The following is a 70441-nucleotide window of genomic DNA, read 5'->3' on the forward strand; positions in this document are numbered from 1 at the left end:
GTTGGCCAGGCTGGTCTCGAACTCCTGACCTCAGCTGATCTGCCCACCTCGGCCTCCCAAAGTGCTGGGATTATAGGCGTGAGCCACCACGCCCAGCCACAAATGGGGAAATTTAAATATTGACTGGGTATGAGATTATTTTAAGAAATTACTCTTGGCTGGGCACAGTGGCTCATGCTTGTAATCCTGGTACTTTACTAGGCCAAGGCAGGTGGATCACTTGAGGTCAGGAGTTTGAGACCAGCCTGGGCCACATAGTGAAAGCCTGTCTCTACTGAAAATACAAACATGAGCCAAGCGTGTAAGCCCAGCTACTTGGGAGACTGAGGCAGAAGAAGCACTTGAACCCAGAAATTGGAGGTCGCAGTGAGATGACATTGAGCCATTGCACTCCAGCCTGGGCGACAGAGTGAGACTCTGTCTCAAAAAAAAAAAAAAAAAAAAAAAAAGAAGTTACTGTTTTGTAGATATGAATACAAAATTGTGGTTATGCTCTAAAAAGAATTCTGTGGTACATACATACAATGGACTATTATTATTCAGCCTTAAAAAAGGGGTGAAATTCTGGTACATGCTACAACATGGAGGAACCTTAAAAACATTATGCGGCCGGGCATGGTGGTTCATGCCTGTAATCCCAGCACTTTGGGAGGCCAAGGCAGGCAGATCATATGAGGTCAGGAGTTCTAGACCAGCCTGGCCAACATGGTGAAACCCTGTCTCTACTAAAAATACAAAAATTAGCCAGAAGCGGTGGCGCATGCCTGTAATCCCAGCTACTCAGGAGGCTGAGGCAGGAGAATCGTTTGAACTGGGGAGGCAGAGGTTGCAGTGAGCCAAGATGGCACCACTGCTCTCCAGCCTGGGTGACAGAGCAAGACTCCATCTAAAAAAAAAATTACGCTAAGTGGAATAAGCCAAATGCAAAAATGACAAATATTGTATGATTCTATTTATAAGGTACCTAGAGTAGTCAAATTCATAGAGATAGAAAGTAGAATGGTAGGTGCCAGGGGCTGGTGGGAGCGGGAGTGAAGTGTTTCACTTAACAGGTACACAATTGTTGGGGATAATGAAAAACTTCTGGAGACTAATGGTGGTGATGGTAGCACAACAATGTGACCGTACTTAATGCCCTAAAATGTACACCTAAAAATGGTTAAAATGGTAAATTTTAATTTGTAAATATAGCCATCAGTTTTCAAAAGTCCTCATCTTTTAGAGAGGCAGAGGTAGTGATGTCTGGGATTAGATTCAAAATATTCAGGATGGGAAAGTGAATGAAGATAAGAATAGAGCAAGAGTTGATAACTGTTGAAGATAAGTGATAGATTCATGAAAATGTATTATGTTGGTCGTTCTACTTTGAAATGTGCTTGAAATTATCCATTAAAAAGAGGAAAAGGAGCTGGGCATGGTGGCATGTGCCTGTAGTGCCAGCTACTCAGGAGGCTAAGGCAGGAGGATCACTTGAGTCCAAGAGTTCTGGGTTGTAATGCACTATGTCTATCAGGTGTTTGCACTAAGTTTAGCATCAACATAGTGACCTCCCGGGAGTGGGAGGTTGCCTATGAACCAGCCCAGGTTGGAAATGGAGAAGGTCAAAACTCCCATGCTGATCGGTATTGGGACTGTACCTGTGAATAGCCACTGCACTCCAGACTGGGCAACACAGCGAGACCCTGTCCCTAAAAATAATAATAAAAATAATGAAAAAGAAAGAAGAGGAGAAAGAAAAGGAGCAGATTTATATTCTGTCATACATTGTCCAGGTCAGCCCATTGATGCCCTTCATTTTGAGTAACTCAGCCAATCTTGGCTGGAACCTCAGCAGGTGAGGTCTGGAATTAGTTATGCTGCTATTGGCCCAGGACCCAGAGTGACTACAGTTATAACTGGGGATACACAACTCTAGACATTTCAGTTCTTCCCTAATCCTTTCAAGTAGTCACTCATACAACAGTACTTCTATCTCAATTTCTTGCTTTGTGCCCTATCTCTCTCCTGGAATAGAAGCCTATTCTAAAGCTGTCCACCTATCTGAGACCTTCACACCTGCCTCCTCTCTGCTTTTTCCCTTATAATCTCAGCCTCTGTGTTCAATTTCTCCCTCAAAGAACAAATAATAAAAATATAACAAACACTTATAAAGTACTTATTTGTGCCAGGCATGGTTTCAAATGCATTACATATGTCAGGTCATTTAACCCTCACAATTGACCTATGATTCTAGTGCCATTTTAATCCCTACTTTGTAGATGAGGAAACTCAGGCACTGAGTGGTTTAAGTCCCATGCCCAAGCTGGCATACCACATGCCCATGCTGACATACCACATGTCAAGGCAGTGATAGAGCTGGGATTCAGACCCAGGTACAGTGAGTGGACCCAGAGTCCTTGGTTTTCTCCCCATATTGGAGATCTATGTCTCTTTCAAATAGAACATTCATATCACTTCCTAACCAATCCAGCTTACTCCTCCCCTGCTAAATCCCTATCTAAGGCTCTTGAGTGCTTTATTTGAGGTCAGTGGCCCTGACGGTCAAGCAGCTGGAATTGGAAAAGCTGCAGCAGAGAAACCCTGCTGCTGATGACAGAAATTCTGGCTGCCTGAGAGGGTTGTGAATCCACGCTGTTTCATCCCCAGCCCCTCAACTGGAGCAACAGGGTATGTGAGCCGGGAAGGCAATTTCTATCGTACACCAAATGATACAGGAAGTATTTGACACACCTGCAGAGTTCACTGTAATGGTATTTGACCCTTACTAAAAGCCTCTAATTTGAAGAGAGAAAATGAATATTTGTATGTTGAGGGTGACACAGAGAGGATACATTATAGTGTGACAGATGAAAATGGATTTACTAAGACATTAATAGTATCTAGACAGGTTTTCAAGCACACCTGGGAATACATTACTGACACATTACAGAAATACACTGATACACTTTTATTCCCATAGCAGGCAGAAAAACACTTTATCTTTTACCATTCAAAAGAAAACTATACTCCAATGACACCCAAATCTATTAATTTTGTCTTCTGGGCTAAAACTCAATTTTTCTGAGTTTTGGGCATCATTGGTGAGGGGAAAGTATTTTGGGGAAGAAATTCACCAAGATCAAGTCTCTCTTTTGCTATCATTTCAATGTCATGTGGCTAATAATATGTCAATCCTTCATAAATGTATTATATACACAATACATATTCATGCATGTACATAAACATATATACATTTATACATATATACATCTCACTATTAAAATGTGAAATTCTCCTAAATATATTATACATGTACATATACATGTTGAAATGTGAATTCATAGAAATTCCATTTTTGTGGAATTTCTGCTCATGTAGTGAGTTCTTAGATATGTTTCAGTTTATTTCTGAACTCTCCATTTTCTTCTACTGATTTATCTATTTCTATGCCATCCTGTTTTCATTTTAGTATTTTAAAAGTAATTTTTAATCTTGAGATAAGACTTCATTATTTTTCACTTTAAAAATATACAGGTAATCAACTTGCAGTGATTTATTCTTCCACATGAAATTCACATTTCAACAAAGGTAGAATTTCAAATCTTTGCCAAAAGGATGAATTATTTCACATACAATGCTGATATCATTGCTAGCTATTTAAAAGGAAGCAAAACTAGACTTTGTCATATCATGTAATAAAGAAAAATAGAGGCCAGGCGCAGTGGCTCACGCCTGTAATCCCCACACTTTGGGAGGCCAAGGCGGGCAGATTGCCTGAGGTCGGGAGTTCGAGACCAGCCTGGCCAGCATGGTGAAACCCTGTCTCTACTAAAAATACAAAAATTAGCCAGGTATGGTAGCAGGCACCTGTAATCCCAGCTACTCAGGAAGCTGAGGCAGGAGAATTGCTTGAACCTGGGAGGCAGAGGTTGCAGTGAGCTGAGATAGTACCATTGCACTCCAGCCTGGGCAACAGAGTGAGACTCTGTCTCAAAAAAAAAGAAAAAAAGAAAATAAAAATATAATAATAATAAAATAAAATTTAGGATAATTTTATATTATCTTAGTGTAGGGAGACTTTCTGAAACCAGACAGGCAACCCAGGAACCAGGAGTCATAAAGGCAAAGACAGACATATGTGACTACATTTTTTAAATCTTAATTTTTTTATATAGCAAAATAACCATAAGTAAGGTGAAATATTGGGGGAAACAGGCAAAGAGTAAGAATAGAAGAGGAAATCTAAAGAGTAAAAAATTATATAATAGGCTGCACAGCCTCATTAGTACTCACAGACATGCAAAATAAAATATGGGATTTTACCCATCAGACTTGTGGGATGGGGATTAAAACATAATTATATCCAATAACGTTGAAGATTTGGGGAAACAAGCAGTCTCGCATACTGTTGATAGAAATTTTACCAATTTTTTGGAAATTTTGGAATGCCAAATACAATTTTTAAATGCCAAATTAATAGATAAATGTCAAAATTAAAAATTTACATGCTTCTTGACCCACATTGGGAAATCTATTCCACAGAAATACAAACACCAATATTTCAGAACACTTAAATTCAAGATTGCTCATGATACAATTCAGAGGCAAAAAAAAAAAAAGGAAACAAACTGAATGTCTGCCAATCAAGAAATGCTTGAAGGCCAGGCGTGGTGGCTCACGCCTGTAATCCCAGCACTTCAGGAGGCCAAGATGGGTGGATCGCTTGAGGTCAGCATTTGAGATCAGCCTGGCCAACATGGTGAAACCCCATCTCTACTAAAAAAGTACAAAACTTAGTCTGGCATAGTGGTGCGTGCCTGTAATCCCAGCTACTTGGGAGGCTGAGGTAGCAGAATTGCTTGAATCTAGGAGGCAGAGGTTCCAGCGAGCCAAGATCGCACCATTGCACTCCAGCCTAGGTGACAAAGTCAGATTCCATCTCAAAAAAAACAAAAACAAAAAAGAAAGAAAAAAGAAAGAAAGAAATGCTTGAATAAACTGTAGCTTGTTTATTCATATTTATTCATATAAACAGACTATGCAATGTAACATTACACTTATCTTAAAAGAATGTTAAGGAAAAACATACCTTTATAACAGAAGAGGTTTGGTGGTCACTATCTTAAGCAAGTTATCAAATCACTTACAGTGGGACAGTCTATTACACACCTCCTGACGTTATACAATAGAAGTACACAGAATCATCTACAAACTATTCTTGCCAAATATATCCAAACCTAAATCTAACCAAGCCTTTAGACTTAACTTTCAGTTTCCAGGAAACACAGGGAATAGAAGAACAAGTTAAACAACACCCTGAGGAAATAATCAGACAAATACAGAATGTGGGGCATTCTGCAAGACAACTGACCTGGTCTCTTGCCAAGGTCAAGAGTAAGGAACAAAAAAGATGGGGAACTATTCTATATTAAGAGAGACTTAAGAGACATAAAATGAATTGTAATGTGTGATCTTTTATTGGATTCTGATTCTTTAAAAAATAGCTATAAAAAGATTTTAGCCCAGCATGGTGGCTCATACCTGTAATCCCAACACTTTGGGAGGTTGAGGTGGGTGGATCACTTGAGGTCAGGAGTCCGAGATCAGCCTGCCAACATGGCGAAACCCTGTCTCTACTAAAAATATAAAAATCAGCCAGGCGTGGTGGCACATGCCTGTAATCTCAGCTACTCAAGAGACTGAGGTACAAGAATCACTTGAACCCAGGAGGCGAAGGTTGCAGTGAACTGAGATTGTGCCACTGCACTCCAGCCTGGGCCACAGAGCGAGACTCTGTCTCCAAAAAAAAGAGAGATTTCAGATACAATGAGGGAAATTTAAATATAAACTGAATATAAGCTATAAGGGAATTACTGATTTCTAAGATGTGATAATGGCCTCATGGGTATATACAAAAAAGTCCTTAAGTTTTAGGCAATGCATGTGATGTATTTATGGGTGAAGCATTATAATGTCCAACTTACTCTGTCTCAAATGATTCAGGACAAAATATTAGGTTGCACTGTATCAAACTGTCGTTTTTAAGATCAAAAACAGTTGAGTATTAACAATTTTGCAAGGCTTAACCTGACGAATGGGAGGAAGAATATGAGCACAAATATAGTAAAATGTTAATAAATAAATCTAGACCAAGGTTATATAGGTATTCAATATACTGTTATTTTGATTTTTCATGCTAGAAATTGAAGGAAAAACACAGACCTATGTCTATTGGTCTGGATGGATACATGATATATTGTCTTTTTTTTTTTTAATGCTGAGAAACATTTGTAGAAGACCCATGATATGATTTGGTTCTATGTCCCCATCCACAGATTACCTTGAATTGTTTTTTTTTTTGTTTTGTTTTTTTGTTTGTTTGTTTGTTTGTTTTGAGACGGAGTCTCGCTCTGTCGCCCAGGCTGGAGTGCAGTGGCCGGATCTCAGCTCACTGCAAGCTCCGCCTCCTGGGTTCACGCCATTCTCCTGCCTCAGCCTCCCGAGTAGCTGGGACTATAGGCGCCCGCCACCTCGCCCGGCTAGTTTTTTGTATTTTTTTTAGTAGAGACGGGGTTTCACCGTGTTAGCCAGGATGGTCTCGATCTCCTGACCTCGTGATCCGCCCGTCTCGGCCTCCCAAAGTGCTGGGATTACAGGCTTGAGCCACCGCGCCCGGCCGATTACCTTGAATTGTAATAATCCCCATGTGTTGTGGGAGGGACTCAGTGAGAGGTAATTGAATCATGGGGGTGGGTTTTTTGGTGCTGTTCTCGTGATAATGAGTAAATCTCATGAGCTCTGATGGTTTTATAAAGGGGAGTTCCCCTGCACATCCTCTCTTTGCCTGCTGTTATGGAAGATGACCCTTTGCTCTTCCGCCATGATTGTGAGGTCTCCCCAGCCATGTGGCACTGTGAGTCCATTAAACCTCTTTCCTTTAGTCCATGAAAATGGACTAATACAACCCATCAAAGGAGTAGAGCAGAGAAACAACCTAAATGTTTTTATAGATATGTCTACCCATAAAGAAAAGTGTTAATTGTGAATTAAGCTATTAATATTTTTATCTGAGGATAGTGAGAATGGAGGGAGTGAAAGATTAATAACACTTTTTTTTTTTTTTTGAGACGGAGTTTTGCTCTTGTTGCCCAGCCTGGAGTGCAATGGCGGGATCTCAGTTCACCACAACCTCCACTTCCCGGGTTCAAGCGATTCTCCTTCCTCAGCCTCCCGAGTAGCTGGGATTACAGGCATGTGTCACCATGCCCGGCTAATTTTGTTTTTTTAGTAGAGATGGGATTTCTCCATGTTGGTCAGGCTGGTCTCAAACTCCTGACCTCAGGTGATCCGCCTGCCTCAGCCTCCCACAGTGCTGACATTACAGGCGTGAGTTACCATGCCCAGCCAATAACACTTCTTAATGTATCTCTGAATTGTTTCACTTGTCAAAATGAGGATGTTTTACTTGCATAATTTTTGAAAAACTAATTGAAAATGCACACATACTCACACATACCCCACCTATACAGAATCTCCCAGAAATTTGGGGTATGTATTACTTTTCAAATGGCCTACAAAGATTTCCACAATTTTTTAACTCTATATTTTCATTTAGATCAGGGGTTGGCGAATGCCTTCCTATCCTATGGCTAAATCCTGCCCACCACCTGTTTTTGTAAATAAAGTTTTATTGGAACACAGTCAAGCCCATTCACATAAACACTGTCTATAGCCAATTTCACAATACAATGGGAGGGTTGAGTTGTTGTGAAAGACTGTATGTCCCTCAATGCTTAAGGTATTTACTATCAGGTCCTGTCCTTTACAGAGAAAGTTTGCTAATTCCTGATTTAGATGGTCATCTTAATGGATGTTCTGGATAACCTGGACAATCTGCCTTATAATGAAAGGTTACTATCCTATTTCAGTGCTCTAATTTTCAGACGGATTTATAATCATTTCAGCCAGAGTAAAATGGCTTGGATTGTGGCGACCTAGTGATAAAAGAATATAGGTAGGCTTAAAAAGTAATTCCAGGGTGGGTACGGTGGCTCATGCCTGCAGTTCCAGCACTTTGGGAGGCTGAGATGGGAGGATTGCTTGAGTCCAGAAGTTTGAGGCCAGTACAGACAATATAGCGAGATCCCATCACTACAAAAAATAAAATAAAATAAAAAATTAGACAGGTGTGATAGTACGTGCCTGTAGTCCTAGCCCCTCAGGAGGCTGAGGCAAGAAGATCCTTGAGCCCAGGAGTTCAAGGCTGCAGTGTGCTATGACTGCCCATTGCATTCCATCCTGGGCAACAGAATGAGACCCTGTACCAAAATTTTTAAAAACAGTATTTCCAGAAAAACAACATAATCTTTTGCTCTAAATTAATATTGTTAATTTAAATGTTACAGGGTATATATTTGCTGGTTATATGCTGCTTGATTTGGTTTTATACTTGTATTAAAGCTGTAAGCAGAAGGAGTTATAACTGATCATATATTACCACATAATAAAAATAATTTAGGTCAACACTGGGCTCCAATAAATTTTTTCTCTTTTAAAAGGTTCTGAATATGTATGTTGAAAATTTCCATAATAAAAAGTGTATAATTAAGTGATTAAAGATCTGTGTATTATTCACTTTTGAGAATCATTCCCTTTTACAGTTGAAATAACAGCCAAGAATATGAAGCTGAAAAAACCCTCTGAGTCTATTTACACAGATTTAAGTATTGACTCAAAGTTGCCATATTTGTTATATACTTAAATAATATGCTATAGGATATAATGGAATTTTCTTCTTTGGATTTCTTTTTCTCTTTTAAATAGGAGAGTCAAAACTGTCTATAAAGGTTTATCCCATCATCCCCTTTGACTCAGGAAGTGGCCTATTCTAGAACATTTCCAGATTTCCTCCCATATTTTGAATTTATGAGTGGGAAATAAATTCTTTTTACCTTCACACACAATCTAAAGACTCAGGTGATTTCCTAAACTTAACAACACACACAAATCCTTTCAGCTTCTAATGGAGATTTTTTTTCTAATGGAGATATTTTAAGGTTGGCTTTCTCTCAAAACAAACAAAAAAGCAGGATATTTTTAAAAGGCCATCATGGTTGGGCATATTTCAATTATTCTGAAATGAACATTGGCAAAAATTAACTTCCAAAACGACCCTGTAGCAAACACATCCTGCAAATGCAGCCGGATTCCATTGGCTCTGCTTCTCAGCACGCTTCTCAATCTGAGAAACCAGAATGATGCGAAAGCAAGATGCATGTCTGCAAGGAATATGATGCAATAATCATGTGTCTACAATTCCATTATGGTATAATTAATCTTAATTACACATTAAATTCTGCCTGAATTAAAAGACTAATATAGCTTGAATGTTGTTTGTGTTGCCTATAATTTTACCGTGTTATTTTAAGAAATGTAAAATAAACCTTCTAAAGCAAAATGGTGACTTTGGGGGATCCAGTTCCCAAGGGCTCCTACAGCTCAACTGTGGTCAGCCCAGCCCATTTTACCCATTTGCTGAGGACCAGGGGGGAGTGTTTTGCATCCTTATCTCCCATTCCCAGCCTCAGAGGTAGTCAGGACGTGGGAAAGGAAGTGCTGATTACATATCCAGTCGCCTGACAGAAGGGGGCATCATCCTTACTCTCCTTGTATTTGTATCTCTCTACATTGTTCTGAAGACAAACTAGAGACTTGGCGTTTGCCTCCTTCTCTGTGCACCACTGTAAGAATTTCCTGGGTTACCTTTCAGTCTTCTCTCTCTTGCTTACACAGGCACTTGCTAACCTTCTGAAGATTCTCCAGGCACACTCAACAACTACAAGAGCAGAGGATCTTCTTAGAAGGCAGAAAGCTGCACCACAACAGCCCCTTTATTGTGGTACAATACAGACACAGTCTGTATTATCTGTGGGGCCAGCATCATGAGATCCTTTTTCCATTTCTACCTATTGAGCCATGGTGCAAATGAGAACTGTTTTTTGTTTGTTTGTTTGTTTGTTTTTCCATTTCCATGGAGATGGGAATTCTGATGTCCTATGCCTTGCCAAGGGGGCAAAAATGTCTGGAACTACTAGAAAAACTTGATGTCAAAAAAAAAACATGAACACAAAACAGTGGCTTATACTTTTTAGCAAAGCATATTTTGACCCTGAGAAGGACAAATTTGCTTATTTTTGGAATAGGGAAGAAAGTGTTCACTAAGAGTTCTGCACCAAAAGTGGAAATTACCAAAGGCACTATGCTCCGCATAATACTGAAAACTCTCGGCTAAGAAACTGGAGCAAAGGTGGCAAGGAATGATGGAGGGTGCCCTGGGAAAGAGGAAGACACTAAACACCTGCAGTGGGAAAGATGATGAAAGAGTATGGTAGCTGGCAAATGGGAGGCTCCACATGGAAGCTATAACCACTCCATGAAGCCTGGGAACACATCTACATCCCTCCTAGAGGATATAGTAAAGTGGAACATCAATGCAGAAACCCTCAAACTTCCCCAAAAATGTCTGAACTTAGCCTCTCTCTTCTTGATTTTCCTGTATTTTCCAGGGAGGTTACTGAATCATAAACAGTCCCTTAGGCCAGGCACAGTGGCACACGCCTGTAATCCCAGCACTTTGGAAGGCTGAAGTGGGAGGATCACTTGAGCTCAGGAATTCAAGATCAGCCTGGGCAACATAGGGAGACCCCTGTCTCTACAAAAAATTTTAAAATTAGCCAGATGTGATGGCACATGCCTGTGGTTCCAGCAACTCGGGAGGCTGAGGTGGGAGGATTGCCTGGGCCCAAAGGTTGAGGCTACAGTAAGCTATGATTGTGCCACTGCACTCCAGCCTGAGTGATAGAGTGAGACCTTGTCTCAAAAACAAACAAACAAACAACAGAGTCCCCTTTATCTGAGATATACCATGTTCATAGATTAGCGCACTTGAGATTGTATAGATGTCAATTTTCCCCAAAAAAGTCTAGAAACAGACCTGCACATATACTGTCACCTGGTTTATGAAAAAGCAGAGTTTCTAGAGTGCTGTTAATGTACTGCTCCTTGATCTGGGTGCTAGTTACATCAGAGTGTTGAGTTTGTGAAAAATTAACAAGCTGTATATTTATGATAGGTGTACTTTCCTGTTTGTATATTATACTTCAATTAAAACTTTGTTTTCAATCCCTTTATAAGCATTCAAATGGCATTTTTCAAAGATTAAACTGTTGTTGTTCAAAGTCAAAAAATAAAAGAAAATGTTCAAAATTTGGATGAATTCAAAGGTGATGTTGTTCCTAGTTTCTTGCTTGCCCCTTTTAAATACCTAGATAACTATTTGTTTTTCTCCACTCTTGCAATATTCTGGCCTCTTTTCTTGGACTGTTTATCTTCACATTCTTTTTCTTACCAGTATACTTCAAGGCATTTGAAAAGCTATTGATTAACAGATCTCTTCCGTCATGCAATTAAACCAAGTGCCCCAGGATGCTTTGCTCCAGCCACTGTAACAAGCTTCTTTGTTAACAGAAAACAACTAGAATAACTGCACTGAAGGAAATATATAACTTAATAAGTGTTTAAAAGTCACATTTCAAATGTTTCCTCCTCACCCACTGAGAAACTCCTCATTTTTACAGGGAGTGCACAATTCTTCCTAAAGGCCACTGGTACTGAGACTGTTACATTTTCTGTGGTAAAGTCACTTATCTTTAGCTGAATGCTTTCATAGATAACAAACAATTCGGTTTTGCGGGACACCCTATAAGCCAGTAATGATCATTTATTACTTAGCTCCGTTTGGAAACCTGTAACCCAAGACTCACTGAAGTCAATAAATAGTGGAAAAAAGGGTATTCTGGCATGAAAACTGTTTATATGTTATACTGGATTTGTGCTCACTTTCCATTAAACTCATTGAAGGGGCCTGGAAATTTCATTGTTTTCTATTTCGGAAATTCCACTTACCTAGAGAACCATCCCCAAACAGTGAAATAAGATACATGGCTTTACATATCATATGTGCCTCTGGAAAATGAGGGGCACAGACAGTGGCAACACAAAGATATATTAAAAACTACATAATGTAACTTGTCTTAATATACTTTTCTGAGTCTAAAAATATGCCAGACCAAAAGAAACATATTTACATAAAAAGCAGACAAGGTCAAATAACAAAGAAAGCCCTTAATTAGTTGTAATCAACTTTAATTTGCATACCGTATATAATTCCTAAATGACTGTTAATAATAACTTTATATAATGGACTTCCAATTTTCATGAAAATGGCACATTTTGATAAGCAGACACAAAACCCTAGTACTAATAAGGTTTAATTTGCATACATTAGACTGATTATCCAAACAAAAGGATTACAGTATTACTTCTCCATACCTTTATGTCCTTATTATGCACATTTATTAACTTCACAAAAGCTAGCTGTTAGTGACAAACAATAGCCATGGTTGAAAGAGAAATCTACCGAATGAATAAGGTACATTTTAATGCTAAGGACAAAGGATAAATGCTGAATTTAACTGTTTGTTAGCTAAAGGGACGAAAATTACACAAAGGGTGCTTCATCCTTTGCATAAACCAGCTTGTATTTATGACCTGGAAAAAATATGCCCTAACACACTTTATCACTCCCATTTCATAATGAACTTATCTCAAGCTAGGAAGCCTCAACACTGCAATATGCTGAGAATTCATGAACAGCCACAGAATTAAGCTTTAAATGTGTAGTGCTAGGGTGCAGTGTTAATAAATATATTTCAACAAGCTTAGTTTTCAGCGGAGTAAATAATAATATAGGTGGCATTAGTATTGATATCGGTTCCTAATGGTATCATTTGTACCCTGCAATTAAAGTTTAAGCACTAAATAAAGCATTATTAGGAGATCCGGGTTGGCTTTTCTTATATGTGAACACAAATGAAGCTCATGAGTGTTTGGATAAAAGCCAGAAAACTTGAAACTTAACCACAAGTTACTTCCGGGGTTTTCCTCCACATTTTTGCTACTTGGCAAGATACAGAATTAGAACACCAGGAAATGATTTCCAAAGAAGGCAGGAGGAAATGGAAGCCCCAGGAACTGAACTGAACACCACCATGGTTAACTCTGACCATTCCACAACATCTTTGCTGAAGGATCTTTAAACCTTCCCATGTTACCCATGAACTGCTGCTCTCTGCTCAGAGCTCCAAAGAACTACCAAGGGCTGGGTTAGGAAGGAGATGCATTTCAGCTGATAATCCTGTATTGAGCAGGATTCTCCAACTTTCCCTCCTGCATTTCCAGAGCCTAGAAAATACATGATTCAAACGACCATTCAATGCCCATTTGTCAAATGCCTGGACACTACACAAGGAATGCTGGCTTAGAGATGCCTTTGTCCACTCCTCACCCCCGGGTGTGATTTCCCCACTGTAAATTCCTCACCTGGGAGCTGCTCTAAACGGCCACAGATATCTGACATGAAACGTCTTTAAACCAACCTAAGACTGGAAGGCTAATTGAAAATTATGCTCTTTAAAGTGAGCAATGGAGTTCCAAAGAATTTTGTTTTTCCCAGTACGAACTTAGAGGCTTTAAATCAATTTCAAATTGGACAAGTAGCAGTAAATATGTCTCCAGTATTCAGTGTAAGAATCACCACACGAGACACATCAAATAACAACAAATGCTACTGCTCTGAATAGAGATATTATCATGACCCCAAATGACGGTAGTTAGAATTTCAAAATACCACAATAAAACAAGAATTCATTGTTTTTACCATGCAATAACTACATTGACATAAGATGGTGATAGTGACTCTACTATTTTGCCAATCCCAAAGTCAATATCTGAATGTGTCCAAGATGTTGCCATTGACTTCAGCAGGGTCACCTACATATACAGGAACACCAAATTTTGATCCAGAAAATAAACAAACACTATACTAATGCAGTTCATCCAAAGACAAAAACTTAGATGGCGACTTTCTACAAACTCAAAGGTTTGGCATGTTGATCATTTTATTATGTCCTCAATTATCTCTCTTTATATGTGGATTTTCAAAAAGGGGAAAGTGTGGCCCAGCCTGGTTAGGGCCGTATTCCTTTCGTCCAGGGGCAGAGCTGGAATGGGCACGGATTAATCCTCTCACCCAGGCAGCTATTCCTTTTGCTGTTCCACAGTGGCCCGCTGAGTGGGAGGCTATGCTTCTGGACCCAGCACACAAACATAATACAACAACATGAGATAGGAAACGCAGTCTTGAAGCAGGAACATAACCTCTATCAGCGTTTCCTTTACTCAAACTGATAGCTCACGCTCCTGAATAAATAAATTTACACTCCAATTCTCTTTCTACCTTTTCTCTGTGCATTGTGGAATAGAAATAAAGATCTCTTTGTCAATTCAGATGTGCTGCTTTTCACGTGCTATGCCGCAGATCAGAGCACTTCAGATTATGCAGAGAACAAAGGCCAGCTTGCCTGCTTACCTGATTACTGAGAAATGTCCATCTACAGCTCTGTCTTCTAATAGTACGTCAGCTGCCACCGTGATTCAATCACATTCCAGCAAGACTTCTAGCAAAGGTATGAAATGCACCTCAAGCTTTAGAAGATAAGAAACACAAAATGAAAACATATGTAAATTACTGTCCTGTTAATCTCACCTACAAGTCCCCAAATCATTCCGACCTAAAGGGGATAGCTAGAACTGTACCCAGGCTCCAAATGAATCATTTGAAACATTCAAATTCTGTGCATACTATTGAATCTCATCTACTTGCATGAGAATATAAATGCATTGTACATTAGTTTGCCTGGGATATGACGCTACTGAACGTACCCTCTTTTGCTTACTAATTCCACTAGTTAATATCTTTTAGTGAAGACTTGTCCAATCTTCTTTTCACCCACCACAGTCTTCTCTGAGAGTGAAAACTCAAATTACTTCATTAAGGTTAAGAATGCTAGAGCAAAGTAAATCCTTCTGGTGCATTCCTAAATGCCCTTTGGAAGCAAGAAAGGGAACTGGCAATGGTAAGTTTTGTGCTTATTACTTTCCGCTCTCTCACTTAGCCCAGGATTCCTGTCTGTGAAACTGAGATGTTATAGCATATCCAAGAGAATGAGTTTTTAGGAAAAAAATCATTTTGCATCACAGATCTTATGTCACCACATCATCTGACAAAGCAAGTATATATCCACTGACATTTCACTTATGCCTGGGTGATCAAGTCTCCCATTTTACCCAAGACAGTCCTGGGTTTTGCCTGTTGTTCTGGAGTAAATATTAAACTCACTCCACTCCTTTTCACACTCCAAAGTGTTCTGGTTTGGACAATAAATTATATAGTCCACTGAAGCTGTTTCTCATCATTAGCATATGTAAGCAAGTATTAGATAACATCATTTACAGATGTCTATGTTGAAGGCCCTTCTCAAGTTCCAGAACATTAGTTCAACTTCATATTGATAAACTATATTGATATTTTATATTGATTTTTCATACTGATACTTTATATTGACATCTCATGTTGACATTTGAACATTTTTAAATCACTTTTGGGTATTTACATTTTTTTATCCATATAACAGGCCCAAATAGTATAAGTAGCGATGTTAGCATCCTCATTGACAGCTAAGACAAAGATCATCAATTTCCTGACCAGACAGTAAGCCTTCTTTATTTCTTACTCTAGAAGTACTCTTTCTCTTAAGCCATAATAGAAGCCTATACAATAGTACCCCCACAAATATGTACAATTTTATGTGTCAATTAATAAAATAAAATAAAAATAGTTTAAAAGCGGCCTATAGAATAGAACTGAGCTCTCGCTGACTATTTTTGAGACATCATTCACCTTATTTAACTCCAGCTCACTTCCCTAGCAGAAGGATGCTTTTGAAACAAATCCTACAGCTTTTTGTGGCCTGACAATAACCCTTTCACAAGAGTTGAACTTCTCATCTCTCCAGATTATATCAAACCACAACCCAATTTAAGATTTTTTAAATTATAAAGTCGGTGGGGTTTGGACAACGGAAGGAAAGGGACTCATGACAGTGGGGATTTTTTCTGTTTTATTTTGTTTTTTGAGACAGAGTCTCGCTCTGTCACCCAGGCTGGAGTGCAGTGGTGCAGTCTCAGCTCATTGCAACCTCCACCCCCTGGGTTCAAGCGATTCTCCTGCCTCAGCCTCCCAAGTAGCTGGGATTACAGGCGCCTGCCACCATGCTGGGCTAATTTGTGTATTTTTAGTAGAAATGGAGTTTTTGTTTTTTTTTTTTTTTTTTTTGAGACGGAGTCTCGCTCTGTCGCCCAGGCTGGAGTGCAGTGGCCAGATCTCAGCTCACTGCAAGCTCCGCCTCCCGGGTTTACGCCATTCTCCTGCCTCAGCCTCCCGAGTAGCTGGGACTACAGGCGCCCGCCACCTTGCCCGGCTAGTTTTTTGTATTTTTTAGTAGAGGCGGGGTTTCACCATGTTAGCCAGGATGGTCTCGATCTCCTGACCTCGTAATCCGCCCGTCTCGGCCTCCCAAAGTGCTGGGATTACAGGCATGAGCCACCGCGCCCGGCCAGAAATGGAGTTTTACCATGTTGGTCTGGTCAGGCTGGTCTCAAACTCCTGACCTCAGGCGATCCATCTGCCTCAGCCTCCCAAAGTGCTAGGATTACAGGTGTGAGCCACCACACCCTCAAGACAGTGTTTATAAGACTTCACATGTGATTCAGGCAAGTATTTTAAGGCCTGAAGCTCTGTCTTCTATATTAAAGAGAAATGAATCAAAACAGAAACATTCTCCACCAGGGGCATTTCCTAAAATGATACCTATCTAGTACTTTCTTTACATCCAACCTAGAATCACTGGGACCCGGGACACCAGAAAGCAAGGAAGACTGAATGTCCTCTTGCCTTGGCTTTTAGGACACCATGCTCTCCTGATTCTACCTGCCTGGCCACCCCACATCCTTTTGTACCAGACTATTCTATTCTATCCTATTCTTTTTTTTTTTGAGACAGGGTCTCACTTCTGTCACCCAGGCTGGAGTGCAGCGGTTTGATCACAGCTCACTGCAGCCTCGGCCTCCTGGGCTCAGGTGATCCTCCCGCTTCAGCCTCTCAAGTAGCTGGGACTACAGGTGAGCACCACCACACCCAGCTAATTTTTTGAATTTTCAGTATAGACAGAGTTTCACCATTTTGCCCAGGCTGGTCTCCAAATCCTGGGCTCAAGAGAGCCACCCCGCCTCAGCCTCCCAAAGTGCTGGAATTACAGGCATGAACCACTGCATCTGGCCCTCTACCAGAGCTTCAAATTTGTTCATTCAGCTGAATTCCTCATAATTTTGTCTTACACACACTTCCTTGCAAAGGCTATCAACTGACAGTCCCCCTTTAATACATATGTATTTTAATTGGCACACAGCATTTTTTTTTTTTTTTTTTGACACAGAGTCTTGCTCTGTTGCCCAGGCTGGAGTCCAGTGGCGCAGTCTCAGTTCACTGCAACTTCCACCTCCCGGGTTCAAGTGATTCTCATGCCTCAGCCTCCTGAATAGCTGCGACTATAGGTGGGCGCCACCACGCCTGACTAATTTTTATATATATATATATATTTTTTTTTTTTTTTTTTTTTGAGATGGAGTCTCGCTTTGTCGCCCAGGCTGGAGTGCAGTGGCCGGATCTCAGCTCACTGCAAGCTCCGCCTCCCGGGTTTACGCCATTCTCCTGCCTCAGCCTCCCGAGTAGCTGGGACTACAGGCGCCCGCCACCTCGCCCGGCTAGTTTTTTGTATTTTTAGTAGAGACGGGGTTTCACCATATTAGCCAGGATGGTCTCGATCTCCTGACCTCGTGATCCGCCCGTCTCGGCCTCCCAAAGTGCTGGGATTACAGGCTTGAGCCACCGCGCCCGGCAATTTTTATATTTTTAGTAGAGATGGGGTTTTGCCATGTCGGCCAGGCTGGTCTCCAACTCCTGACCTCAAATGATCTGCCTGCTTCTACCTCCCAAAGTGCTGAGATCACAGGCGAGAGCCACCACAACCCAGCCATGGCCCACATTAATTTTTCAAATTGAACCAATATCTAAACCCAAGACATTTCATGGTAAAATCCAGATTCCTGGCTTCAGTTGAAAATCCATGCAATTCCATTTTCAGTTGAAAATCCATGAAATTCCATTACAGCTGGAGTAGACAGTCCCAACCATTGATGCAAAGTATGCATCTGGCCCGCATTCTCATATATGTTACCTGACTGGCCACTCTAGGCACTGGAGTTTGCAATCTCTGTTCCACATACCTAGCATGGATTCAGGGACCATCTCTTTGCACACTAACAATGCCCATTTGGACATTTTCTAAAGTCCAGTCCCACACACACCCACATGTCCTCAAAGGTCCAAACCACCACAAACCACAGGTCCTCTGAGGTTACCCATAATCCTAAATGTCCTCTGAGGTCCAAGGCCATATATTCTGCTGCCTAACCAACACCTCCAATTAGACAATTAAAAACAAGGGCATTCCATATTCAGCATCTCCAAAACTGCTCTTTCTCCCAAATGTAACCATCAGTGTGGCTTATCTCAGAAAACAAAACATTTCAAGCTAGACATTTGAGAATTATATCAGATACCTCCTTATCCTTCAACCTCTATATCCAATAATCACCAAGTTCTATTCATTGGCCTCCAAAACATCTTTCCAATGCTTCTATCTTCACTTTATCCACCTTAGACCATCCCACCATCATTTCCATCCTAGACTAGGCAGTAGCTTCCTAATTGCTATCTCCAAATGCATACTTGCACCTTTCCAATCCATTCCCTTGCTTAAAATTCTTCAATGGCGGCCATGCGTGGTGGCTCACGCCTGTAATCCCAGCACTTTGGGAGGCCAAGGCGGGTGGATCATGAGGTCAGGAGTTTGAGACCAGCCTGGCCAAAATGGTGAAACCCCATCTCTACTAAAAATACAAAAATTAGCCCGGCGTGGTGGCACATGCCTGTAGTCCCATCTACTTGGGAAGCTGAGGCAGGAGAATCACTTGAGTTGGTAGGTGGAGCTTGCAGTGAGCCGAGATTGCACCAGCCTGGACGACAGAGCCAGACTCCGTCCCAAAAAAAAAAAAAAAAAAAAAAAATCTTCAATGGCTTCTCCTTTATGTGAATCCTTAATGAGGTCCTCCAAGCCCTAGATGAGCTGACCCTCTAAATTATTCTTCCACCGTCTTCCCTGGACCTTCTCCTCTACAGCTTCACTGGTTTTCTCTCAGTTCTTGAAGATGCAGCACTCTTTCCTGCTGCAAGGCCCTCAGACAAACTCCTTTCTTTATCTAACAGTTATCACCTGCCTCTCCCCATTTGACCAGCTGAGCTCTTCCCAAACTTCTGCTATCATAGTAGTTAAGTATGATATCGGTATCACATGCTGGGAGAATACATGAGACCACCCACAGCTAGAGATGACCACTTTTGAGTTCTGCCCCAGCCCCTTGGCTGCCCCTGAGAGGTGAGGTAGAGCAATTTTTCAGCTGGCCTGTAACCCACCTTCAGCATTGTGCTCCAGCGTATTTGTTGGGAGATATAGCACAGATCAGTTGGTTCTCAAAGTATGGTCCCTGAACAGCAGCATCAATATCACCCCAGACCTACCGAATTAGAAACTCTTGGGTGGGGCCCAGCCATCTGTGTTTTATGAGTGCTCCAGATAATTCTGTTGCACGCTCAAATTTAAGAACTACTGATTTTAATAACATTGTAGATAACACCTGCTCATCCCTCAGACCTTTCACTTCCTCAAGTCAGATCCCCCTGCTGTTTATTTTCATAGCACAAAGTACTTTTCCTTCATAATACATATCCCAAGTATTGCCAATTAAATATTTGTGTAGTCATCTGTTTCATGTCTCCACAATACATCAACTTCATATTGATATACTGTATTGATATTTCATATTGATACTTTATGTTGCTATTTCATGTTGATATTTTAACATTTTTAAATCACTTTTGGGTATTTTGTCTTATACTGTCTTATGAGACCAATTTTAAATCACTTTTGGGTATTTTGTCTTATAAGACCAATTTTGTCCTATGTACTTTGATCCACAGTGCATGGAGAAATGAGGCAGGTCGGGGAGAGCCTTTTTTTTTTTTTTTTTGGAGATGGAATCTCACTCTGTCACCCAGGCTGGAGTGCAGTGGTGCAATCCTGGCTCAATGCAACCTCTGCCTCCCAGGTTCAAGCAATTCTCCTGCCTCAGCCTTCCGAGTAGCTGGGATTACAGGCATGTACCACCACGCCCAGCTAATTTTGTATGTTTAGTAGAGACAGGGTTTCACCATGTTAGCCAGGCTGATCTCGAACTCCCGACCTCAGGTTATCCATCCGCCTCGGTCTCCCAAAGTGCTGGGATTACAGGTGTGAGCTACCATGCCTGGCCTGGGGGAGAGACTTTAACACGAATAAGGAAACTCCTTTTGACAAACCCTCAAAGCTTTTAAAATACCTATTGGACATGCTCTCTGCTGAGACCATTGCCAGCCTGGGTCCAAGATCTTATTTTGGGTTGAGGGCACTAAAGGTACAATTCAAAGGAGAGACTCACCAAAACTGAAGACACCAACAAAGGCCAGTGGCCAAGTTTCAGCAGCGTGGATATTGACCATCCAAACTTCATGTCCAACCACCAGGACCTTAAAGACTTAAAATGGGTTTCAGAGAACTCAGCTGGTTCAAGATACCAACTTGTTTAGTTAAGATCAGCAATAAGGCTGGGCACTGTGGCTCATGCCTGTAATCCCAGCATTTTGGAAAGACAAGGCAGGCAGATCACCTGAGGTCATGAGTTCAAGAACAGCCTGGCCAACATGGTAAAAACCCTGTCTCTACTAAAAATACAAAAATTAGCCAGGTGTGGTGGCAGGCGTCTATAATCCCAGCTACTCAGGAGGCTGAGGCAGGAGAATCGCCTGAACCCAGGAGGCGGAGGTTACAGTGAGCTGAGACGGTGCCATTGCACAACAGCCTGGGCAACAAGAGTGAAACTCTGTCTCAAATAATAATAATAATAATAATAATAATAATAATAATAAAAGATCAACAATACTAGCTACTATAGGAGATTCCTCCTGAATTTTCTATATCTTAACTAAATTAAAGTCTATTGCTCATTTACGTCACTTGTTCAGTGAGGTTAGGAAAGGGGAGTATGTGTTCAACTCCATACAGTCATTCAAGGGCCAAGGTTCCTTCCATCTTGTGGGTCTGCCCTTCTCTAGGTCCATGAAATCCTCTCCACCTAACGGAGACACAGAGAGAGGACAGCATATGGTATGTTTATCATGAGCCAGGCCTGGATATGGCTCACATCACATCCACTCAAATTTCTGTTGGCCAGAACTTAGTCACATGGCCACACTCAACTGCACGGGAAGCTAGGGCCCAGGAAAAAAGAGAATAAGGACATTGATAAACATTTGCAATCTTGCCATATTCCTCCCTTCTGGTCATCAAATATGCATTACATGCTTCAACCTAGACACAGACCATCTCCCCAAAGAAAGAAAAAATAAGTGTTACCTAATCAATGCATCCAGATAAAAGACCATGATCTCTGGGGCATGTGCTGTTCTCCCCATCTGCTGAAGTCCAGATTTGGCTTCTCTTCTTCTGAAAACCTATGAATTAGACAAATTACCAGCATCTTGAAGAACCTGGTCACCAGCCTATCTGCCCACGAGAGGTCCCCAGGTTATTTCAGCCCTGATAGGGTTTGGATGTTGTCCCCTCCAAATCTCATGTTGAAATATAATCCCCAGTTTTGGAGGTGGGGCCTGGTGGGAGGTGTTTGGATCATGAGGGCTGATTCCTCATGAATGGCTTAGCACCATCCCCTTGGTGATGAGTGAGTTCATGGGAGATCTGGTTGTTTAAAAGCATGTGGCACCTCCCCACTCTGTTGCTCCCACTCTTGCCTGCTCCCCATTCACTTTCCACCATGATTGTAGGCTTCCTGAGGCCTACAGAAGCAGATGCCAGCACCACACTTCCTGTACCGCCTGCAGAACCGTCAGCCAATTAAACCACTTTTCTTTCTAAATTATCCAGTCTCAGGTATTTCTTTATAGCAATCCAAACTAAGTAATACAGGACCCCAGACTGCTACACGCCGAAGAACAGAGGACCAACCAGACATCAGCCTGCCCAAATGCCATGGGAATGAGAACCCTTTTGGCTACCTTACAGGCCTCATACTGTGGGAAGCCAAGGGCTCTTCTGGACCCCCACAGGAGCACTGTGGACATGAGAACCCATTGGGCCACTATGCTTCACCTGCACTGGTTCACGGAAGGTCCCATGAACCCACCCACTAGGGTTCTGCCTGGTCATTTTGGCCCCCAGCTTGCATGGGTGCTGGGGAACAAAGACTCAACCAGCCAGCCGGGCAAAGTGGCTCACGCCTGTAATCCCAGCACTTTGGGAGGCTGAGGTGGGTGGATCATGAGGTCAGAAGTTCGAGACCAGCCTGACCAACAAGGTGAAATCCCGTCTCTACTAAAAATACAAAAATTAGCCAGGGATGGTGGCGCACACCCCCATGGTGGCTCACGCCTGTAATCCCAGCTACTCAGGAGGCTGAGGCAGGAGAACCGCTTGAATCCAGAAGGCAGAGGTTGCAGTGATCTGAGAGTGCCATTGCACTCTAGCCTGGGTGACAGAGCAAGATTCTGTTTCCAAAAAAATAAAAATAAAAAGAGTCAACCAGCCATCGGTCTTCAACCTGCTGTGGAAATAAGAGCACTTTGGACCACCTTATGGCCTTTGTACCGTGGAGAGGCGAGGGCCCTTGTAGTCCTTCCTACCTGTGTGCTGTGCAAGTGAGACGTTTGTCAGCCACCCTTTTTCTAAATGCTAGTGTCCCAGGGGACCTCCCCATCAGAAACCTGGCCGCCATTGAATGTTCCCTTGGTGATTTCGACCCCTGGCCTACATGCATGCTGAGAAGGAGAGCGCCAGCCATCACTGGGGACACGCCCTGTGGAAATGAGAGCCTTTTTGACTACCATATGGGCCTCGCGTGGTGGGGAGCTGAAGGCCTGGCTGGCCTCAGATCTCAGGTTTACCGTGGGCAGGAGACTCCTTTGGGCCACCATACTTCTCCCTCGCTGGTTCACAGTGGTGGGGCGGGGAAGGGGGTTCCGGTCAGAAAAATGCCCACTCACTAGAGTTCCATGGGTCATTTTAGCCCCCAACCCTACTGGGACTGGGGAACCAAGCACCAACCAGTCATCAGCCGGCCAGTGTGCTTTGGAAATGAAAGCGCCTTTTGGCCACCAAACGGGCTCCATCCTGCCTACGTTCTGGTGCCCCCAAGGGGTTTTCCTGTCAGAAATCTGGCCGCTTGCTAAGGTTCCGTGGGTCATTTCAGTACCACACTAACCCCCTCCCCGCCTTGCTTTACTTGCTGGGAAACAGAGGGTAAAACGGCCATCAGTGAGCCGCTTACTGTGGAAATGAGAGCTTTTTGGGCCCCTATATGGGCCTCACTCAGCACAGAGCTGAGGACCCTTCTGGTCTCAGGCTGTAGGTGTACTGTGGAAGTGAGAGCCCTCTCAGCGACCATCCTTCTTTCCATTCTTCATGCGGGTGTATCAAGGACCCTTCCGACTACCAGCTAATCAGCTGCAGGATAACTGGATTGGAGGTCCTTCTGAGCACCAGCCATCCTGAAATCCACGCACCAGTGGATCCTTCAGGGCCCCAACCTATGGTGGACCGAGGAACTCTAAGACCCGCCCCCAGGTCTCCAGGCACTGTGTAAGACGGATGCCTTTTGGCGACTGTTTCCCACACCCTGATATCCTGGAGGGATTTCCGGTTCCTAACCTGACTCTCAGCGAGAGTTCTGCAGGTTATTTTGGCCCTCCAGATTCCATGCATGTTGGGGAACAGAGGACCATCCAGAAGTTCTCTTGCCCACATACTGTATTGATGAGAGCCTTTTTGTTTTCTTACAGCTCTTGCATGATGGAAAGCAGAGTTGCCTTCTGGCCACAGGCTGCTTGCCTGCTGGGAAAGTGAGGACTTTAAGCCACCATCTTGCACGATGATGCTCCGGGCTCCTTCCAGCCTCCTGCCTGTCCACACAACAGGGTTCTGCCAGTCCTTCAATTTCTCAGCATGCTCATGTGCAGTAGTAAGCCAGGGCCCATTCGGCCAGTGTCCTTCTAGAGTACCAGTGTAAAGAAGGCCCTTCAGATCACCCAGTTGCTTGTGAGCTAGGGAACTGGATTGGAGACCCTTAGGGTCACCAGCCTGCACATGAACTAGTGTCCTTGGAGCCCTTTCAGCCACCAGCCTGCCCAGGTGCCATGTAGCAGTCAGTCCTTCTAGGCTTCAGCCTGTGTTCACCTGGGAAACTGAAGACCCTTCTGACCTCTTGTGGCCTGAGTGTTGTGGAAACAAGAGCCCCTTTAGGCTCTTTTTCACCATTCTTTCCTTGGGACCGTGTCCCAGTGGCCCTTGTCACCAACTTGCCCACTCACTAAGGTTCTAGGAATCATTTTATCCCCCAGCCTGCCTGCAGGCCAGGGAACAGGAGGCCATTCGTCATCAACTTGCCCACAAGCAGTTGAGTCTAGAGCCCTTTCAGCCACCATCCTTCCAGTGTTCTGGTGCCCCAGGGGCCCTTTCCAGCCACCAACTGGCTTTGCCCTAGTGCCATGGGGTCCTTCCAGTCCCTAGCCCACCCACAGGTCACAGTTCCCTTTGTCCTTCAGGCCCCCTACCTACACATGTGCTGAAGAACTGAAGGTCCTTCCATTCATCAGCCTGCCTTCATTCTGTGGAATGAAGAGCCACTGTCAGTCTCTTGCACTGGTGCTCTAGTGTCAGGGAAGGGACCTTCCAGACAGTAGCCAGCTTGCGTGCCAAGGTTCCAATGGTCCTACCAGCCCCCAGCCTGCCAAGGAATTATGATCAGAGGTCCTTTTCAGTCACCAGCCTGACAACATACTGGGGTCATGGAGGAGTGAGGTTACTCAGGGCAGTAGCCTGCCCACTTGCTGTGGAATCTAGAGCTCTATCAACAATCATTTGCCCTCACACTGTTTCTCCAGGGCCCTTTCAGCCACCATCAGTCCCACAGTCAGTTCCTTGTGTTGGTGACGTGGGGGAACTGTCCAGCCACCAACCAGCCCACACATTAGGGTACCAGATATCCTTTTGGCCCCCAAACTGTCCATGTGCTGGTGAACCAAGGGCCCTTGTAGTGCAAAAGCGGCCATAGACCATACAAATAAGTGGGCATAGTTGGATTTGGTCCACAGGTGTAGATTTCCGTCTGATTATCTATAATAGTCACTCTCTAAAGTTCTAGCCAGGTACATGCCTGTACAGAAGAAATACTACAGTTCTAAACCTTTTTTGCATCTAGATGTGACAATGTATCTAAGTTCTGTTCATTGAGATATGATAAAGAGCAATGCGTGCAACTGCTAAACCATACCCAAAAAGAGAAGGGAGGTGACCTCTCCCTTTCTCTCCCGTTCCAGGGATGGAATGTTGACATGCACTAAGTCGGGTCATGCAGATGAAGGCAACACCCTAGGGACAAAAAAGCAACAAAGAGACAGAAAGATCCTGGGATCACTATGACTTCTTGGAGTAGAGCCACCATATCATCTGTATGAAACACCAACATCTATATGAAAGTGAAATAAGCTTCCAACTTGTTTAAACCACTGTTGTCACTGACTTGCATACAGTCCAATCTATATCCTAACAAATATGCCTGGTTTCACCAAAAATTAAGGAGTTAGTTCAGTTCAACCTCTTAATAACAAAGAAAAACCAAAATCAGGAATCCAAGCACAAAAGTATGAGTGAGAAATAGCTCTTGAATCTTATGACTTCTCTCCATCTCCTGCACTACTATCTTCTCCCCTTTAGACCACTGCCATTTGACAGCTTAGAACGCTCAATGGTTTTTCAATGCTTTTAAAACATTGACCAGACTCACAAAAACAACCTACTCATTCTCCCATCTGCAACCCTCTCTGGCCTCATGCATACCAAACTCACCTCATTCTCCCAACTCTAGCTACATCATCTTTCTGTCCATTGTATTTACCATGCTCTCTCCTACCGCAGAACCGCTGTGCTGTCACCTCCACCTGCAACGCTCTTCCCTATCTATCCTCATCACAGAGTTAACTCCAGCCTACTTTTCAGACATCAGCTCAAATATCACTTCCTGACCCTGTCTCCCTTGATTCAGCAAAGGCCATATTATGGGCTATGCTGACACCATGAGCTTGTCTGTCAAAGGCTTGTGACAGTTACAGTTTTCCATTTACTCTGTGATGATTCGACTAACTGTAAGCTAATCATGTCTTAGGGGCTATGTCTGATTTTGTTCACCATTGTATCCAGATGAAGGGTTCCCATAAAGTAGACAAATGAATTATTGTACATAAGCCCCTGTTGCAAAGGCAAGGCAACATGCTTCATAATGGTATTTGGTCTTGCCCTATGTCTCTGAGGATTAGGTTCAGCTACAAAGAATAAAAAACAAAACAAAACAAAACAAAAAGACAATGGCTTCAATCAGAAAAGAGATTATTTCCCTTTCATATAAAATATGTGTGGAAATAGTAGGTTCAGGGCTGGAGTATGATAGCTCTCTAAGATCATCAGAGATCCAGGTACCTTCCAGCCAGCCACTCTGCCATCCCTAGGATGTGGTTCTTGTCTTCATGGTTCCTGGCTCCAGCCATTACATCTATTCCAGGCAGCAAATTTGAGGAATGCAGAAAAGGGCCTGCCTCCTCTCTTTTAAGATGACTTCCTGGAAACACCACAAAAAACGTGTCCTTCTCCAGAATTAGTTAAATTGGCCACTCCTTCCCAAAAGGGAGGCCAAAAAATGTGATCTTTCAGCTGCACATGCCCAGATAAAAATCAGGGTTTGCTTACTAAAGGATATAGGGAGTGTTTTGATTATCTATTGCTAACTAGTGAACCACCCTAAAACTTAGTGGCTTAAAATAATAGCAACCAAGAATAACTAATACAGCAATAACCATATTATTATCTTTCATAAATCTGTGGGTTGAGTGGGCTCAGTTGGGCAGTTCTTAGGCTGGCCTCACTTGGGGTCTCATGCAGTTGGCAGTCAACTGATATGCTTGGACCTGTCTCTTCCTTGTTATGATCTCATGGCCTCTCCTCTCCACACATTCTCTCCATGTGACCTCTCTCCCACTGAGCGTCCAAAACCACAAAGCAGTGTCTTCCAGGCCTTCTCAAAGCTTAGGCAAAGTGTCACTTCACCACCCTCTACCGGTCAAAGCAGTCACAGGGCCAGTCCAAATTCAAGGGGAAGGAGAAATAAACTTCGCTTCTCTATGAGGGGAGTGACACAAAATTTTTTTGAGCAAAATGTCTACATTTCTTTTGAAATACACACTAAAACAGAATGAGTTTTACTAGTCAATGAAACTTTGTCAAAGCAAAATCACAGACTTCCACTGGGGAGGCCCAGTCAGCTAGCAGCAGTGATCCCCAAGCAGGAACACCAAGGAGAAGCCTGGGGGACCCCTCTCCAAAAAGCCTCCTTTCAAGAGGCCCCCAACTCACTTCTCCCATATGAACCCACACAGATTTAGGAGCTTGGATATTTTCCAATGACACTGGAAAATGAGCTCCTCATTTTCATATATTTTTAGTTTCTTCTTCACTGCAATAAATATAAAATTGGCAATGCTCATACACCACAGCACAGACAATATTTCGGGCTTTAGCATTCAACTGTAAACAGTGACTAGGTTAAAAAAATGAAATAAAAAGAAAGTAAGTTGGACTTTTTGGGTTTTTTTCCCCTGAGATGGTGTCTTGCTCTGTCACCCAGGCTGGAGTGCAGTGGTGCAATCTCAGATCACTACAACCTCCGCCTCCTGGGTTCAAGAGATTCTCCTGCCTCAGACTCCCAAGTAGCTGGGATTACAGTTGCCCACCACAACGCCCAGCTAATTTTTGTATTTTTAGTAGTGATGGGGTTTCACCTTGTTGGCCAGGCTGGTCTCGAACTCCTGACCTCGTGATTTGCCTGCCTCGGCCACCCAAAGTGCTTGGATTACAGGCATGAGCCACCATGCCTGGCCGCCTTTTTTTTTTTTTTTCTTTTTTTTAACAAAGAAACAAAATTCCTAAGAGCCAGGCATGAGCTACTCAAGATTTATTTTGTTGGGTTAAGGTTTTGGACCAAAGATTCTGGTTTAGGCAGATGCCCTTGACAGCCCAAGTAGACCCAGGGTAGTAGCCAGAGCACGGTCTATGGCAATCTAGAATGCACGCACTGGAAGACAACCTGCCCTAGGTCACCCTTGGCAGTACATCTTCAAGCTGCCATGTTCGAGATACGAACACAGACATCTTTATAGTTCCATCATTGGCTGCCATCTAGTGTAGCAGGAATGCGTGGGTGAAGGAATAAAAATGTGCTGGGAGAGGAAGAGAATCGTATCTCTGCTAGCTGCCTGGAAAGTTGGCCCCTTAATCACAATGACAACTAGGACATTTCACTTGGACAGTGCATTAAATTTATAGATTTTTTTTTTTTTTTTTTTTTTTGAGACGGAGTCTTGCTCTGTCACCCAGGCTGGAGTGCAGTGGCCGGATCTCAGCTCACTGCAAGCTCCACCTCCCGGGTTCACGCCATTCTCCTGCCTCAGCCTCCCAAGTAGCTGGGACTACAGACGCCCGCCACCTCGCCCGGCTAGTTTTTTTGTATTTTTAGTAGAGACGGAGTTTCACCGTGTTAGCCAGGATGGTCTCGATCTCCTGACCTCGTGATCCGCCCGTCTCGGCCTCCCAAAGTGCTGGGATTACAGGCTTGAGCCACCGCGCCCGGCCAGATTTCTTTTAAAGTACAAAGACTAAGCAGTAAGTTCTGTCACTGAAGCAAACTGGGATGTCAATTAAAGAAAAATAGATTAACTATTTTTGCTTAAAGTAGTGCAAAGAAATCTGGCAAAAAATGAAAGTGAACTCAATATCTGCACGTGAGTAATGGGGCAGAATTTTATTTAAACGGCTAGTGGTTCAAATACTATTGCTTAATAGCTCTGATAGATATAAAATGTAGTAACATCTGAGGTTTATACACATGAGCAAAGGAGCTGAAGGCCAGGGATATGGGATTCTCGTTCAAGAGAGAAGCTAAAAGCACATGCTGCAGAAGCAACCTAATGGATTTATTTGGATCGTACTCCCACCTTCTGACAAACAGAAAAAGACCTGGATAGAAAACTGTCATTCCAGCCAGGCACGGTGGCTCATGCCTGTAATCCCAGCAGTTTGGGAGGCCAAGGCGGGTGGATCACCTGAGGTAAGGAGTTCGAGACCAGCCCGACCAACATGGCAAAACCCCGTCTCTACTAAAAATACAAAAATTAGCCGGGTGTGGTGGCGTGCACCTGTAATCCTAGCTACTCGGGAGGCTGAGGCACTAGAATTGTTTGAACCAGGGAGGCAGAAGTTGCAGTGAGCTGAGATAGTGCCATTGCACTCCAGCCTGGGCAACAAGAGTGAAACAAGAAAGAAAGAAAGAAAGAAAAGAAAGAAAAGAAAAGAAAAAAAAGAAAACTGTTTTTCCACACACAAAAATCTGGCTTAATTCTTCTTCCTATACAACTATACCTCAGCTAAGAAAAAAAATCTCTCATGAAAAACTCAATAACCTGGGCTACTAAAAATAAAAAGGAAATTTTTAATACATAAACAAGTTTAGTAAACAACATGTGAATTTTCTGTTGTTAATGAAGACATGATACATTCAAAACAGTATTTTTTTGAGATGAAGTCTCACCCTGTTGCCCAAAAAAATATATTTTTAAAAAAAGAATAAAACAAAAAAATATATAGAAAGAGACTTCACAAGAAAAAATGAGCCCAAGTCAGGCTGGGCCCGGTGGCTGACGCCTGTAATCCCAGCACTTTGGGAGGCCCAGGCAGGCAGATCACAAGGTCAGGAGATCAAGACCATCCTAGCTAACACGGTGAAACCCCATCTCCACTAAAAATACAAAAAAATTAGCTGGGTAGTCCCAGCTACTCGGAAAGCTGAGGAAGGAGAATGGCGTGAACCAGGGAGGCGGAGCTTGCAGTGAGCTGAGATCTCGCCACTGTACTCCAGCCTGGGCAACGGAGCCAGACTCCGTCTCAAAAAAAAATTTAGAAAAAGAAAAAATTGAGCTCAAGTTCTATCCCTCACAATCAGAAGTGGGTCTTAGCACAAATCAGTAACCCCTCCTCCAACACACAAAAGCACTGCCATTTGCCTTTCCAGTAGAACATAAAACATTTGTTACTGAATTAGAACATTAAGCAGAATCACTGCAGAGCATATTTTGATGGGTTACTTCAATATCCACCTGGTTCAGTTCAAAATATCTGTAGATCCAGTTTGTACATATTCATTAGGTATACTGAATAAACCACCTATTATCCCATTATTTTTTTAAAAATGGCAGTTCTTATAGCTCAAACATCAAGATTATAAAGAGTGCTCTTAAAACAAATTCTCAGATGAAGTACATTAATGAGACACCTTACAAGTGAAACAAATCTAGTTCTTTTTTACTAAAATGACGGGATAAAGGCAGTCTATGCTGAGGGGTGGCTTCACTTGTTTCCCCATGGAAAAAGGCTGAAAATTTTTTGGATGATAATTTAAAAACTAAGCCAATAAAAAAATATACAGGCCAGGCGCGGTGGTTCACGCCTGTAATCCCAGCACTTTGGGAGGCTGAGGCAGGTAGATCACCTGAGTTCAGGTGTTTGAGACCAACCTGGCCAATATGGTGAAACCCTGTCTGTACTAAAAATACAAAAATTAGCTGGGCGTGGTGGCGGGCGCCTGTAATCCCAGCTACTCGGGAGGCTGAGGGAGGAGAATTGCTTGCTCCCGGGAGGCAGAGGTTGCAGTGAGCCGAAATCGTACCACCACACTCTAGCCTGGGCGACAGAGCGAGACTCTATCTCAAAAAATAAATAATAAATAAAACAAAATAGAATATACACCTTAAGATATTATAAAACTTGAAATAATGTCAGGTGCTATGGAATGGAAACAGTTCTGAGTCCCCCCTCAACAACAACAACAACAAAAACTGTAACAGGTTTTAAGGGAAAAACAAAACAAACCAGAACTCTGAATATGAATAGCAATACACAGACTCCATAGCACAGAATACCACACAAGAATGAGTTCTATAGCAGTACTGTCATAAGAGTAGCTGGCTGGAGACTATACTTCCAGCAACAGGGCTCCTAGGTCAAAAATGTGTTAAAAGCTTGTGATGTCAACAGGGACCAAAAAAAAGAAAAAAGAGGCGATGAGGGGGAAAAGGGAGGAAACGCTGCATGGACAGGTCCATTATAGACATGATATTCAGAAGCATAAAAAAAATATTCTCCAAAGAGTTCCCCTACTGGGGCAAAACCTGTTTTTCACTGCTAAGCACGGGAAAGATTAAGAAAACGGACTAAATTCACTTGCAACCATAGCATCTTCCACATTTGAATGACAAGCATGTTCAACCTGACGCTGCGTGTTAAGAAAATATTCAGCCAGGCATGGTAGCTCACTCTGGGAGGCCGAGGTGGGTGGATCACGAGGTCAGGAGTTCGAGACCAGCCTGACCAAGATGGTGAAACCCTGCCTCTACTAAAAATACAAAAATTAGCCAGGCGTGGTGGTGGGTGCCTGTAGTCCCAGCTACTCAGGAGGCTGAGGCAGAGAATCCCCTGAAGCTGGGAGGCGGAGGTTGCAATGAGCTGAGATAGCGCCACTTCACTCCAGCCTGGTGACAGAGCAAGACTCCATCTTAAAAAAAAAAAAAAAAAAGCTTTTTGAGGAAGACGCGGTCGAAGGACCTGCGGATCTTTGGTTCGCACGCTCCTGCCCCTGACTCACCGCTGTTCGCTCTCGCCGAGGAACAAGTCGGTCAGAAAGCCGCGCAGCAGCCATGGCTTTTAAGGATACCGGAAAAACACCCGTGGAGCCGGAGGTGGCGATTCACCGAATTCGAATCACCCTAACGAGCCGCAACGTTAAATCCCTGGAAAAGGTGTGTGCTGACTTGATCAGAGGCGCGAAGGAAAAGAACTTGAAAGTGAAAGGACCGGTTCGAATGCCTACCAAGACTTTGAGAATCACTACAAGAAAAACTCCTTGTGGTGAAGGTTCTAAGACATGGGATCGTTTCCAGATGAGAATCCACAAGCCACTCACTGACTTGCACAGTCCTTCTGAGATTGTTAAGCAGATCACTTCCATCAGTATTGAGCCAGGAGTTGAGGTGGAAGTCACCATTGCAGATGCTTAAGTCAACTATTTTAATAAATTGATTACCAGTTGTTAAAAAAAAAAAAAGAAAAAGAAAGAAAATATTTATATGCATATGAATCTAAGCAACATAAAAACCAAAGACTAAATTATGAATCTTAAAAAATTGGAAAAAACATGTTTTAAAGCCAAGTAGGTATGATTCTGAAAATTATTATATATGACATAATCCAAGAAAGGCCAAGAAAAGAATCCTCATATTGTTCAGTATTTAGGCTTGATGTTGTCCTAGGAAAATAGTGATAATTCAAAGAACATGTTACACATACAACTAAAAAGTCCCCTTCTGGTTTCAAATGAATTGAAACAACAATCTTCCTTGGCTAACTTTTCTCCTCTGTCAAACAAACCTTCTATGTACAGGACCAGTTTAAATCCCTCCTCCCCTTCAAACACGAGATATGAACATCCAGGAACATTCTGCAATGCAAAGTGCCTTAAGAAAGAGAAGGATTCTGGAGCGCCGGGGGTGATAGAACTGATCTGAGGAAACTGAGATGCTGTTGACACTGATGGGAGCAAGTCGGGCAATAGTGGTTTGTTTCTCCTCGGGTGTTTCCTCCAACAACTGCATGATCAGTTCACGCAGGGGTTTGCAGACCGTTGAGTAGCTCCCTCCTGTCAAATGCAGAAAATCAAACATGTCGTGGCAGGAGATGGCATGGTTGGAGTGCACGAAACCCCTGTCAGTATCCAGGAGCTGCACGTTGGTAAGTTTCAGCAGCGAAATCTTGAGGAGTTGGTTCACCTTGGCGTTCTTTTGCCTCAAAGGGTTGGGTTTCTCACCTTGAGGTAACAGATCAAATACAATGATTTTGGCCTGTGGCTGCCTTGTGTTGATAAGTTGTACCATGGCCACCATACCACCTGCTACCTCTTCTGCTTCCTTTTCATGGTTGTTTCTTCCCACCCAGACAACAATGACCTTAGGCTTAATATTCCCCAGTTCTCCATTCTTTAATCTCCACAAAACATGTCTTGTTGTATCTCCCCCAGTTCCAAAATTCAGTGCTTGAAGTGGGGAAAAAAAGCTCTCGCCATGTCTCATATGGCTGCATTAACTGCACCATGGAGCCTCCCACAAATCGTACATCAGGCTCTTTGTCTTTACAGTCCAAAACAAGTCTGTCGTGCTGAGATATCCGTCTGTCATCTCCTTGAATGTCTTCCACCGCATGTGGAATAGCTGCTGGGTTTGAGTCTCCTTGGTTCATTCTACACTGAAGGAGGGGGTCCATGCGGGCCCCAAGCGGCTGAGGCGTCCATGGGTGTCGTGTCTGTCGCTCCCTTGGTCAGGCGGCCCCACTCGGGCATATCCCTCCTTGGGCCCCAGTACCAGCAGCAGCCGGGAGTGACACAAAATTTGCAGTCTCTTTAACCCACCACCAGAAGGATGGATATTTGGATGCAATTAGCAGTCTTTGTCTCACATCCCTTCAAGACAAACCATCTAGAAGACTAAGAGAGGGACGTTGGTCTATAAAACTCCTCTCTTTTAAGATGACTTCCTGGAAACATCACACAAAACGTGTCCTCCTCCAGAATTTAGTTAAATTGGCCACTCCTTCCTGAAAGGGAGGCCAAGAAATGTGGTCTTTCAGCTCATGAAATAAACTCATGAAAACGCATGAAAATAAACACTGGCCATTATGCTTAGAAGCTAAAGGAAATCAGAGTAAAACTAATGGTAATCTCACAGTGATTCTCATGCCAGCTTTTTATAAAGCTCTAGCAAACTTTTAAGACATACCGCCCGTGGGTAAAATAATTTGCACATTAGTAAGCAATTGAGAACAGATGAGTCATAGAAGAGGAAATACAATTGACCAATTGTCACATGAAAAAATGCTTGACCTCATTAATAATGAAAGAAATGCACATAAAAATAATAAGTTTTGCCAGCTGCAGTGGCTCATGCCTGTAATCCCAACACTTTGGGAGGCAGAGGAGGGGAGATCGCTTGAGCTGGGGAGTTTGAGACCAGCCTGGGTAACATGGCAAAACCCCGTCTCTACAAAAAATACAAGAAATTAGCCGGGCGTGGTGGCATGTGCCTGTAGTCCCAGCTACTCCGGAGGCTGAGGCAGGAGAATGGCGTAAACCCGGGAGGCGGAGCTTGCAGTGAGCCAAGATCGCGCCACTGCACTCCAGCCTGGGCGACAGAGCGAGACTCCTTCTCAAAAAAAAAAAAATAGAAAAGAAAAGAAAAGAAAAGAAAATAGCCAGTGCTATCAATGTTGTCGAAGCACAAAGTGAAATAGTCTTTTTTTTTTTTTTTTGAGACGGAGTCTCGCTCTGTCGCCCAGGCTGGAGTGCAGTGGCCGGATCTCAGCTCACTGCAAGCTCCGCCTCCCGGGTTTACGCCATTCTCCTGCCTCAGCCTCCCGCGTAGCTGGGACTACAGGCGCCCGCCACCTCGCCTGGCTACTTTTTTGTATTTTTTTTAGTAGAGACGGGGTTTCACCGTGTTAGCCAGGATGGTCTTGATCTTCTGACCTCGTGATCCGCCCGTCTTGGCCTCCCAAAGTGCTGGGACCACAGGCTTGACCCACCACGCCTGGCCGAAATAGGCTTTTTAAAGGACATTTTGTCAATATCTATAGTTACCATGCATACCTTTCAATGGAGCAATTCCAGTCCTGAGTCAATATTCTATAAAAATAATTTTACAGGTATTCAAAAATGTAAGCAAAATAAGGCCAGGTGCCGTGGCTCACACCTGTAATCCCAGCACTTTGGGAGGCCAAGCCGGGCGGATCACCTGAGATCAGGAGTTCAAGACCAGACCGGCCAACATGGTGGAAACCCATCTCTACTAAAAATACAAAAATTAGCCGCGTGTGGTGGGGCACACCTGTAGTCCCTGCTTCTCAGGAGGCTGAGGTAGGAGAATCACTTGAGCCCAGGAGGCGGAGGTTGCAGTGAGCTGAGATCATGCCACTGCGCTCCAGCCTGGGTGACAGAGCAAGACTCTGTCTCAACAACAACAACAACAACAACAACAAAAAGCATGTAAAATAATGTGCATTTCAGTGTTCATGTGTCACACAATATAAGCTAACTTTTATTTAGCATCTATAGTGCAGCACAGTGCCGCAGGTACTTTTATCATCTTCAATTTTCAGGTGAAGAAAGTAAGGTTAATTTGATTGCCCATGGCTACTGAGCCAGAAGTAGAATGAATGGGCTCCAAGCCCTGTCCCATTGATTCCAGAGCCCAGGCCCTCACACACTGCACATTCTGTTACAGATGTCTTCACAAATCTTGCCAAACATGGCAGATGTGCACTGCTTTAGGATTACCTTTCTTTCTTTTTTCCTTTTTTTCCTCTTCTTTATTTTAATTAATTAATTAATTTATTTATTTATTTATTTTGAGATGGAATTTTGCTCTTATTGCCTAGGCTGGAGTGCAGTGGCACGATCTTGGCTCACTGCAACCTCCACCTCCCAAGTTCAAGTGATTCTCCTGCCTCAGCCTCCCTAGTAGCTGGGATCACAGGCGCCCACCACCACACCTGGCTAATTTTTTATATTTTTAGTAGAGATGGGGTTTCACCATATTAACCAGGATGGTCTCGAACTCCTGACCTCAGGTGATCCACCCACCTTACAGGTATAAGCCACTGTGCCCAACCAGGATTACCTTTCTTCTCATGTATTCTTGTCATCTTAGTTCAAGTCATTCAGACGGGCAAGAGAGAGAGATGCTGGAGTGAGGGGGAAGATACTGAGCATAGAGTTAGGAGAACTAGATTCAAGTATAGAATTATTTAAATCACCATATTTTGAGGCGGGGGTGGCAGGGTAATACATAATGCTGGCAAAGTTGTAGCAAAATACATAAGCTGTAATACATAATGCTGGCAAGATTGTAGCAAAATTGGTACATTCATATGAAGGTAGTGTCAATTGGTTCAACCAGTTGGAGACATTTTTGGCAATATTTCAAGAGACTAAAATGTTCATAGTCTTTAATCAGTAATCCCACTCTTAGGAAATTATGTAAAGGAAACAGTGCAAAAGAATAAGTTAGGTGCACAAAGGTTTTCATTACAATGCTATTTGCGATAGCAAAACAATTAAAATAACACAAATGTCTAATATGGGGGAATGATTAAGCAACGATTAAGAGTTTGTGTTTGACAAGAACCACAGCTGTTCACCTTTTTTCTCAGAATCCTTTGGCTCATCAAGCCCTGATCCTCACGCAGCCCCGGGTGCTTGTGTTAAATAAAACAACAACAGTCATGAAGGCACATTTTAGCTCTGCAGAATCAGAATGGAGTCAGCCCAATGTTTTCTTCACATGTAAAAAACTGAGAACAGCTCCACCTGCCCTCTTTTAGCTCTGCATAAGTCTCTGGTCTTTAGCACATTTGCTGTTTACAGTTGCAACTCCCTCACAGTTTTCTCATCATTTCCAGAATGTTTTCTTCCCTGAAGTTGTGCCTAAGCTTCTGGCGTTCAGGATGCCCGCCAGGAGAGGCTCTGGGGCCTGGTTGCCTCCAGCGTCAGCATGACAGAGGCCAAATCGCCACTTTACGAACTGCAGAGCCTCACCAAGAGATGACCTATAATTATAAGAAATACAACAAATAGTGATTATTTTTATTGATGTCAAACTGCATTTTTACAATGAGCTGTGTTCCAAGTGAGAATGCCTTCTTCCCTGGCCAATGCCCAGCTACAACCTGCTTACCAACTCCATGCACAGAACATAATCAGTTCTTGCAGGTTTGTCCGAAGTGTCCTAGAGAAGCTGTTTGGAAACAATGTCCACTGCAGGGGGCTGCCAGTTTTGAGGATGACGTGAGGTGGAACAATGACCATCATTAGTGAACAATAATGGAATCAGAACAATAAACCAAATGCTTTAGGAAGTTAAAATGTTCCCTGCCTAATGGCCACATGTGCCATATAATTATTTTCTTTGTGTACTTATTGCAATTTTGAAATTGTCTTTCATTATAAATTGTGTTTACAATATAGGTGACCCCCTTTTGCTACATATTCTAATACTGCCAGGTCGTGATGTTTCTCAATACGGTAGATGTCTTTTTCTTGGCTATATTTATTTATTTAGCTCCTTACTTCTATCTTTTTTTTAAAGCTGCTTTCTTTTCTATAAAACCTCTTTCATAAGGTAGCTGAGAGTAGAAAGGAGGTGTGCTTTGTTAGTCCCAAATTGTAGTCGTCCACCCACTACTAGCAAGCTGTGTGACTGCGGACAAGTCAGTTCATCTCTCTCTAATGCCCCAAGTTACTCATTCTGTAAAAATGGGTGAGATTTACAGAGGATAAGAGCAGTAGATTCCGGGGTCAGACTGCCTAGCTCATTCCCATGCTGGCTCCACCTCTGAGACCTTGGGCAAACTGCTTCTCCCTGTGCCTCAGGTGAGCAACCATCGCAGTTTGCCTGGGATTGAGGAATTTCCCAGGATACAGGACTTTCAGTTGGAAAACCAGGCAAATCCTGGGAAAATCAGGCTGAGTTGGACACCCTCTCTGTGCCTTGATTTTCTCATCTGTAAAAGAGGGATTCTAATAAGTTGATCCATGTGAAAAGCACTTAGAACTGCAGTCTAGCATTTTGGTGTTCTTTATATGAAGGAAACTTTTTTTTTTTTTTTTTTTTTTTGAGACAGAGTCTTGCTGTATCACCCAGCCTGGAGTACAGTGGCGCGATCTCGGCTCACTGCAACCTCTGCCTCCTGGGTTCAAGCAATTCTCTCACCTCAGCCTCCTGAGTAGCTGGGATTATAGGTGCGTGCCACAATGCCCAGCTAATTTTTTTGTATTTTTAGTAGAGACACAAGGTTTCACCATGTTGACCAGGCTGGTCTCAAACTCCTGACCTCAAGTGATCCACCCACCTCGGCCTCCCAAAGTGCTGGGATTATAGGCATGAGCCACCACACCTGGCCAGGAAACACATTTTAAGTACTGGGAAAGAGTAAGCGCTCAATCTGTGCCACCTTCTATTCTCAGGATTGTCTTCTCTAAGGCATCTTCTGTCTCTCTCTTCCATCCCACTCTGATACTATTTCACCATCCCCTTTCTCCTCTCTTCTATTTAATAGCTTAAAGACTTAAATGTGAGCATAGTTTGTAATAAGCCCGACATGCTGTGAAATCCTTTGTTTCACTTACCACTACAGACAATACCAATGATGCCTTCGAAATGTTTTTAAGCAATTTAATATAGCTCTCATTGGAATGTCACTATTTTCAAAGTTATAGTTCAATCTCCCTTTAGTGTAATGCAATAAAAAGGTTACTCTAATGTCATTTCCTTCGTATAAATAACATCAAAATGCTTCAACCCAGAAGCTGAAGAAGAGCGAAAGAAGGTGAGGAGAAGCAGGTAAGAAATTGGTCCATGATGACATGCAAGGGCAGCATTGCCTGGGCGGGTTTCCCTCTCTGTCTTTGACAAGACATTTCTGGGTGAGATATTTTTGCTTTCCATGCAGTGGGAACCAAGCCTGACCAACGGGATCCTGGAAGGTGGGGGGCTAGCTGTTGAAGAGATGGCTGGGAACAAATGAATGCAGAGAAAATCTCCATAAACAAGGCCCCCTTTGAGAGGAAAACAGGACTCAACATATGCCAGATGGAAGTGGGACCTCCCAGGGAATGGAACTTGGAACAGCCCTCTCTGTTCTTTTTCTTTTCCCAATCTATGATTCCTAATAACTAAATAGGCCATATTTTTGGAGGAGATCAAGAGAATGAGTGAAAGAAAGGACAGGCATTTTCTCTGATGATCAGTCCCTTTTTCAGTTGGCAGAGAGCAAAAAATCCCTCCTCAATATTTTTGTGGGGTGGGGGGGGGCGCAGAAATTAAATCAGCCTATCTTTGTTTACAATTCTCTGTGTGGGGTACACACCACCATACCCCAAAAGCCAGGCCTGCATGAGGGAGGGAGGAAGGAAGGAAGGAAGGAAGGAAGGAAGGAAGGAGAGAGAGAGAGAGAGAGAGAGAGAGAGAGAGAGAGAGAGAGAGAGAGAGAAGAAAGAAAGAAAGAAAGAAAGAAAGAAAGAAAGAAAGAAAGAAAGAAAGAAAGAAAGAAAGAAAGAAAGAAAGAAAGAAAAGAAAGAAAGAAAGGAAGGAAGGAAGAAAGGAAGGAAGGAAGGAAGGAAGGAGGAAGGAAGGAAGGAAGAAAGAAAGAAAAGGAAAAGAAAAGAAAGAGAGAAAGTAAGCTAGCTTAGAATCAGCTCTACAGTGTGAAAGATTGTCAACAACAGCATTTTCTATTTGTACTGTTGGTGGTCTCTTCATTTGTCAGAAAAGGGAAATTTTACACCTGTTAGATTATAGTCTTGCAGCTATTTATTAGGTAGAACGTACAGTGACAGATAACGCCAACTCTCTATTATCCATGAAAAGAAATACGTAAAAATCACTCCTATGTCTAAATTTCACTTGAACCGTGGGTTTCAATCGCCTTTCTTTCCAGCCTTTCTGGGATTCTCTAAGCAAAATACATTGCTTTTAATTTCTTTTTAGTCCTTTGCAAGCCTTAAACCGTAGGAGTAATGAACAATGAAATGGCCCCAACAGCAGTAATGGGAGAATTGAGGGAAAAGAATGGGGCCAGGATAAATAAGGGATGGGGGCAGGGGAAAAGATCAATCAGCGCCCACCTCATGAGGATGAAACATCAAGTGCCATTTGCCCAAATAAAAGTACCTACTACACTCCCACAGCCACAGTGCAATTTTCTGGTTCGGGAAAGATGTTCCTGGGTACCAGGAGCTGTACTAAGACCTGCAAAACCTAAAGTGGGGGCAAAGAATGTGATGTTGATTAGAGGCATGCAACACAAAATTTCATGCGATTGTGAGAAATCTACAATTTCCTACTCAAAAACAAATCCGTTTGAGATTTCATTTAATCTCCAAAGAAAAACAGCTAAGGCTCACTTTCTGTGCATTAGCATCTGAGTAGATGTATTTGCTCTCCTCCTCCCACTCCTTCTGCCTCCACTCTCGGCCTGCACCTGCTACCACGGTCATTTTTGAGGGGCGATCGAGTCTGTGCGTCCTGGGGACCCCTCGGTCCCGAGCCCCACGCGGAGCCCGGCGCCTCTCCTCCCAGGCCCTCCCGGCCCGCGCCCTCTCGCGGGCGCCCATAAGTCCAGCGTCCTCATTCACCCGCGCCATTGGGGCCACCGGGGGTCGGGTCTTGGCTTTGCTCACCGGGTCCCCGAGACCCAGGAGGCGATTTGACAAGGGGCGTCGGGGCCGCAGCCGCAATGCCCCTAAGTAGCGCGGCCCCAGCAGGGCGCCCGGAGCTCCCCTGCCCCTGGGCTCCTGCACCTCCTTCCAGACGGGGAAACCGAGGCCGCCTCGGGCAAGCCGTGCCCTGAGGAGCGCCCTGCCCGGGGTGCCCGGTTAGAAGGGGAGGTGACGCCGTCGGTGCCGGACAGGCCCGGCCTCAGCGGCCCCACGAGGCCCCTATAGGCCGTGAGTGCTCCAGTTCTCCGCCACCGTCGCTGTCCCAGTCTCAGTCTGGGAACCGTCCCCCTTCCCTCAGAGATGCTGGGTGTCTCAAAAGAGATCCCGGGTGGGCTGGAAAGTCGGGAGCAGAGTGGGGGTCGTTGGGAGGAGGGTAGAACTGGCCCAGGTTTGGAGGAGTCGCCTGTCAGAGCGTTGAATGTAAGCCCTTTTGCGCAGTTATTTTTATTCCGGGGCCTTTCTTGCTCGTCCTCGTCCTCGTCCTCCTCCTCTATTTTTTACCCCTTCTGTTCAGCTGTTTGTGTTTTCTGATCGGGGAAGTGATTTGCGGCAGGAAATTAGATATCTTTATTCCAGAAACACTGTGGTTCTAATGGTATCTATTCCAGAGCCGGCTCCATCTTAGTAGCTCTTTCTTTTCTTTCTTTCTTTCTTTCTTTCTTTCTTTCTTTCTTTCTTTCTTTCTTTCTTTCTTTCTTTCTTTCTTTCTCTCTTTCTTTCTTTTCTTTCCTTCCTTCCTTCCTTCTCCTTCCTTCCTTCCTTCCTTCCTTCCTTCCTTCCTTCCTTCCTTCCTTTCTTTCCACTTGCAGGTTATTTTGCGATGAAGGGAACAGAGCGCAGTGCAGCCCGGCATCTTTCCTCCTCCCTTCCATACAATACAACTCTTAATTAAACACAGGGACACCCACACCTCCCTTCCCACAGGACCCCTTCCATCTGCTCCTCCCGCTCTGAAATATCAGCCTTGTATGGGCAGGGAAAGCCTCGTGTTGAACTTCCCAATTAGCAAGACATATCGCAAAATGAGGGACTCTGGGAGCTGTTGTCACTACTATTTTTGATCCTTCCTTTCTAGGCCCTACCTAGTAAGTGTTTTGGTGGCCTTGGTATAACTTTAAAATCCTGCAAGTCTTTAGAAGCACGATTTCTGTTTTTCTGATTGATGAGTTCAGATTAACACACACGGTGCAAAAGAAGTAAGTTATGGATCGATTTGAACTGGGAATTTTTTACGTTTGTAAAAGCTTCGTCTTTAACTTCTTTTAAACCAGAGGTTGTAAGGGCTTCAAGGAAATTCAATTATTTCCAGGTTGAACAAGTGAAAGAGGGTTGGACAAGAACCCTGCATTTCTCTTTTCTCAATTTCTGGCTCGACCAAGAGGGAGTAGATAATGTATGAGTAGCGGAAGTAGTGGAAGCTGGGATTTGAGGATTTCCAGATTTAAATGTTGCAGGAGAAGTGAAAGGAGGGGGAGAGGAGGATACCTGGGGGGAGCTGGAGCAGGGTGGTGACCCAGGAGGCCATCAAGTCAGAAGATGGAGAAATCCCAGAGAGAGGAGGTAGGGAATCATCTAGTCAAAAAGTGAAGAATCCTAGCTTCAGAAGATGGGAGCCCCAAAATCTGAGCTCAGGGAACTTAGAATCACAGAGTGGGGTATTCTCAAATCAGAAGATGGGAGGGGACCTTGAGTGATATGAAGGTACCACAGAGGCCGATGTCAAATCAGAGAAATCTCAGAGTAGCTGCCTTCGGACGATACTCCGCCACCACCACCACCACCACCACCACCACCACCGGGGACTGAGGAATCTGAGGGCGCAGGCCGCCAGGCCTCCATGAACACCCCAGAGACTGCGGATTCAGACTTCCCGGCTGGTGTCGCATCCTCGGCACGCTTGCCTTGGCCCCACCCCCAATTATTTCACTTCTCAGTCCAGCGTTTCCCGAGGTTCGCCGGCAAGAATCCACCCAGCAATTATCTCCCTTCTCGCGCGCATGGGGGGACATTAACCACGAACGCGCTGGAGAAGAAAGGTACAGATGGGTCTTTTATTGAACACTTGGAAATGTTTCCAAGGCTTTTGTTTTTTTCCCCCATTCATTCCTGCCGGATCACTGGGATCTGCCAACTTCAGTCCCCAGAGGTTGCAGCAGGAGAGCCCGGCCCACTCGGAGCCCCCGCTAGGGGGCGCGCTCTGGCCGTGGCTCTGAGCCGAGCCCGAAAAGGGGGCTGGGGTGGGGAGGCTAGGGGTGCGGACGCCGACAGCCCAGCTCGGGTCCGCGCGGCCTGGGAACTGACACAAGCGTTGGGTCGCCCGCTGCATCTTACTCTAACTCCAATCTGTGCCCACCCGCCCCCAACCTCCACCCCGTCCAGGGTCGCCCGGAGCAGCAGCTACTGAGTCAACGCTGCACCGGGGACGCCTCGACCCTGGCCGTAGGCGGGGTCCTGCCGTCCGGCGGAGGAGAGGAGAAAGCAGATGGTGGTGATTACAGGGCACAGTAAAGTTTCCCTGTCTCTCGCGTCTGGAAACCTGGAGGGATGGGTGCGGCGGCAGAAGATGGAGAGCTCCCGCCGAGGAACTCCGTGAGAGCTCAGAGCCCAACCACCTGCTTCTCGCCCGTGGGAGGGGACACACGCCCCCTCTTCTGAGAGCAGACAGGAGGCTGCGACCATCTCGTCCAGCTTTGTGCTTGGAGCAAAGCTTGAAAAAGCCTCGGCTGCCGCCTGGATGGCTGATGGTGGTGGCGGTGAGGGGTTCTCTTTCCTCTCTAATTCTTTCTCCTCCACCCCCTCCCCCGGCTACTGACGGGCAACAGAAAGTGAGGAAGTTTGTAAATAAGGGGAGTTGTCCTAACATAGCCATCACACTCACGCATCCATACCTTGAGGGCTCGGCCGTGGTCCTCGGGAGGCTTCCAAAAAGCTGCTTCCCAACAAACCTCTCCCAGCCAAGCCCTAACTGTGGAACCCAAGGCTTAGGCGGAGGACACGGCGAAGAGGGAAGGATTAGCAAACGCGACAGAGTCTTCCCAGGAAATCCAAGTTCTATCAGTCCCTTTGGACCTTTCCACGGGCTGTTTCTTTGCAAATACATCAACAAATATACACCGTCCACAGACATATCCCAACAGCCGTGGGGAGAACTGAGGCAGGGTAGGAAGTGGAGAGCACGCAGGAGGCCGAGAAGGCGAGGGAGAAGTTCTAGGCAAGCGGATTATGTTACATTTCCTCCTATTACCAGACTTCCAGGAGGAGACACCTCGATTTGTGCATAAAATGCATACCCTAAAGTGGATAAGACTCTGAAAGCAGCGTTTGAGGAGGTTAACCTTGACTGGTTGAAGTTAAGGGGGGTTGGGGGGAAGCAAATATTTCTGTTTGTGCCCTCCGGCTCTTCCCAGCACCGGCTGTCAATCCCGACGCTTGTTATCCTCACAAGGCTTCAGTTTGTTTGCCTGATCTCAGCAAGGTTTTCTTCCACAAGTAGAACTATAATTGCTATAATTCTACTGTATCATTTGGATCATTGCAGTATTGTTGTTTTCTCTCTCTCTTTCTCTCCTCCTAACACTGCAATAACGCGCTCCAGTGTTAAATTAGCAGGTTGCGGAAGACCATAAATGAATGAAAGTTTGTTTAAAAAAAAAAAAAGAAATTAAATAAATAAAACGGCAAAATGACTTGGCAAAGGGGATATCACATCACAGAGAATCCTTGCGTGTAATCAGGTCTTATTGTCTTCTCTTCCAATGGCTTCCAAATTGGTTGCTAGATTCCAATGAAGTTTATTTCTATTGTTTAAATATATGTTTTGAAGAGGCTGACCGTAATTTAAGGGGACCTGAGCTGTCCGGTGCAACTGGAAGCCCATCACAGCTTGATTTATCTATGTGTATATTGCACAATAAATTAAAACATCTCAAGTGAAAAGTATGTGAGGTCAACTCTCTTCCAAACATTTTTTTTCTTCTGGATAATGACATCTAACTGCCACCCCCCTTATTCCATATTTCTTGCAAATATAATTTTAAAACTACAATGTAGAATTAGCTCTCAGAAAAGAAAGGGGTTTCTTCTTCCACTCTGCTCTTCAAGGCAAATTATTATTTCCAGTTCTGGGAACAAGCCCCATTTTTCACCATAAACAACAGTTCTAAACACATGTGACCATCACTTCCAGCCATTATTGTCATTTTTATTTAGTGATTGATTTTAAAAGCAGATGAACTGCAAACCATCATTTTCCAAGCAGTCCAGGAAAAGCAAACCAACAGCTACAGACCCCAAAGATTAGAAGAGCCTGGACTTGTGAATAACAAAGTACAAACAAGAATGATATTATCACTAAAATGAAATTACTTTTGATTAGTGAGTAAAAGTGAGGCAAAAAAAAAAAAAAAAAAAAAAAGGAAGTGAAGTGTCATTTTCCTGGCAAAGTAAAATTAAATTGGGCTAAACTGTAAGTTCTTTCATACATAATCCTATAGCCCAATTCTTAAAAGTCTGCCTACTCAACACATCAGTTACACTCTTCCTAGATATTAGAGACATCATTTTATTTTTCTAAAATGATATATAGAATAACATATTATATATATATATATATAACCCATATCCTAATGAGACATTGTGAAGACCACCACATAGTCTTATGTCTCCCCACCCAGCACCTTAGAAAAGTTTTCTGTAATTTTAAAAATTTAATCTCTTAGAAATAGCAAAAGTTAATTGTAGATTTTTGAAGTTGGGTATTGAATTGTGACAAAGGCGGTCTCAGGGCTACTGTGTGTAGAGTGAGCTAGGTCAGGCCCTTCTCCCCGAGGTGAACGTGTTTCCCAATAGCATACTCACTTGGGAAGATTGATTAGAAAATAACAAAAATAAATAAAAGAACAAATAAAACTAGTGTTTCCTCACAGGTCTCCCCTGAAAACACTTTATATCCCATTAATAGAATTAGATCTAATTCCAGGGATCATTAAGTCAGAATCAGAAATTCTTTGTTAACCTCCCCTTTTACAGTGGGTGATTAAAATTAGAATACACCCCAGCAGAAAGTCCGACTTCTTTTAAAAGAAGAACAGCTGCACAAGGGGAAGGAGGGGGATGGAGGCGAAGAAGTCTTCCACCCAGAGAGTTGAAACTCCGTTGGGCTCTCAGAAATGATTTGTGCATTTGTCTTTTTGTTTAACATGATCTTTCTTGGACTCATTTTCAGCCCACTCCCTGCGTGTGCGGAGCCGACTCTGAAGTCACAGAGCCACCCGGCAGCCGGGTCTTGTAGATTTCCAACGCGGGGCCCGCCGGGGAGGGAAAAGTGCCTCTGTCTCCCCCAGCCACCAAGCCGCAGGGACGCCCGCGAGGGTCCGCGGCTGGAGGCTAGGAGGAAACCGAAGCTTCTTTACTCCTCTTGGCTGCGATGAGACCCGAGCGCCAGGAATGCACCTTCCGGGCCGGGGGAGGGAGGGTGGGAGGAAATCAGAGCGCAAAATATTAGTTTAAAGCTGCACCGGACGGTGTAAAAACGCCGAACTCTTGGTGGGGATGGAAAAGGAAGAATGCGGGAAAGGCAAGGAAAGATCCCAGGTGACTTGGAATCGCAGAGAGGGCTTAAAGGAAAATCAGATGTCAGCGATGGCTCGGGTTCTCCTCCGCTCCGCACCACAGCCCGCCCCATCTTCCAAGTGTAGGAAAAACGGACGAGAATTAAGCTAAAAGCCAAAGAGAGAGACAGAGAGGGACGGAGAAATTCTTTTTGTCCTGTCTTGAATAGTAGTAGTAGTATCAGTATTAGTATTCGCATTATTCATGTGCCTGTTCCCAACCCTTCATCCCCTCCCCCCAGTTTTGTCTTGAAGGCTCCTGCCAAGGCAGCCCGATCTGTCTGCTACCCACCCACCAGCATCCAAGAGTTATGCAGATGTTTATGGCTGAAAAAAAAAAATCCCAGTTATGCATCCTTGTATTTTTAAATACTGACTGTAAGTGATTCAAGTATAATCCTTTGTAAAATGCTTTTCTCTTTGACACATTGGAGGGGGTTGAGAGAGGAAAACCCGGCGTGGATTCCCCCTCCCTGGCCCCTCTCTCACCCACCACTCTCGCCCCAACTCTGCCAGCGTCGGGGCCCCTGGAAATCCCTAGGAACCTGCACCCAGGAAGGGAAGGCGTCCGTGCTGGCCCCTGGCCCAGGCTCGACCCAACTTCAGTCGGAGTTGGATTTTGGTTCTCGGCGCTGGAAACTGTTTGGGAAGAAGGGTGCTATGCCTAAGTTTCACTCTCTCACCTTTTCTCAAGGGAGCCAGGTCATGAGAATTCAGAATTTTAGACGCTTAGATTTGGCCGCAGCAGAATTTGGGCTCCTTCCACCCTGGAGAGGTCAGGCATCCCCGAGGGTTCTGCTCCCTAGGTGCGATTGGAAGGTGAACAGCCTCAGGGTGACTGCCTAACAGATATGAATTTGTTGGGGGAAGAGGGAAGAGAGTCCAGGGAGAAAGAGGAGGCCCCCAGACTCGTCCCCAGTCGCCCCTCCTCGCTGCTGATACTCGCCTGTCCCTTCCCACCCAGTAAATGCTCTAGGGAAGGCCGCACGCCTATGGCAGAGCTTTGTCTGTAAGGAGGCTTTTTCCCATTCCAGAGTTTAAAACGGAGAGGAGAACGGCTGGGGGACGCTACAAACAAGACAGCCACAGTCGGGCTCAGGGTGAAGACAGACAGCGCAATGCCTTGGGCCACAAGAGAAAAGCGAACTCCCAGACGGCAGATGTTTGCTTGGGGCGGTCACCCTGGCCCCTCGACGCCCCTCCGGCCTAGAGAGGACCGCAACTGAACGCCAGTGAGGTCAAGGCGGTGTCCTGGGAGCCCAATATCGGCTTTGAAAAGTGCCAAGTGAGTCTGAACGTGAGCCTCGAGGCCTCGCCTCCAGGGAACGAGGTCCTCGGGTTAGTGGAAGGGGCGCACGCCGCCCGGATGGCATTCACAGGCCTGACATCCCAATAAGCTAGAACTTCGGCCGACCTAAAGGGTCAAAGGAGGAGTTGCAGGAAGAGGATGGCGGACTTAGAAAATTGGTAATTTTAAAAAAGAAAGAAAAGAAAGAAAGAAAGAAAGAAAGAGAAAAGGAAGAAAGAAGAAATAAAAGAAAAGAAAAGAAAAGAAAGAAAAGGAAAATTGGCTCTGGTGCGTGCCCGCTGCCCCATCCCCGCCTGCCCCTCTGGAATCCAGTCCGGGCTTTGCGCCGCGCCCACAGGCCGACGCTGCCCGGCCTCTGGCGAGAGCCAATCAGAGGGCGCCTCTCAGCACGTGGAGGAGAGAGACTCCAGAGCTCTGCGCCCGCTGCTCACTACACTTGTTACCGCTTGTCCTGAGCGCGGAGAGGGCGAGCTCGGGCCGCGGGCAGGGCGGGAGCCGGCAGCCGGCAACCGAGGGAGGCAGAGAGGCACAAAGATCGCAATAATATCCATTATAACCCGCTATCTAACCCCACCCCCAACACACACCCATCCATCCCACCCTCCGGGAGAGGCAGCCGGCGATCTGCTCTCTGCACCCTGGGAAAAAGCCCCAGCCATGAGCAATCAGTACCAGGAGGAGGGCTGCTCCGAGAGGCCCGAGTGCAAAAGTAAATCTCCAACTTTGCTCTCCTCCTACTGCATCGACAGCATCCTGGGCCGGAGGAGCCCGTGCAAAATGCGGTTGCTGGGAGCCGCGCAGAGCTTGCCTGCTCCGCTGACCAGCCGCGCCGACCCAGAAAAGGCAGTGCAAGGTAAGGATGCGCCCGTCAGGCACTTACTAAGGGCGTTGGGCCCTGATTTGGATGTTTAGTGTTCGGGGGCCAGTGGCCTGGAATTGTCAATTTGGAGAGGGAGGAAGGAGAGGGCATAACTCTGAGGCCTGCTGCCTCACAGAGCGTTAAATATCTAGCCAGGGGCTGTCTCTCCCTCCCTCCCTGCTTCCAGAAAAAGGCCCGTTTTCGCTTAGGGAGCCTTTAGGTTTTCGGTGTTGATCGTTAGGTTGTTTAAATGCCCCTTTTGGTGGCCTTGGGTGTGCTCTGAAGAGGGGCGACAGGTCAGAAACAGTAGATGGCCGGTGGACCCTTGTAGCAACAACTTGATGAAGACAAGAAGCCCAAAAGCTGGTGAATTGGGGTCTCCAGGCTGAGCGAGCCTTGGCCTTTCCTCTTTGGAAGATTTCTGTATATGCGGTGTTTTGGTTTTATTTTTTTAATTGTAGATTACTTGTGACCTTTTAAACCAAAGCTTTGCAGAAAACATCTTCCTGGGATTCTCCAAATGCTCCTTAATGTATTTAAAATGTATGAAATGTGTGACTTCTGGGTGCTAATTTTTTTTCTCTGTTATTTTATTTTTTAAAATAGAGTTGAGCTGTTTAAACTATTTTATTTTTTTCTGAAATTAAAAATTCCAGAACAAGTATCCTTTTGCCCCGAGCCTGTTACCCTCAAGTTTCGCCTCCAGCTTGCTGCAGAGGTGTCGCAGGGAAAGGAAAGAACTGTTGATTTCTTTTAAAATTCAAAACCAGCCGTCCAGCCACAACGCAGTTTGGACAGCAGGAGCAGACGGTTGAGAAGGGGGCATTGAAATAAAATTGACTTTTTTGCTTTCTTTTTTTAGCTTGCAGTGGCACCTATGCCAGGCGCTTCCTCAAAAGGAAGGAGCGGCCTGTGCCTGCTGCACTCCCAACTCCCTCTCTGCCCCAGGCCTCTCCCAGAACATTTTTGCCAGGATGATTTTTCTTTGCCTTTTTGTGCAAGAAGCCCCCCAGGCCTCTCCCGCTGTGGGCTGTTGGGGCGCGGCCTGCACTTGGGGCCACAGGGTAGCTGTCCCCCACCCCGCCCCGCAGCGGTCGCCCTCAGGGCTGCCACCCTCTTGCCAGCCCTTGCCCCTCATGGTGGAGCAGCGGGCAGAGGTCATGCGCAAAGTTTTCAGGATGATGGTGATTTTTTTTTAAAGTTGTAGAATGTTTTCGGATTTTCCTCTGCCCTGAAGTGGGAAGGGAAATAAAAGTGAGAGAGTAGGAAAGGGGAAAGAGAAAGGAATAAAGAAGAAAGGAGAGAGGGGAGAGAAAGCCTGCGAAAAGAGAAAGAAAAGGGGAGAGAAGGAGAGATGAGGAAAAGAAGGGAGGGGGAGAAAGAAAAAGAAAAAAGAGAAGGAGAGAAAAGGAAGGAAGAGATGGGCAAGAGGAATAGATAAGGGAAGGAAGACAGGAAATAAAAGAGGGAGAGTGAGAGAGGAAAAGGAAAGAAGAGAGAGGGAAGGGGAAAAAAGAAGGAACCCAGAGAAAGGGAGAGGGAGAGAAAGAAAGAAAAAGAAAGAGCAAGAAAAGTGGAGAAAGAGGCCAAGGCGTCGAAGTCTGGTGGTGCGCGGTCCCCGCACGCCTGGGCCTAGGCACTGGGGGAGCAACTGCGGGCGGGCCCCGGCGGCAGCCCTGGCAGGGACTCCCCGGCCGGCCAGCTGGCTGATCGCTCTCCCTTGCCCGCAGGCTCCCCCAAGAGCAGCAGCGCCCCGTTCGAGGCCGAGCTGCACCTGCCGCCCAAGTTGCGGCGCCTGTACGGCCCGGGCGGGGGCCGCCTCCTTCAGGGTGCTGCAGCGGCAGCGGCGGCGGCGGCGGCGGCGGCGGCGGCAGCCGCCACGGCCACGGCAGGTCCACGCGGGGAGGCCCCTCCGCCGCCACCGCCAACCGCGCGGCCGGGGGAACGGCCGGACGGCGCAGGGGCCGCCGCGGCCGCCGCGGCCGCGGCCGCCGCGGCCTGGGACACGCTCAAGATCAGCCAGGCGCCGCAGGTGAGCATCAGCCGCAGCAAGTCGTACCGCGAGAACGGGGCGCCCTTCGTGCCGCCGCCACCCGCGCTGGATGAGCTGGGCGGCCCGGGGGGCGTCACGCACCCGGAGGAACGCCTCGGCGCGGCCGGGGGCCCGGGCAGCGCCCCGGCTGCGGGTGGCGGCACCGGCACCGAGGACGACGAGGAGGAGCTGCTGGAGGACGAAGAGGATGAGGACGAGGAAGAGGAACTGCTGGAGGACGATGAGGAGGAGCTGCTGGAGGACAACGCCCGCGCGCTGCTCAAGGAGCCCCGGCGCTGCGCCGTGGCTGCCACTGGCGCCGTGGCCGCAGCAGCTGCCGCTGCAGTGGTCACAGAGGGCGGGGAGCTGTCACCCAAGGAAGAGCTGCTGCTGCACCCGGAAGACGCTGAGGGCAAGGACGGCGAGGACAGCGTGTGCCTGTCTGCGGGCAGCGACTCGGAGGAGGGGCTGCTGAAACGCAAACAGAGGCGCTACCGCACCACGTTCACCAGCTACCAGCTGGAAGAACTGGAGCGGGCGTTCCAGAAGACACACTACCCCGACGTCTTCACCAGGTAAGCGCGTAGGGTGGTCGCGGCCGCAGCGGCGGAGAGCGCACGCGGGCCCCAGGGAGGGACAGCGGGCGGGCAGGGGCCCCGGCCTCAGGGCGGACACTTGGCTCCTGGACTCTGCGGAGGAGCGCCCTCCCAACACACCCACCCTTGCTCACCCAAACCACCCACTCCCCCCACCCCTACCCCGGTTCGGGCTTTAAGTTTAGGCTGGAATGGTTTCTCTCCTTCCCAAGGTCGTTGCAGTTTAATGTTTTCAAATTACAAGTTTTAGTTAGAGAGAGGAAAAGAAACAGCCTCTCCAAAGAGCGCCGGAAAGCGCCACCTTGGAGACGCGCGCGCAGCAGAGGGCAGACACAAGGCCTCCGGAGCTGCAGTCCGGGCTAGGTCCCCGGCGAGGCTCAGCAAGCGCTGTCCGCGGTCGTGCGGCCAGAGCAAAGCAGGGGCTATTTTTGGTCGCTGTGCTGTGCGCTCGCCACCCCCGCCTGGTGCCCCAGGAGCCGGGTGGGTATCAGTTACGCAGTTCGCAGTGAAGCTGGAGCCTGTGCCAGCGGAGAAGGCCTTTAAAAAGATTCGAGTTCTGTCGTTTCAGGACTCCTGAAATAACCAAAGGAAATCAGAACTGGGCAGTGTTTGGTGTCTGAACACCTGAGGGGCCCCAGCCAGACTCTCCCCTTCTACTCTCTGTCCTCTCCCGACACACACATTAAACCCACCGTGCGTTTAATGTAAACGGGTTTACCGGGTGGGCAATGATTGCTGGAAGCCTGGCAGGGAGTAGACAAAGCAGTTGGGGGAATTTTCTCTTTGGATCAGTGTCCAAGCCGGGTGTTCCACCTGGTCACACTCCACCTCCATTTGTTTTTCTGGGAAACATGTGCCTGTGTGATGACTGGACCCTCGGCCCCAGCTTATTCAGCCGACCACCTGGGGCGCCGGTCCAGGTAGGGGTCCTTCTCTCCCACCCCAAGGCCAAGTTCTGAGCTCAGGCGAGGAGCAAGGGTTAGGGCAAACGTCCCCCACTGAGGGGGAGAAAGGGATCGGTGACTGCCTAGCGCGGGGCTTGTCAAGCGCGGGCAGTTCCTTCAAAGGAGACGTGCGCAGCTTTTCAATGTGCATTTTAGAAGGGGAATGCTGCCCGCCACTTTGAACCAGAGGAGAAATCGCTGCTTAGGGCTCGGGAGGCCGAGTTAACTCCAAAATGTAGTTGGCCTGGCAATTGCCTAACTCTCCTAACCAGAAACAGAAAAGAGCGGACTCAATGCCAGGCAAAGGCACTTAAACCTGGTCATCGCTTGGGCTACACTTTGTCTTCCCCTGTGTCACCCAGTCCTTTCCTTATCTTTAAAAAAGGAAATAAGTTTAAAAACCTATGTGTGCTATCGAATAGCGAATTGGCCGACCAGCGTTTTGCGTTTATCATACGTGTGTATTTCCAAAGAAGAAACTGAGCTGGTGTCAGTTGGCATCCAGGTCCGCCCTTTTTTAGCTTCTGGCGGGCTTAGGGGCGGGGGAGGACCGAAGTGCACGAGGAGGGGCAGCTCCTTTTCCCAGCCCCACCCCCACCTCCTTCCAACCCAGGAGTTTTAGCCCCTTGGCTCCGGCCCTGAGCCAGCCTGAAGTGCCGCTTTAGATTTGCTGATGCCCGCTGTAGCTGGGGACAACGGAGGGCACTTATGGAGACGGTTTACCTCTGGTGCTGAAGTTTCAGGTGTGGACTGGGGGCCTACCGGCAGGGCAACCCCAGGTCCCAGGCTTCGGCGGCCCCCGCTCTTTCATATCAGCGTGCGGAGGGCCAATTATTCTCGGGCGCACTCATATTTTCGGTAAACAGGTCGTAAGCCGTTTTACAGCATCTTAATGGTTTCCTATTTGCCTTAATTGTCGCAGTAATAACTGCAATGACGGGGTAGGGTTTCAGTTAAATTGACTTCCCCTGAGATGGGCAGGGTTTGTAGTGGGCACTGGAGTCAGGAGGTGCGCAGAATTTTGTTTAATCGAAAAATTACCCCACTGAACTCTTAACAAGCTTAACATACCTGCAGAGGGTAATGGGGAGTGTAACCCAAGGGGATGATGGAGGCAGGAAGGCGAGGGAGAGAGAGATGGAGGGAAAGGCATAGCGCTGGAAAGAGAAGAAGAAAGAAGGAGGGAAGAGAAATTTTTAAAAAGAAGGCAGAATGAAACCAAGGGGACAGAAAAATATTTTCTTACTTAAGTGCTGAGTTCCTATTCCACTTAATATTAGGACAAAACAGGGTGTAAGCTCTGTGTGTGTCTGTGTGTGTGTGTGTGTTGTCTAACTCTGGCTTAAGAGAGTGAGAGAGAACCTGTGTACCCAGGTTTGTAGACTCAGAGACTCAAGAAGCCACCCTTGCTTGTCACACACGAATGTAGTATGATATAATAGATAATATCCTATATCTGGCAATGTACTTCATGTTTTTGCATTTTCAGTCAAATAGCACTCCAGGGGTGATGGAATGGCAATGCCCATATGTTTGGGGGTTGGGGGCAGGCAGCCAGGGGAGACCCTAGTGGAGTAGGCCTGCCATAGAGGAGTGGATAGCTGAGAGGGCATTGCTGGGGCCTGCAGTGACCTCCTGTCTGTCTGTTGCTTTCTTATAGGGAGGAACTGGCCATGAGGCTGGACTTAACCGAGGCCCGAGTCCAGGTGAGCTGCACAACAGAGGGAAGAAGGAGGGATGAGGGCTGGGGGCCAGCGGGAGAGAGAGAGATGGGTTGGTAGGTGGGCGGGGGAGGGTTGAGATCCCCTTCACAAAACCAAGAGAAGCAGAATCAGAAAAGTAGACCCAAGCACTCTCTCACACACAAAGATATTTAAAACTTCAGACATAGGAGGTGGAAGGGGGAGGTTTTTGGGTTTGGGAGCCCGAGGAAGGAGTTCAGGATCAGAACAAGGGCTTTAGAGTCCCTGAGACTGCAGTTTGGGAGCCCCTAGCCCTAAAGCCCCTATAGGAAACAATCCACCAACCTACTTCTCCTGACTGAAATAATGGGATGGAGCATGGATTTGGTTGTTAGACAAATCCGCTCAGCCCCAAGCAGGTATTTGGCTGCGATTAAGTCTCCAATCGGGCTTCATAAAAGCCCACTTAGTGCTAGAACAAACAGGGCCATTTGAAGGCAAAATGCTGTTTGATTTCCCCTCCGCCCCACACAAGGAGCTGGCTAATGCTATTTGATTTCCCATTTTTTATAGCAATGAGCCCACATTGATCTAATAGGGAGTGAGTGCAATGCTATTAAAGGTGTTTGCAGCCCCATACCAGAGTGCATTTCCGAACCCAGGCCTCATAACCAAAGAGACGATCAACACTGAGCAGCCCCGATGGCCAACAGAAAACAGATGTCCCCGGGTTAGGAGCTGAGTGAATCACTTTACAGTCAAAATCAAGCGCTGATAAAGCACAATAAATTCCATATGGCTCATTTAATACACAACAGCTTCTTGCATTAGAGGGCTAATGATGAGTCCTGTCCCCTCCTTTCTGTTGACACATTTCTCCATTGTCAAACAGAGATGTGACAGCAACTCCGTATTTTCAGCTCAGGGGAACGAGTCGTGGGAAAGTTAAATAACTTTTAAAAAGAAAGAGAGCGCCCCCTCCCTTTCTCCTCTCTCCCTATTCACTGGAGAAGATGTAATTAAGTGAATATGAATTATTAGAGTCCTTTCGTTTACCTTTGGGGGGCCTCAGAGGTATTAATTCAATAATGAGGAATTGCAGGGGGACATCTTGATAATTGCAGTTGAGCCGGGAGAGACGATCTGTCTGTAAAAAGGTTTCCACGTTCTTTGAGGGCATTCTGAGTCCACTGCCCCCAGTTCCCCTTATTCTTTCACTTCGATCAAGGAGTGGCGGATATTCTTGTCTAGACAGATTTGGATGCACAAAAGCTGCCCACCCAGTCCGGTCCCATCTACAGTCTTACTTTTTCAAGCCTCTGGGTTTCCACACTGAAGTGTTTCTGAAATTCACAAATAGATTATTTTGAAGGCTGTGGAATGGTGTCAAAGGGCCCCCTTTTGGCAGAATTGGAAGTAATTGACCGATTTGGATTCTTGATTTTTCTTGCCCTGGGGGGCTGTCTAGAAGTCAAACCAAGCTTAGATGCTACTGCTGGTAACAAGTCCCAGTGTGTAGATTTGAAAAATATGGATGTGTTTCACATTTTAAAATATATTCCTCTGGGATAATTTACATTATATTTTAATATAACTCTGTATAGCCCTGGAGTTCATTCTTAATTTTCAGACTTGCGTGCAGTTATAAACCCAGCCCTAAAAATATTAATGCCTTCAGGGGAGAAGGAGCATATCTTCCCAGCTGTGGGTGTGATGAGCAGGTCACATAAAAATAATTTCATGCTCCTGGGGTTTATTTTTAGATGATGGTAGCTGCCATATTTCAGGTAAAGGTCTCTATTAAAATTGCTTTCTATTAGCAATTAGGAAAATACCTCAGGCTGAAAACCTCCTCCAAGCCTAGAACTATCTTATTTAAATAACCGATTTAAACTACATCTCCAAAAGGAAATAAAAGACTTGTTAGCTCTGAAGATGTGAAAAGTCTACACCTATCCTGCCCTCTGATTTCTATGCGCCCAGGTATGCTGCCTGCTTCATCCATGTAGTCAGTGCCTTCCTGCATAGAACTGGGTCCTGCGGGGAGCCCCTGCCAAGAGCAGGCTGTGTACCCCTGTTTCATTTCATAGAGGAATGACCCCTTGAAATGTATGCTTGCTAATTAACTCGAGCACTTCTTCCCTCCCTCTCATCCCTCCCTGAACCCCAGAACCCAGCATAGTGCTCTTAGGTGTTCAGTAAATATTTCTGAAAAGAATAAATGAACTATCTCTCCACTTTCCTCTTCCATACAGAGCCAAGAATTTTGCCAGCTCTTGCGTAAATCTGAAATAGGTGAAAATAGCTGACATACAGTAAAACAAGCATGTCCCTCATCTCTTGGTGGCTGCCCATTCCCTAGAGTCACCATTGAATGCATGCTTTCGCTTGCCTTATTTTACCCAGTCCTCATAACAGCCTTATGAGTGAAGTTTTATTATCCCCATTTTACAGATTCGAACACTGAGGTTCAGAGAGGTTTAAGTGACCTGCCTAAAGATCCTAGCAAGCAAGTGTCAGCACAGACGTTTAAACTTTGGTTTCCCCAACTCTAAACACACTGAATCGCGTTCCTTAAACTTGGAAAACTGGCCCAGTTGGAATGCGGGCAGAAAGGGTTTGCTTGTCCTGTTTCCTGCTGACTTGAAGTTGTGGCTCCTATTCACTGCTCATTTGGCCCCAGACATGTCCGAAAACTACCTGAGGCCAAAGAGGGGCAGGTGGGCGCGGGCCGCGGTGGAAAGGAAGGGGGGCCCTGTAGCGCGCCGAGTGAAGGGACGGGTACGCGCCCCGTGCGCCCGCCGGCCCGAGCCGCGCCGACCCTGGGCTCTCTCTGCCTTGCAGGTCTGGTTCCAGAACCGTCGGGCCAAGTGGCGCAAGCGGGAGAAGGCGGGCGCGCAGACCCACCCCCCGGGGCTACCCTTCCCGGGGCCGCTCTCTGCTACCCACCCGCTCAGCCCCTACCTGGACGCCAGCCCCTTCCCTCCGCACCACCCGGCGCTAGACTCTGCTTGGACTGCCGCTGCCGCCGCCGCCGCCGCCGCCTTCCCGAGCCTACCTCCGCCTCCCGGCTCGGCCAGCCTGCCGCCCAGCGGGGCGCCGCTGGGCCTGAGCACTTTCCTCGGAGCGGCAGTGTTCCGACACCCGGCTTTCATCAGCCCGGCATTCGGCAGGTAACGCATGGCCTCGGAAGTCTGTCTGTCTGTCTGTCTCTCATACACACAGAGGCTGGGGGCAGGGAGGAGGCAGGAGTCAAACAGGGTTACACACATCTTTTTCTTTGGCCCAACCTCAGAGACTGTAGCCAAAGAAAAAACTCTCTAATTGCGCCTCAAAAAAAGGGGGGTCTTGAAGGGATTGACTTGGAACTGAATGGGAAAGGGGAAGGCAGTGGCAGTAACGACAACCGTGACAACGGGGAATGAAAGCTGTAAAAGTACCATCTGAAGGCTGCAGCAACTCCCACCATAGGTGGTATTCAAGCAAACATGTACAGGTGTAGGGTACAGAGCAGGGATGACTTTTCAAGTTTTGCAAAAGTTCTTCCTCATGCCCCCAAACCTGGCAACCTGAGGAACACAGCCCTCATCCCCATGGGAGCCCTCGAGCCACCAGGCCCTCTGGGTGCACAGAATTCTTTCTTCTGCCCCAGACTCCATCTTCCTTGTCACTCAAGTGACCCGCTGCCAACGACACCTCCGTATGTGCAAGCCCCGATCTACAAGGTAGTACAAGACAACGAAATAAAAGAAACAGCTCATCTTATAACTCCTTTTCTTTAATGAACATCGAATGAGGAAATTAAAAGTCTGCATAATCACATAGACAAAGAAACAAAGGAGGGATGTATTGTGTTAGCGCAGTGAAAATAAAACTGGATGCAGCTTCAATGATCACTCTTGGGGAGAACAAAGAAATAATAGATTCATCCAACTGCGCAGCTGCTTAACAAAAAATCATCTTACAGAAAATTAAGACTCGGAGTAAATTTAGTTTCTTATAACAAACCAATAAAATAAACAGCGAGTGCACTGAAGCAGAGTTAGTGACTCAGTTTACCTAATGGAACCAGGGCATGTTACTACGCCACCTCCGGGTCACACTTTATCATATCTTTCTGAGAAAAATTTTAAAGTTCTGTCTCTTCCCTCCCTCCACTTTTTCCCTCTGACAAGTGACTTGTAAACCCAGGCGAACCGTGGCTGGAGGACCGAGTTGCGAGATTCGGAGAGGCTGGAAGAGGGTCTGGGCTGGGGTGGTGCGAGGAGTGAGCAGTGGGCTTGGGAGAAGGAGGCGGCGCTCCGTGAGCCCAGGTGGGCTCATTTCTAACCCTGGAAATTCGGAATTGGCCCCGCGGGCCTGGAGCCAGAGCCCTCAAGGAGGCGGTCGGGAAAGCTCGCGGGCGCTCCAAAGCGGTGGGCGTGGGGGTGGTGTCCGGTGGCCCCGGGCGGCTCCGGCCACAGCTAATGTCCGGGTGCTGTGTGCATGGGGTGGAAGCGTCACGTGGAGTAATCCCGGCGCCACGCGGAGGCGGTGGCGCTGGCGTGGGTGCCAGGCTTGGGCATCGCCTTGCGCCGCGCGCCAGGGTCGTGGGTCGGGGGCTCCCTGAGGCCAGAGGTCACAGGGGCGCGGGGAAGACAGCTGGGGTCGCCGCGCCAGGATGTGGGGCTGCTGGCAGGTGACACCCGCCCGTCGAGCGGAAATCAACAGGCGGTCGTCCTTCACTCCCACCCGCGGGCACTGGCCAGACGCGGGTCGCTGAGTCCCGGGCGGAAGGGCGGCCGCGGCGGCGCGGGTGGCCCGGGAGGCCGGCGAGCTAGGCCTGTTTCTCCAGGGCGCAGTAAGTCCCGGGCCGAGGAGCCGGAGGGAGACCTCAGAGCCCGCGGCGTGCGCCTGGGCAGCTGGAATCCCACCTTCTCCGTCTTTTTTCCTCCCCACTCCCACCCTCCACCTTCCCTTCTTCTTTTGCTCTACGTCTCTCCTTTTCTCCCTCCTCATTCTCTCCTAGAAGATAGTGTCTGCAGCCTCTGGCCTTGGAATACAGCGTCCGTTTAAGCGAAACCACCGAATCCACGCCACTGGGCCGTGGGGCGTGGGGTTTCCACGCCCGCCTGTGGACCCCGGCCCGGCCCCTCGGGGAATATCTGGACTCGGTCTTTTCACCCCAGTCGGTTCCCTGCCCTGGGAAAGCCCTTTCTGCGGGGTCCAGCCTCCGCCCGCGCCCTCTGCCCATTTCCCCCTCGCCGCGGCCCATCCGGGTCCCGTGGGTACCGCGCCCCTCAGCTGCCGCGGCGACTAGCGGCTGGAGACGCTGCCCGAGGCGCCGCGCACAGCTCCCGAGGCCATGACCGCGCTGTTTGCTCTCCCCGCAGGCTCTTCTCCACAATGGCCCCCCTGACCAGCGCGTCGACCGCGGCCGCTCTCCTGAGACAGCCCACACCCGCCGTGGAGGGCGCAGTGGCATCGGGCGCCCTGGCCGACCCGGCCACGGCGGCCGCAGACAGACGCGCCTCTAGCATAGCCGCGCTGAGGCTCAAGGCCAAGGAGCACGCGGCGCAGCTGACGCAGCTCAACATCCTGCCGGGCACCAGCACGGGCAAGGAGGTGTGCTAAAGGCTGCCCTCCACCCCCGCGCCCCGCGCGCGCCCCGAAAGGTCACCTCACTCAGCACCACTCAAGACCAAATGGAAACAGAGGACCAGCACACTCCCGAGACGGCACTGAGAGAGCGCAGCCGCCTTCGCAGCACTCTGGATGCGGGCATGGCAGCCCTCTGCGCTCCGGGACGTGGCACCTCCTCGGCTGGCTGTCCACCCACCCCTGCCTCTGCTACTGCCAACCTCGCTCCAACTCCAACATCCAGTCTCTCTTGTTCTTGCTTTCCTGAAAATATCGGGGAGGTTTTCTCCCCCAGACGCCTGACATTGAAGTAAAAAATTTAAAAAGCCCAACCTCTTTCTCCTGACACCCCACTTAGCCTTTTTTTTTTTTTTTTTTTTTTTTAAATAGCATTTTGGCGCTCGAAGTTGATCTCCCCAATGAGGGCCCCAGCGTGAAGCCAGGGCTCGGGAAGCAAATGCGAGCCTGTAAGATAGCTAACAGTGCACTTAAAGGAAAGGGGCATCTTGTTCTTGTTCTCTTCTTTATCATACACCAACCAAGGTTTTTATATCAAACCAAAGGGAAATACTCTGCTAGAATATGGACTGTTGAAGTCACCAAACTGTGATTATTGATTCTGTACATACCATTGTTATTAAAAAAAAAAAAAAAAAAGAACAGAGCTTTGTATATTTGAAATGTTATAACGCAATTGCACTCAGCGTGGTATGGTAAAAGTTTGTCCTCCTGTAGATTCTTACTGTGTTGTAGATACGGTAGGGTTCCTAGACAAATATTTATGTACTCAAGCCCTTTATTTAACTTATTAACTGTAGAGGCTTCCGAAACCTTCAAGATAAAGGCAATGGTACAGTACTTTTGTGTAATGTGTAATTGTTACCACTTTTCCTTGCTATCTAGTGGAGAAGTGTCACGCTCAAAATAAAAAAAAATTATATGTTTAACAAAACGAAGTGTGAATGTTCCATACAGGCGCTGAGGGGACAGTAGAAACCACCAACCCCACCCCCTCCCGGAAGTCAAGGGTGGGTTCCAGTGTCCAGGCATCTCGTGGGATTATCTGCACACGCGTTTTCCTGGCAGAGGTCCCTGGTTTGAATCCGATCCTCAAAGGGAACCGGATTTCCTACAAAGGTTAAGGACGCCGCCGCGGTACTTTCCACGCGCACCTCGGCTCTCCCTGGTCGTATCGCAGCGGGAGCTGTGGGCCCCGGGCCACGGAGGTGGGGTGAGTTCCAGGATGGGTGGATGGTGGGCGTTGTTGACGGTGGAGTCAGAAATTTGAAGCAAGCGGGAGTCTTGGCTCGGAAGGCGAAGGGAGCTGTTGGAAAGTGCCACGTAGCGAGGAAGTGAAGTGCGCAGTCCGAGATGACAGGTAATGGCGAGAGCGAGAAGCCCAGGCGCTCCCTTCCGAGGGGGCGGGCTCCACGGCACGTTCTCAGGGAGGAGGGAGTGTGTGTGTGTGTGTGGGGGGGGGGGATAGAGAGAGAGAGAGAGAGAGAGAGAGAGAGAGAGAAACATGCGGGAGCAGTAGTGATGGAAAGGCAGCGAGGGGTATCCAAGTGGCAGGTCTTAACTCGACAAATGTCATTACATCACTTATCCAGGCATGGTAAATGTATACATTTAAAAAAATCTAAACAACTCAGGTTTCGTGAGGAGACCCAAACAGATTTGCAATCCGTAACCACCTCAGCGCACCCCTCCCTCCCCGCGGCGGGGACCGCAGCTTCTCCCTCCCCCAGGCCCTGCCCGCGCCCCTCCGGGTGACCGCTCGGTGGAAGCCCGCCCGCGGGGGCTGGGTCTCGCCGACTCTCCCAGGGTGATGGGAAAGGGAAGAGAAGCTTAATTAGTTTCAATTTGCTGTAATTAGCGCGCCGGACCTTTGGGGAGAGGGGCAGGCGGGAGGGGTGCGGGGGTGCCGCGGCGTGACTACCGCGATCGCGGAGCTGGGGCCGGCAGCCTCGCCACGCCGCCGGCCAGTCGGTCGCCGCGGGGGGCGCGGGTGCGTCTCCGGGCCGGGGCCGTTGGGCTCCGCGCGAGCCCTGGAGGAGGGGGGCCGGGTCCCCTCGCGGCCCAGGGCGCAAGTGTGCGCTGCCGAGGGGAGGGTGCAAGGTCGGGCAGAGGTCAGCGGCCTGCCAGGCGCTGTGCCCACCTGGGTGTGGGCAGCCCGCCCGGCAGCTTCGGCGCTGGAGCCCGCGAGACCCGGGCTCGCCCCCTATCCTGCACCCCCCTTCACTCCCCACTTCAATCCCCCCCTCCCCCCAACCCCGGGTCCATACGCCCGGAGACCCCGACCGCCCGAAACGTTGGGCAGTTCGCTGACCCTGCTAGCCGGCTGGTGGCCGCTTCTGGCACTTGGGCCGTCGGGTGGATCACCGTCGCCCTACGCTGGCCCTGGACTCACGGGGGCGGCACTTGCAAGAAGGGCCCCGGTCTGGGGTATGGGGAGCGGCCGCCAACTACCATTCCTACCACCCACTCCTTTCCCGGGTTTAGTAGGCCCAGTGGGAACTTTCTAGGGCCTTACTGGAGGTCTCAGAGTCTAAAACCCTCAGACTCCACATCCACAGGCTCTCGCTGAGCGAAAGCCGCTTTGCTGGGGTGGGCGGGACCGCTGGAGAGTTTGGGGAGGAGACAGGGTACTGCTGGATAAGACTGAGGGAAAGAAGTTGGGTGTGTTTTTTTTTTTTTTTTTTTTGTGGTCAATATCAATTTTCCGTCGATTTTGCCTTTTTGTTTAGTAGGGCTTCTTTTCCCCCCTCCAGGCTGCTAGTTGGATGGTATACGAGAAACAGTACCATTCTTCCTGTTAATGAACTCTTTTTTAAGTCATTTTTTCTCATTTGACCCTTCCATGGAACAGAAGCAAATTGCGTGAAATTACCTCCAAGGATTACATTTATTACTGGCCAATGAGAACCCCTCGCCTTGTTTTACAAACTCTTAATCCTATGTCATTCTGATGCTGCAAACAAGCCCGGTCCTGGGCCTCCTATTCTTTCAACTTTCCCCAGCTGGAGGGACCTCATTCTGCACTTAATATTCCCCATAAATATCACACGCTAAAGACCCCCTGACTTCCAGCAAGTCCACATTAAACATGTGACATGTCACGCATGACAAACTCTGAGTATCTTTTCAAAGCAGCATTAAAAGCAAAGAAACCAATTTTCTTCTCCTTCCAAACCTCCCCAAGTGCTGAATGATGGGGATTGGAAAGAGCCACTGGAGCGTACTTAGGGGGATTTTATGAGATTTTCCAGAATGATTTAATCTTATTGTGAGCATTATTAATGAATGGCAACCCAATTTGGCCCCAATATCTGGGAACTTGGTCACAATGCTGGGAGCGGCTGACCCCCCCAACCTTAAGCAAACCTCTTCCACCATGGAGGAGGACACGCAGAGCCCCAGGGAGTTTGCGAGAGCCTAGTTCAGGGCATGGCTGTGTCCTATCACACCCAAGGCAGAATGGCCCAACACCTGCTTTCCCAGGGCCACCCCCACAGCATCTTGGGGTGAGGGGTAATTGAAGCCTGGGACAGGCCTCTGTGGGAGGGTTGAGGGGAAGGGGTAAGTTAATTTGCTACATATTCAGACAGGTTAGCCAGATCTGGAGGAGGTCCTGGAAGGCAAAGAGGGTGCATTTGGCATAATATTATCAGAGATGTCCTTCCGTCACCAACTACCCATGGCCCGAACTGTGGACAGTAGTCAGGGCGGGCATCTTAGATGTGTGGGGGGGCAAGTGGAAGAATTAGGGAGAGTGACTGTTGAGAAAGTTTGGGCCTCCTTGGGACTTGAAACTCAGACTTAAACTAAAATCCATGCTGAAATTGGCTCAGACCAGTTTCCCATTTTTTTCTCTTACTACCCACCCCCTACCCAATTGGGGCAAACACTGTTGTTTTTGATTTGTAGTATCAAGAGCCAAAGCACCTGTAGTTCTGTTTAGTATCCTTTTAAGTGTGATCTTACTAGAATGACAAAAGGGGCTGATGTGAGAGAAAAGGAAATTATAATAGGTTAGCCCAACTTGCTTTTAGAGAAAAAAAATGTCCATGAGCGTGTGTGTATGTGTATACCCAAAAGTGAGTGTGTCTGAATGAAGGGGGTCTTAAATGGGGCCTAAAATGATATTTTGGAACACAGAAGTCCCCGGAACAACTGCATATTTCACTGATAGTGGCAGCCTGGCTGGGGGGCGGGAAGAAGAAAATCCACTACCTGACGGTGGGGAGAGCTGGCGGGGTGGCGGGGCGGAGAGCATTTTTCAAAGGAAGAAGTCTTGTTGTCCCTGGACATTATTAAGGGTCCAGTTTGAAGTATACATTTTTTTTCCTTTAAAGAAATGGGAGTGATTACCAGTTATACATTAAGAAATGTCATTCAGTCATTTTTATTCATTCTCCGGAAATCTTCGTAAAAGCCTGAATCATACTTCTACAAGCAGCAATTTTGTTAATCCAGGGGGTTATTACTCTGGGCCCTTATTAGGTTCTACACCACTGCCAAGCAATCCTATAACCCTCTCAAAAGAAGTTTACCTCCCTGTTATAAAACCAGTAGTGGTATTTATACTGTGCAATAATTAGTGTATTACTTGAATCCACTAACACGTTCATTTTATCTCTGCACAAAACCTCTAGTCTGCTTATAGAAAGCTTGTGCCTCCTTTGGTGCTGTTAAAGTGGTGAAAGAGTGAATTGAAGGCTGGTTGCACTTTCTCCTTTTGCCTCGCCTTAATTCCCATCTCTTTTTGCTCTCATCCAATTAGCACAGTGTATTAAGCGGTTTATCATCTCATAGTCAGCTATTGAGAGAAACAAGGCGAGCACTTTGCAATAGAACCTGCGCTCCTTTGACACCCTCAGGTACTTACATATTCCACTGCGCTATGAATAATAGAGGAAGAATGGAGCGCTAATTCCCTCATCAAAGAATGCCTTGTCTGCTGCTTTGCTCAACAACACCATTCTGATCAAAAGAAAAGCAATAAAGCTTAGCATAACAAAACGAAACCTACTTATTAGCTTAGTGGTTAAATTAATGCAGAGCCGCTGCTATTCAAAACCAAGGTTTGAAAACAGCCTCCAACAACCTGATAATGCTGCCTTCGGGATGAAGGAATTTTAATCTGAAATTTGAGGCTGGCTGAGATGAGTTAATCTATTAAACTGCTATAAGGAAGCTCCACCACAAACTGTTCAATTAAGAAATATTTAGGTGAGATGGAGTGAGAAAGAGGGAGAGAGAGAGGAGAAAGAGGGGGCGGGAGGGAGGGAGACAGGAGCAGAGAATGGCAGCTTTAAATTTGGGATGGGAGCATCGAATTAAAGAGTCGGGCATCCTGACAAGAGGGTCTGGGGCTTGGTGTTTTCCTTAAAACCCTAAAACAAACAGGAAAATCTGTTTTTGGAGTTTCCTTACTGTTGCATCTTCCGCCAAACTCATTTTAAATGATGTTTGAAGAAGTATGTCGAGGAGCATGGTGTGTGTGTTGAAGGTAAGAGGTAGCAAGGGCTGGAGAAAGGGGTGATAGTGACGGGCAGTGAATTCATTCCCTTTCAACATCTCCTAAATTCCACTCTTGGAACTTTGATTAGCCCCCACATCCTGGGCAACAGTCAAGATTAACTCCATCTGTTTTCTGGACAAATTAAAATCTTATCAAGCATACTCTGTGGGATTTTCCACTTCTGGCCCCCTCTATGCACCTTATATGTAGGAGAGTGGAGGGTTATCAGATTGTGTCCAAGATAAGCTTGTGTACACGTATCCACTATAGGTCAAATCCTAGTTCCTAAATTAAACAGAAAAGGTGTCCTTTCCAGAGACAGGGTTCTTCTAGGGTACAATTTTCCAACTGGCCCAGATAAACTTTGGCCCAGAGGTTTACTCTGGCCCACACAGAGTTTAAAGTTTTATTTTAAAAAATTAGTTGTCAAGGTTTAGAAATCAATAAGCTTTGTGGAATATTTGGATTCCTGGCTTCTCTTGAAAACTCGATCCTGTGGCCACACTGGGCCCCATCCCTGCCAGCATCACTGAGTAGCTTCTGGCCCCTTTGGACAGGACCTGCCCACTCCTGTTTGCCACAATCCCTTCCACTCACTCTAGTGTGAACCTGGTTTGCTTCATCCATTCACTTTTAGAATTTGAGTTCAGGACCCGTGCCAGAGTCCACGGAGACCTGCGGGTCACCTCTCTCCTTACAAATAAGATAGGCAAAGTTTCTGCATCAGTTCTGCCTGGTGTACTATCAACAAACGCAAATCAAGGAGTAGAAATATCTCTCAGAGAAAAATAAGTATGTGATATTCCCATCTTCTAACAGAGATTCACTGGAGTTCTTAAAGTTGCAGTTTCAACTTCCACAAACTTCTGGAATCCTTAGGTGCCTGGAGTTCTAACAGATCCCAATAAGAAAACATCAACTGCTGCATTAGCTCTTTTCAGGCACGGTACTTAGAAATGTCTGACATTCTAGAGAAATGGTCCTTGCCCTCAGGGTGGTTATAATCTAGAGGCAGAGACAAGAAACCATCCAGTGAGAAGTTACTTGAGTCTCTTGGAGCTTCTTGATGATCAAGTTCAGGATAACTATGTATATTTAATATAATCCCAGATCCCAGAAATCAAGGAAAACATGCCTTCCCTTCAGGAAGCACACTTAAGAGAACCATCTCCCTAACCTTATGTGAGAATAGCAATTATTGAAAGAGTTGACCAGGGGAGCAATAAAACCACATTAATCCCTTAGTTCCTGAAGCACCGTGGGTGCTCCAGTTTGTGACAGACTGCAGAGCTCACACAGTACCAAGTTAGTTAATTAACTGACAGGGCTCGAAACCCACAGTGTTTCTACTTAGAATCTCAGTCTAAGAGCAGGAGGAGAAAGGAGAGGGATGGGAGCCAGAGGGGAGGTAAGGAAGAGAAATAAAAAGAAAAAGCAACGTAAAAGGCAGCTTCATTTCCACTGCTTAACCCGTCAGTATTCCTTCACTAGGGGGACCTTTCTTGGGGGGTGCTTTTTTCTCAGGAGTCCTAGGCCTTGCTCTTCAAAAAGAGATGCTGCTGGTCTCTTGGCTTGGCTAAGTCAGCAAAGCACATAAGAAACCATACTTCATCTGTTAAATGACCTAAAGTCACAGAAATTTTGAATGCTTCTCAGAACATTCAACCAAATATCATGCTGTGCACACCTGAGCTGGGTTCTGATAGAGGTGGCTATGAAGAAACTGGGCTGAGGTTTGAAAAGGGGATGGCCTCTAGTCTTTCATATATATACACACACACACACACACACACACACACACACACACACACACACACACATACATATGTATGTATTTAGAGGTGGGGGTCTCACTATGTTGCCCAGGCTGCTTTGAACTCCTGGGCTCAAGCCATCCTCCTGCCTCCACCTCTGGAGTAGCTGGGACTACAGGTGTGTGCCACAGCAACTGGCTCTAGTCACATGTTACTCCTTGCTGCCTCTCTAATCAACTCTTTGCACCTGGTAAGGATTCACCACAACTGCTTTCCCTTTAGAAAACTTTATTCTTAAGTAGAAGGCACAACATACGTTTTCTTTTATAAAAACACACAGGTCAATGTTTTTAAAAAACACAGCATAGTTGTACAAGGGGAAACATTTTGTTAGTATAATCTTACCAATAATGTAAGAGAGGAAAGACTGCCATACTGAAATATATTTTGCTGCTGCCAAAGAGGGTCCCATTCTGAAGAAATGAGAAAAAAATAGCAAGCACCAGGGCCAATTAAGCATCCCTCCCCCCAATTTTTCTGAATACAACACAGTGATCCTCACCCCAACCCCTACACATGTTAATGGACTGTTAGAGTATGAAATTATTTTTAATGTGCTTTCTTGTTGTATAAACCTTTACCTGCACTTTCTATTTAAGGGGCAAAAAGGGAATGTGAATGTAAAACACCTGCTCAGTGTGTGTCTGTTGGACTTTGGAGCAATTCAATAAACAAGCCTGCTCTGTTTAATCTATTTAGTGAGTGCAAAGCTTCTAAATCTCCCCCCTCAGCTACCTATATAAAAGACAAGACTGAAAAGGACACCCACTCCTGGATGGCTGGAGAAGCATTTGGATTTAGATCGGGTTTAATTGGTGTGTGAAAAAGCAAAATGTCAGGTCTTCAGTCAGGCTCTGAGAACCTCTCTTTATTGGGGGGGGGGGGGTACATAGGCTAAAGGCCCTGAGGCAAAGCCTGGGGTCACTTACATTCCAGCTACTCTCAAACCAAGTAGCAATTTCCCTCCCTCAGAAACTGGGTCTTCAGGACCTTGGGGAGGGGAGCTTGGGGAAGGGCCCTGGAGTTGTGTTTTAAAGCAGTACATCTTAATATGAAGATGGGAACTTCTATGATGCTTAGGAACATTAGAGTCAACATTTTTGCAGCCCCCTTTCCTTGTCTACATTCACACAAACATGAGACACAGTTCCAAGGGAGAAACAGATGCAGGAAGGGCAGGAAGGGCAGTAAGGGCCAGAGCGGAGGCAGAGAGGAAGCTGGGATTTTTCAACTACCCCCTCCTTGGTTACTCCTGGGATTCCCTTAGGATTTCACAGCACAACCAGCGAAGAGTTTGCTTAGGTTCACTTCGGAGTAGCCACTTCGGGACAAGAATTGCTCTGCTGTGTTCTTGAGTTTTCTGTAGTCCTGCAGAACTCTGGGGGTAAAAAATTGCTTCTTCAATTTATCTAAAAAAGAGAGAGAGAGAGAGAGAGAGAAAGAGAGAGAGAGAGAGATTAGAAGTTTCAGGTAGTTTCTTTAAAAAACATTCAGTATTCCACCAGAGAAGAGGATGCTGATTCCATTTGTATCTCCACCATCTTATCTCTGGTCTACCCCTGGGGCCGGTCAGATGCAGACCCTGCCCACCATTCCTCTGTGAAAGCTTCTCTTCCTTTCTCCTGCCTGTCCGCTTCTCAGCACCTAGCTGACTCAGCACACCGGGGGACGGGGCCACCCTCTACTGATGTGAACTGCAGGTGCACGCTCATTTGCAGCAGACAAAGTGAGCTCTACATGCAGACACCACTTTCATGGGTGCTGCGAGCACATGCATGCAACTGCTTGCGAAGTCTGGAAGTAGCAGGAAATACCTAGTCTCAAAGGGAGCTATGGCCTCTGGTGCCTTCCAGCCCCAACTCCCCAGATCAGCTGGGCCTAGACAGCTTCTTCTAGTCCCTCCAGTTCACCTCCTTCTGCTAAACAAAACTTTTTTGCTGAAAGAGGCAAGAGGTGAGTGGCCCCGAGGGCACCTGTCTGTCCATGGCCAAGATTTCTTTGCTCTTCTTTGTCCACACTGCGTGAACTCAGGATATTCGGCACTCTTGCTCCTTCAACACATTCATCCCTGGTCTTTCCCTTCAGAGCAGGGTGCTACCAGTAAGAGAAAAGATCCCTCTCCTTTCCCTTCCCAGAGCCTGCTACTTCTACATGTTGTTCTTTTAAAGGAGCAGTGGGGCTGTGATGCTCAGGTCTGATCTTTTGGGTGAAGACGGTGATCACATGGGGGATGACACTATGTTTGTTCAGGAACCTGGTAAGGTGTTTGGAGAGGCTGCTTTCCCGCCCACCGCGCCCCCCATCCCCATTTGATGGCTTAGGAAACTGGGAGGTTAAGTCACTTACCCAAGGTTACACAGCAGGTAATCAGGGTTGTAGGCATGCAAACCCAGGTAGCCAGAACCCCCAGCCTGCACCTGAGGCTCACTTCTGCCTACTCCCCCTGCCACTGCATCACTACTCCCACATAGAAATGTGCAGGCCTGAGGTGAGGACTCCGCCCCCATAAGATGCTGGCCTGTGCCAAAGGGCCTGGGAGCAGCAAGGCTGCCCAGCACCTCCCGATAGGAACCGGTCAGGCAGGAAACATGGAGGGGAGAGCGCACCACTCACAGAAAGCAAACCTCCAACAACAGCAACACGCAAGTCCATAAAACACCCGGAAAACGAAAACTCAGACTCCAGATTTTTGTTTCTTGGCTATACATTCACATTAGCTCTCCACAACCTTTTCTGAATTACATAAATTGTCCTTTAAAGAACCACAGGTTTTATAGAGAATTAAAATGCCCAAAAGGGGTGGAAAAAGAGAGTGGGGCTGCAACAGAAAGACAATTTGAAAGTTCTAATGATCCGAGTCTGGGAATACACAACAATGGCCCCAACCAGTGCCTCCCGGCAGGCCAGAGCTGCAGGCCAGCAACCCTGTGCATGTGAATGACACAAATGCATCTGATGACTGGGGAGAGCACATTTAAAGAGCTGCGGTAATACAGAGCAGGGGAGGAAAAGAGAGGACATAGCTCCTGATGTGTTTACCTCCTCTGCTGATGGGATATTGACTTTTCCCACCAGGTTGGTTAGAAAGGGGACTATTTACGCTGCCACACAGCAGAGTTAGAATGACAACCAGCGTCACTCGGTGCTCTTCCTCGTAAAAGACAACTGTGACCGCCAGCATATCCCATAGCCAGTCAATACGGCCAAGGCACCATTCCACACCAGTTAGAGATGCAGATAAAAGCTCCCACTTGCTTCCCCAATGAGAATTTAATCAATAACATATGGAAGGTCTTCTAGGAAACAGAACTGGACTAGCTGTCACAGGCCGCATCAGGGGCAGGGGCTTGGTGGGGGGGGGCGGGGAGGAGGAGTCACCCCTTCTTCCTGGTTTTTCTCTTCCCTCTTTAGGCACCTGGGCCACCCACGTTAGGCCTCACAGTAAACTGTTACCCTGTTTGTGTCAATACTGCACCCACCACTTTATAACTCAAGGGAAAATACAGGTGTTAAATGGTGGAGGCCAGTTAATGCGGCCAGTAAAACCCTGATTCCTTTCCCTGCTTTGGTTTTGAGAGTCAGCCTACCAGTAACAAGACCATCACCTCAGGTGCTGCAGGTCAGGCGCCCAACAACTGTTAAAACATTCCAACATGCCATTAGGCAAGAGGCAGAGAAGATCCGCAGCCATCCCATCCCTGTCCACAGAGATGCCACTGGCCCTGGTTACTGCTGTCTCCGCCACCAGCACCACAAAGCCAACCTTTGTCGAGATCGGGGAGGAAATGCTCTTCCTACACACAAGTGTGTCA

The 70441-nt window shown here is 46.5% G+C and overlaps 3 protein-coding genes and 1 pseudogene across 3 annotated transcripts in view; 2 read left to right on the plus strand and 2 right to left on the minus strand.

The window, feature by feature from the left end:
• The first annotated feature begins 31927 nt into the window (after positions 1-31927).
• On the plus strand, positions 31928-32439 carry LOC105478248 (small ribosomal subunit protein uS10-like). Its single transcript, XM_071088716.1, has one exon. The coding sequence runs from the start codon at positions 32018-32020 to the stop codon at positions 32375-32377; it is 360 nt and encodes a 119-aa protein (XP_070944817.1). The 5' UTR covers positions 31928-32017; the 3' UTR covers positions 32378-32439.
• A 166-nt stretch (positions 32440-32605) lies between these two features.
• On the minus strand, positions 32606-33611 carry LOC105478289 (platelet-activating factor acetylhydrolase IB subunit alpha2 pseudogene; annotated as a pseudogene).
• Positions 33612-47829: 14218 nt separating this feature from the next.
• LOC105478246 (aristaless related homeobox) lies at positions 47830-60243 on the plus strand. Its single transcript, XM_011735383.2, has 5 exons — positions 47830-48412; positions 50149-51025; positions 53651-53696; positions 56517-56845; positions 59045-60243. The coding sequence occupies exons 1-5, from the start codon at positions 48217-48219 to the stop codon at positions 59283-59285; spliced, it is 1689 nt and encodes a 562-aa protein (XP_011733685.2). The 5' UTR covers positions 47830-48216; the 3' UTR covers positions 59286-60243.
• Positions 60244-66840: 6597 nt separating this feature from the next.
• LOC105478245 (DNA polymerase alpha 1, catalytic subunit) overlaps positions 66841-70441 on the minus strand; it is a 308053-nt gene continuing 304452 nt past the window's right edge. The window contains exon 37 of the mRNA XM_011735382.2: positions 66841-68038. Within this exon, the coding sequence (XP_011733684.1) occupies positions 67893-68038 (146 nt within the window). The 3' untranslated portion in view covers positions 66841-67892. The remainder of the gene's footprint in view (positions 68039-70441) is intronic.

The sequence above is a fragment of the Macaca nemestrina genome, chromosome X (genome assembly GCF_043159975.1).
Source record: "Macaca nemestrina isolate mMacNem1 chromosome X, mMacNem.hap1, whole genome shotgun sequence".
Taxonomy (NCBI): domain Eukaryota; kingdom Metazoa; phylum Chordata; class Mammalia; order Primates; family Cercopithecidae; genus Macaca; species Macaca nemestrina.

Excerpts from the sequence above, each read along its gene's own strand:
- LOC105478248 (XM_071088716.1), top strand. The coding sequence starts at position 32,018 with ATGGCTTTTAAGGATACCGGAAAAACACCCGTGGAGCCGGAGGTGGCG.
- LOC105478246 (XM_011735383.2), top strand. The coding sequence starts at position 48,217 with ATGAGCAATCAGTACCAGGAGGAGGGCTGCTCCGAGAGGCCCGAGTGC. Across the intron at positions 48,413-50,148 it reads CCCAGAAAAGGCAGTGCAAG|GCTCCCCCAAGAGCAGCAGC; the intron begins GTAAGGATGCGC and ends CCTTGCCCGCAG. Across the intron at positions 56,846-59,044 it reads ATCAGCCCGGCATTCGGCAG|GCTCTTCTCCACAATGGCCC; the intron begins GTAACGCATGGC and ends CTCTCCCCGCAG.